The 66,727-nt window shown below is 38.2% G+C and overlaps 3 protein-coding genes and 2 long non-coding RNA genes across 11 annotated transcripts; 4 read left to right on the top strand and 1 right to left on the bottom strand.

Annotated features, from left to right (window-relative positions):
* The first annotated feature begins 16,900 nt into the window (after nucleotides 1-16,900).
* On the top strand, nucleotides 16,901-19,946 carry LOC113308331. The gene is made up of 6 exons (XR_003339680.1): nucleotides 16,901-17,335; nucleotides 17,910-18,005; nucleotides 18,170-18,254; nucleotides 18,755-18,846; nucleotides 18,945-19,061; nucleotides 19,558-19,946. It is a non-coding gene; the product is annotated as an uncharacterized LOC113308331 (long non-coding RNA).
* Nucleotides 19,947-26,199: 6,253 nt separating this feature from the next.
* Nucleotides 26,200-29,502, top strand: LOC113307810. Of its 5 annotated transcripts, XR_003339344.1 has the most exons (4): nucleotides 26,200-26,593; nucleotides 26,758-26,960; nucleotides 27,708-27,797; nucleotides 28,156-29,502. It is a non-coding gene; the product is annotated as an uncharacterized LOC113307810 (long non-coding RNA). The 5 variants fall into 5 exon arrangements; XR_003339341.1 differs by having other exon boundaries at nucleotides 26,200-26,960; nucleotides 27,936-29,502; XR_003339342.1 differs by having other exon boundaries at nucleotides 26,200-26,960; nucleotides 27,981-29,502.
* A 1,454-nt stretch (nucleotides 29,503-30,956) lies between these two features.
* LOC113308333 (protein PHYTOCHROME KINASE SUBSTRATE 1-like) lies at nucleotides 30,957-33,125 on the top strand. The gene has a single exon (XM_026556807.1). The coding sequence runs from the start codon at nucleotides 31,346-31,348 to the stop codon at nucleotides 32,843-32,845; it is 1,500 nt and encodes a 499-aa protein (XP_026412592.1). The 5' UTR covers nucleotides 30,957-31,345; the 3' UTR covers nucleotides 32,846-33,125.
* A 493-nt stretch (nucleotides 33,126-33,618) lies between these two features.
* Nucleotides 33,619-37,683, bottom strand: LOC113309452 (pentatricopeptide repeat-containing protein At1g06143-like). Of its 3 annotated transcripts, none has more exons than XM_026557877.1 (6): nucleotides 35,965-37,683; nucleotides 35,553-35,770; nucleotides 35,361-35,459; nucleotides 34,424-34,619; nucleotides 34,183-34,339; nucleotides 33,619-34,102 (listed from the first exon to the last, which is right to left on the bottom strand). In XM_026557877.1, the coding sequence occupies exon 1, from the start codon at nucleotides 37,670-37,672 to the stop codon at nucleotides 35,978-35,980; it is 1,695 nt and encodes a 564-aa protein (XP_026413662.1). In that variant the 5' UTR covers nucleotides 37,673-37,683; the 3' UTR covers nucleotides 33,619-34,102; nucleotides 34,183-34,339; nucleotides 34,424-34,619; nucleotides 35,361-35,459; nucleotides 35,553-35,770; nucleotides 35,965-35,977. The 3 variants fall into 3 exon arrangements, with proteins under 3 accessions (XP_026413662.1, XP_026413661.1, XP_026413660.1); XM_026557876.1 differs by having other exon boundaries at nucleotides 35,173-35,459; XM_026557875.1 differs by having other exon boundaries at nucleotides 34,424-35,459.
* A 10,026-nt stretch (nucleotides 37,684-47,709) lies between these two features.
* LOC113312532 lies at nucleotides 47,710-49,154 on the top strand. Its single transcript, XM_026561280.1, has 3 exons — nucleotides 47,710-47,862; nucleotides 48,016-48,311; nucleotides 48,560-49,154. The coding sequence occupies exons 1-3, from the start codon at nucleotides 47,710-47,712 to the stop codon at nucleotides 49,152-49,154; spliced, it is 1,044 nt and encodes a 347-aa protein (XP_026417065.1).
* The last annotated feature ends 17,573 nt before the right edge of the window (nucleotides 49,155-66,727 follow it).

Genomic DNA, 66,727 nt, shown 5'->3' on the forward strand with positions numbered 1-66,727 from the left:
CTAGTTTGATTTGGGGTTTGATATTTTCTTTGTGTATGATTTAGTGTATTCAGATTTTACAAAATTTATATATCTTGGTGGTTAATGTTGCTTGATTTTTTTATTTTTTCAATAGATATATGTATGAGAAATCTGGTGGTTAAGGATTGATGAGATGTAGAGCACTCTATTTCTTATGAGAGAGACAATTGCTTCATTCTTAAGCAATCAACTTACTCATAAGAAAGTGAGTGCACCAGCTCATTTAAAAATCCTTCTAATTTGGTATCAATATAATGTTTTCTTGATGTTTGCTAGATTATATGTGGGTGTTCCAATTATGCCAGATGAATTATGTATTGGTGGTCCAATTATGTAAGAAGAATTTTGATGTTTTTGGTTTCTAATTTTGGACTTTTTAATTCTGTTTTTGTAGTAGCTGTACGTGTGGATCAAAAATGGTGAAGAACAAGACCAAAAACTATGTTCCAACTCCCAAGAAGAAGGTAAAGACTTATCGTCAGCATATAATTCTTTGTTTAGTGTAATGATTTACCATCTTCTTTTGTTTGACCTATTTTAGTTTATGTCGCAGGTTAGCAAGGATGCCAAAACTGTCCAGTCTGTCCTATTACCAAAGAATAAGGTACTAAGACATCTCTTATAGTTTACCAAACTATCTTGATTCAAATTCTTTTATTTGTATAACTAAATTTATTTACCAAACTCGTGTTATTAACTTATTTAAGTTGCAGATCATTTTGAAAAAGAAGCAGAGTTCGCAGCCTTCAAAGTCTGAAATCAAACAAACAACTCCTAACAAGAAGAAGAGTTCAGAGCTACCTGCAATCCAAGAATCTCCAAATCATTCACCAACTGAACATGAAAAGACACAAAGACGGACATCCCCTAGGTTTAAGAACAGGTTAGAGGAACGAGATCATACTGCTGAAAAGAGTACTCCAACACGATCATCACCTAGGAAAAGGAAAGGTTTAGCTGAACCGGAAAGCGCTGCACAATCTGAACCAGTCCAGTACACATCAGGATCATCTCAAATTGCACGCTCCAAGGAAGTTATTGAGAAGGAAAGGACAGTGAAGCGGAAATTGTACCATTCAGACCCATGTCCCAATGTGAAAATCAGGAATCCAAATGATACCTTCTCTGATATGGTTGAAGAAGAAGAAGAAGAAGAAGAATATGAAGATAAAGAGGAAGCGGAACCAGAGAATATTGTTGCTACTGAAGAGAGGGACGGTGAAGACAAGGAAATGGAGAATCATAAAGAGAATGACATCGCAGCAAATGAAAATGAAAAAGGAGATGAGGTATAACTCTTTGTGTCGCTGATTTAATTTAAGTTGTTTCTTTATGGTAGTTTTTTAATCCACATTTAACTCTTTATGATAACTGTGATAACACTTAGGTTGTACAAGGAGAAGAGAAGAGAAAGCGCGTTCCTCGTGGCCCAACACGGATGGCTTCACTAGGGCTAACTGAGGACAAAACAAAAAAGCCAGACAAGGTCACTATTATCTTTAACAGTAAAGATCATCCCATTGGTGACCCTTCCGTGCAACTTGCAAATGTGTTGGGAGTTTTAGTTAGGCGAAACATTCCATTAACTTTCAAGGACTGGAGAGTGGTCCCTAAAGAAGCCAAAGCTAATGTATGGAAGATTGTCCAGGTAATTTCTTAACTCTTCAACTTTTTACCGTTATAGTTATTTCAACCTTCAATATTAATCTCAACTCCTTCACTGTTATTTGCAGATGAGGTTCATTGTTGATGATTTCTACAGAGATTACTATTATGGGAAGATGGGTTGTTATTTTAAGGAGGCTAGGTCTAGGAAAGCAGGCAAGATATTAGCCCTTGATGAGTTGGAAGAAGAAGAAAGAGAGAAGAGGATAAAAGAACTTAAACCACAGAACATGTCAGACAATGAGTGGGAGGAGTTCGTTGAAACTGTTTGCTCGGAGGAATTTAGAGTAAGTTTTTATATTATATAATTTTTTAAGTTAAGTCCTTCTACAGTCATTTTGTTGGTTATGTCTTGTTACTTAACGACATTTCATTACTTTGTCAGGCAAAAAGACTCAAAATGCAGGAAATCCGGCAGAAGCATACCACCCCACACACGATCAGCAGGGAAGGTTATGCTCGTCTGGAGGCAAAAATGGTATGTTCATTATGTGTTTGCTAGTATGAATGTTTAAAAACTATGTGTGGATTTTTTTAACCAACTGAATTTACATTTTGTTTGCAGCAAAAGGAGAGGAAGACTATTGAAGAGATTGATAGAGTTGAATTGTGGATAACGGGTCACAAGCAGAAGGAAGGAAAGGAACCAAATCCAGGGGTTCTTGAGGCTTTTGTGAGGACCCAGGAGACTTATTATTTCTTTGTTTATGCGATTCAATTCATAAATGTGACTAATTATGTTTAACACTAATACATGACAAAATTGCAAGAGCTGAAGCAGATGCTGGTGCTGATATTGGTGGATCATCTGTGACATATGATCTTCTTGCCAAAGCTCTTGGTGATGACAAAGCAGGCCGACTCAAAGGAATAGGGTTTGGAGCGACAAAGACAAAGATGGTTATCAAGTCCCATTATAAGAAGATCATTAACGAGTGTCGAGAAAGTATGAAGGAAATGAATGGGAGACTTATGATGTTAGAGGTGAAAATTTTATTATTGATGTTGTATTCTTTTCTTAGCTTACGAATTCAAACTTGCCCCTTATACAGCTGGTTTGATCTTTATATAGGAAAGGAGCTCGAGATGTGTCTGCTTCCATGATGGATCACTATTGCAAAATGCCAGTCCAAATGTAAGTCTGTTTACTTGTTTCTTCTTTGCATTATGAAATTTTTTTCTCTTTACTTTATGTAAAATTCTCTTGTAATTGTGGTATGTTTTCTGTAGTCTGGAAATGCCAGTAACAACCATGCTAGCGCTAGCATTTTCCGTGAAAATGACAGTCCATTGAGCAGAACAAATGTGGTTCCACAGCCAGTGGGAGTGCCAGAGAAGAATAGAGCTTGCAGGTTACTCAGTTGGTACACTGAGGGAGAGATTGTGGCTGATGCAGTTATTGCTGAAACGGATCCAAAGAAGTTAATCCATGGAATGCCAATAGGTTTTGGAGCTTACAAGGTATCTGTGAAAGCTTCTCGTGTGGATGATGCTCTTCTCTACAGGCAAACCAATGAGTTGAAGTGTATCCATGATGCTATAGGAACTTACATCTCACGGGCCAAGGATCTGATATTGCTTGACTAGCCATCTGACTTCTTAATCTTCTTTGGGAGTGTTTCAGGACACTTTCTTCTTTTGCTGCTCTTTTTTGTGTCACTGGATATTTTGAATGGTCGAATGGTTTAGTGTTTGAATGATCTAAAACTGGTTAGGTATTTGAGGGGTTTAAGTGTTTGAATGAATGCTGGTACATTATTTTAATGATGAAATGGTTTAGTGTTTTAATGATCTTAAACTGGTACATTTGGATGAATAATTCTAGTATATTTGAATGCGGTCGCCAATTTCATTTTTCTTTTTCACTGATGATAAAGAACCACAACTGTTATAAAAGCTTGTAAGTGGATTGTAGTAAATGTTTCTGCTACACGTAGCTTGGTTGTCAAAGATTTGACATACAAATCTAACAATACTTGTCAAGTAAATATTTGCAAGTCTTCCTGTTGTTGTCAAATACTTGAGATACAACTCATACATGGGTTGTCAAGAAAATAACTTGCAACCCTTCATTTTGTTGTCAAATACATGAGATACAACTCATAAATGAGTTGCCAAGACAATAACTTGCAACACTTTTTTTGTTGTCAAATACTTGAGATACAACTCATACATAAGTAGTCAAGGAAAGTGACATACAACTCTAGTAATTGTTGTCAAAGAAAAGACATACAACTATGACCATGGTTGTCAACAAATTTTCTACGACAACAACAAGTGTAGTGTAGTAGTTATTTTCACAACACATATATGAGTTGTATTAGTAAAAAAAAGAAAATTTTGAAAGACATTCACAACTGAAGAAAGCATTGTACAAAACTAATCGACAACTATGTTTACGACTATAACTGAAGGCTTGTAAATATTTGAGGATTTTCTACAACCCCCCCCCCCCCACCCATGCAACTTATCGATATACGTCGTCGTAGATGTATGACAACTCTTCTCGGGAGTAGTTTATCACTGTTTTTCCCATAGTGTTCGGCCCTGAATGGAGCACGTGCTACCTCTTTGAGAGAGTACACGCCATTCATTGACCAGCAACTTTGAGTCTCCTCTTATCTCCAGGTGCATCGCTCCTGCTTGCTTGGCCAAAGATAATCCCAAGAGGAAAGCTTCATATTCTGCCGAATTGTTGGTGCAGTGGAAATCCAGCTTGAATGAATGTGAGAATACTTCACCGGATGGAGATATTAGTACAATGACCGCACCGCCAGTATCATTTCTTGGAGTGGCGGATCCATCAAAGTACAATAGCCATGTTTCTTCCTGAATGATTGAGATTTCTAGAAATTCACCAGGCACTTCTTCATGTAGCATCGTGATGTCTTCTCCATGGGAAGCAGCAAGTAAGTCTGCAACTGCTTGCCCCTTGATTTCTTTAGGCGGGACACATGCTATGTCAAACTCTGACATCTGAAATAGCCACTTTTCCGGTATTCCAATCAAAGCAGGCTTTGACAGTAAGAACTTTATAGGATCATCTTTGGCCACCAGCACAACTCTAGAAGATAATGCTTGAATCTCTGAATTACGTGAACCAATGCTAGGCATGCTCTTTCAGCCTTTGGGTATCGGAGTTGGGCATCCCTCATTGTGCGACTGAAATAATAGATCGGGCGTTCGATGCCTTCTTCGTCTTCTTGAGCGAGGAGTGCTCCAATAGCAACATCACTGGAGGCTGTGTAAAGTATTAGTGGTCGTCCTTGCACCGGAGATTTCATGACAGCAGGTGATAGTAATATTTGTTGTATTTTATGGAATGCTTCTTGTTGAACGGTTGTCCATGTAAAACTTGCTCCTTTCTTCAGCAGAGGAGTGAATGAAGCAATGAGTTGGGCCAATCCGGGAATGAAACGCCGAATATAATTTACCTTTCCCATGAAACTCTGAAGCTCTTTCACAGTTCGTGGAGGAGGCATGGTAGTAATGGCTTTCGTCTTGTTTGGATCGACCTTGATTCCTTTTGCAGTAACCAGAAATCCAAGGAACTTTCCAGAAGAGACACCAAAATCGCACTTCAGAGGATTCATCTTTACTTTGTATTCTCTGCATCTTTCAAAGACCTGCCTCAGAACGTCTAGGTGGGGTACTCGAGTCTCCGATTTCACCACCACATTATCAACGTAGTCTTCTACTTGCTTTTGGATCATGTCATGGAATATTGCAGTCATGGATCGCTGATAAGTGGCTCCTGCATTCTTCAGGCCAAAAGGCATCACTGTATAGTGAAAGTTTCCAATGGGAGTTCGGAATGCGGTCTTGTTAGCATCGTGCTCGTACATCTTGATTTGGTTGTATCCATTGTAACCATCCATGAATGAGAACATGTCGTGACCACTGGTTGCATCAACAAGAATATCAATGTTTGGCAATGGAAAGTCATCCTTCGGGCAATACTTGTTCAGGTTCCTGAAATCCACACAACATCGGATGTGGCCATTTTTCTTCTTGACTGGGACAATATTTGCCAGCCACGTTGGATGTTGAATGTGTTTGATGAATCTTGTTGTTAGTAATTTCTGGATCTCCACTTTAATTTTTTCCTCAACCTCGTGTCTGAACTTCCTGGGTGGTTGCTTGACAGGTTTGGATTCGGGAGTGATGTGGAGATGATGAGTGACCAGTTTGCCATCTAGGACGGGCATCTCTTCGTATGTCCAGGCGAAGATATCTTGATATTTTTTCAACAGACCTATCAATCCTTCTCGTTCCTCATATGAGAGAGCATAACTGATTAAAATCGACCCTGGGTTTTTGTCTGTTCCGATGTTGATAGTCTCAAGATCGTCAGTTGTGGAATCCGTGCCATCTTGCAGCTTTCGTGGTGTTGCTGATGTCCTGAAGGCGTTTTATCCTCTCAACAATCATGTATGGAGAACCTCCTGGATCTATACACGGTCTCTCTACATAGTCAGGGAACAATGAGTATCACCGACGTCCTGAAGGCGTTAATGCTCTCAATCTTATGGAGAACCGCCAAGTCGTTCTTCTATGTAGAGGAGGGGTATCTCTATGTAGTCAGGGAACAATGAGTATCACCGACGTTCTGAAGGCGTTAAGTTCTCAATCATACGGAGAACCGCCCAATTATGTTATTCTACATAGAGGGTATGATGAAATGCGAGGCATCGAACGCTCAGCTAGTGGAGGCTTTTCGAGAAACATATTCATCATGGCTCGCAAAACACGAATCGTCACATGCATTCCTGAACCCGTGTCAGAAACATGCAATATCATGATTTTACGATTTTGACCTTTGTTGAAAATCCACCATCAACAAGTTCCAAGAGAATCAACTAGACAGTCAGACTCAATCAATGGAAATATATCCAAGAGTTGTATCTCAATTTCTCAATTAAATCTGCAATCAAACAAATAGGAATTTCCGAGACCGGTTGAATATAAGAAATAACTTGGACAATATCAAAACCCAATATCCAAGTGTCAATCAATTTAATCAACAACCCAAAGGTGAGATTCACAAACTGATTGAACTTACGCATAACCTGTGATATTTCAATTATATAAACAAATATAATGCGGAAAAGAAATAACACGGACACCAGAAATTTTGTTAACGAGGAAACCGCAAATGCAGAAAAACCCCGGGACCTAGTCCAGATTTGAACACCACGCTGTATTAAGCCGCTACAGACACTAGCCTACTCCATGTTAACTTCAGACTGGAATGTAGTTGAGCCCTAACCAATCTCACACTAATCAAGGTACAGTCGCGTTCCTTACGCCTTTGAATCCCAGCAGGACTCTGCACTTGATTCTCTTAGCCGATCTCACCCACAACTAAGAGTTGCTAAGACCCAAAGTCGAAGACTTGATAAACCAATCTGTCTCACACAAAAAAAAGTCTATTGAATAGATAAATCTGTCTCCCACAGAAATACCTAAGAGTTTTGTTTCGTATTGTGATAAATCAAGGTGAACAGTAATCAATTGATACACCAGACTTATATTCCCGAAGAATAGCCTAATGATATCAATCACCTCAAAATAATCTTAATTGTATGGTAGCGAAACAAGATATTGTGGAATCACAAACGATGAGACGAAGATGTTTGTGACTAATTTTTATCTTGCCTATCGGAGATTAAATCTCGAGCAAATACTAGAGAAGATAGTACTTAATCACGATAGAAAACAGCAAGATCAAGACACACAACTATAGAGAAATAGTTGGGTCTGGCTTCACAATCCCAATGAAGTCTTCAAGATGTTAACCTACGGGGTTTTGGAGAAAACCTAAGGTTAAAGGAGAATAGACATTAGTCGCAACTAGTATCACAAAGGAAGTGTGGGGATTAGGTTTCCCAGTTGCTAGAGTTCTCCCTTATATAGTCTTCAAATCAGGGTTTGTAATCAATGTTACCTTGGTAACAAAGCATTCAATATTCACCATTATATGAAAACCTGATTAGACTCGAGCTAATTCTTTCAACCGTTAGATCGAACTTAGATTGTTACACACAAATGAAAAGTGACTTCATTTAGATATGAGTAACCGTACCTAAACGTTTACACCTTGTTGGCTCAATAATAGTTAACCAAAGTTAATCATATGAACACTTCCATATCAACCTTATTCATTTTAACCATAACTAGTTCAAATGATTCAAATGAAACTAGTTCTAGAGTTGTTCAATTGTTTATATTCTCATAGAAGTATACAAGAAACAATTGAAGCAATATCGATTTTGATTCACTCAAATCAATTCATGAGCATTATAGCCACGGTTTACAAAAGATTGCATTCCTTAATATATAAATGTATTAGTTCATGAACAGCCCGATTTTAAAACATAACGTACTCAAGTATGCAAACGGGTACGCATACTTAAGTGGCCTGACTAAGTTTGGGTTCGCCAGTATGCGAACGTGTATGCATACCTTCCAAACTGAGTTAAATCCCGAAACTTGAAACTCACGCCAGTACGCATACCGGTATGCATACTAAGTTCACGGACTTCCATTAAACAATTCAGTACATATACGGGTATGCACACCATGTTTCTCGGACTTGGAATAACTTGCAACAGTTAGCATACAAGTACGCATATTGTGCTATATCCAATCATGGTTAATAGTTCTAAACTCTCATTTCAATCATTTAAATATTCTCGGAAGACGACAATAACTATCTCACACAAACTATTAGCTTCAAAGCAATTTTCAAGTGATCGAATGATCAATACGAAACATTCCGAGTCTACATCAAATGACTGTCTTACCCAAATCATGTAAGATGTTACCAGGAAATTTTCACATGATCATCTTTTGACTTTCGTCAAGAATATAAGATGAACTTGGTTAAAGTGAAAGCTTACTAACACATATTTCGATAAATATGTAAGGGAGTTAAACTCAGCTCGAAATATCAAATGTGTATAATTGAAGTCTATATAGGTATACGAATTTTGTCTCAAATAGGAGACAAAGTAGATAGATTTTTGAGTGATAAATGAGTTCAAGTCTCCACATACCTTTTGCTAATGAAGTTCCACAAGCTCCCCTTAGTAGTTCTTAGTCTTCAATTGATGAACGTCGTGAAGTATAATGCTAAACTACACTTTCTATCCTAATCCGAGACTTAGCTATAAGTAGACTACAAATCAAGACTTATAGTTTTGGCAATTAAAATTGATAACAAGCTTGAGATAGCAACGCTTGCGAGTTCGACCGAGCAGTGCTCTAACAAATGGTTTGAGTCCTTGGGAAAGAAGCCTGAAGATGATTTTATAGGTAATGTTGCATAAGGATATGGGTCTGAAGTGGGCTGGGGAGGTAGAGGATTCAATTTTTGGAATGAAAGATGTGAAAATTGAATTTATTTTCTTCAGGATGAAACTAGAGCTGAAGTGGTTTTGTACCATTTGCACGTTGTATTCCCCCACCATATTCCAATTGGCTTGGAAGAAGTTATATAGGAAGCTATTAGGGTCATGAACTTTGTCCCCTTCGATACTAAATAAAACAATCTTGATCTCCGCACTATCATGAATAAAAAGCAGATTAGCAGTAAAAAGAAAGGTTTTCATGTCTAAACCTTAGAACAAAACTAGAGAAGTAAAGATTATATTTTTCTGAAAGTATCACTTTTCTGAAACGGAGTGAAAGTATCACTTTTCCTGAAATGGAGTGAAAGCATCACTTTTCCTGAAACGGAATGTGAAAGTATCACTTTTCCTGAAACGGAAAATTAGTCGATCCATAAACCAAAGTATGGTTGCATGATGTGTTATGCATCCTTTTTGGTGGTTTGCATAATGGTTATGTATTCAATTTTCGAGAAATGTATCTAAAGTGAAAGTATCACTTTTCCTGAAACAGAGGGAGTACATTGTTGTTTTAGTTGCAACAGAAAATTATTCGATGCATAAACCAAAATATAGCTACATAAAGTATTATGTATCCTTTGTGTTGGTTTATATAATGGATATACATTTAATTTTCTAAAATTGTGCCTAAAATGATAAATACCTCCGAATTTTTCGTAAAAACTCTAAACTTGATATTGTTGTTTGTACTCATTGCGCAGATTTTTTTATAACTTTTCCAACGAGATAAAAAAAATTATATATAAAAATCCGTGCTTTGGAATTTTACAAATTTTATCTCGTTGGAAAAGTTATAAAAAAATCTACGCAATGAGTACAAACAACAATATCAAATTTAGAGTTTTTACGAAAAATTCGGAGGTATTTATCATATTAAAGTTTGATTTCCAATTATAACCCTGAAAAGATAGGATACACAAGAAGTTATAGTAATTTAACTTATCTTCAAACACCAAAATAATGATACATACACAAGTTGAGTGTGAGCAGCAAATTTAGGGAAACCAACTAACTTATTACATGAAAGAATTGTCAAAATAATCTAATCCACAACCTATGGGCCCATGCAATTAGTATTGTTCCCATCGGCAGGTCTTTATACAATGTTAGAGCATTGCTCGGTCGAACTCGCATGCGTTGCTATTTCAAGCATGTTTGTCAATGTTAGTGATCAAAACTATAAGTCTTGCTTTCTAGTCTACTATAGCTAAGTCTCGGACTAGGATAGAAAGTGTGGTTGAGCTCAAGGAATTCATGGCGATTCATCATACAAGTAGAAGAACTACTCAAGGAACCGGTGGAACTTCTCGACAAAAAGGTATGTGAAGACTTGAACTTATCTGTCACTCAAAATTTTATCTATTCTATCTCCTACTCTTTGAGACAAAAGTCGTATGCTATATATATATAGACTTAGATTATACACATTTGGTATTTCGAGCCGAGTATACCTCGCCTGTATCGAAATATGTGTTGGTAAGCTTTTCGCTCCAACCAAGTTTATCTTTACTTAGTGACGAAAGTCATGATATGTTTCAACCACTTTGAAAATTGCTTTGACGAGAAATGGTGTAACAATTGTATAACGTCCTCTAAGAATGTTTCAATGATTGGCATGAGAGTTTAGATTACATAACCAATGGATTCCTTGAACCGAAGTTTTCAAACTTTGTTGATCAAGAGAACCGGAAGGATGGAAAGTGCCAAGTCCGCGAACTGCCGAAATTCTCAAACCCGAGAATTTCTGCTGAAGTTGACAAACTACTTACGTGAGCTAAGTCCGCGAACCGGCGAAGTCTCATCCCGAGAATTTCTGCTGGACTTTGTAAAATCTGTCCGGTGTCTTAAGTCCACGAACCTAGTATGCGAACTTGAGAAGGTTATATAGCTAAAGATGATTTCTGAACTTAAACTTTAAAAAGGCTAAGAAATGTAGTTTGCAAACCGTGCCTATTAAAGTTCATGAACCGATTTGAGTGAATCAAATCATCTTTGCTTCAATTGTGTCTTGTGTAGTTACATAAGATTTACTTGCAATTGAACAACTCTCTAACTAGTTCATTTGAGTCATTTGAACTAGTTATGGTGAAGAAGAACATGGTTGGTATGAAATGCTCATATGGTTAACCTTTCAGTTAAACTATTGTTGAACCAACAATGCACATGTTTGGGTATGGTTAACAAACCTAGAAGCGTGCAGTTCATTTGTGTATAACAAGCTAAGTTTTCGATCTAACGGTTGAGAAATATTAGCTTGAATCTGAATCGGGTTTTCATATAACAGTGAATATTGATTGCTTTGTTACCAAGGAAAAACCCTGATTTGAAAGACTATATGAAGGAGACATCTAGTATTGTGCAAAACTAATCCCCACACCTTACGTGTGATACTAGTTTGCGTACTAGAGTCGGTTCTCCTTTAACCTTTGGTTTTCTTCTTCTAAAACCAGGTTAACGACTTAAAGACTTCATTGGGATTGTGAAGCCAGACCGATACTACTTTTATCGTAGTTGTGTGATCTGATCTTGCATCTTCTATCGTAATAGTACAATCATATTGATTGGCTTGAGATTGTTTGATTTCTCCGATAGGCAAGATATAAAAAGTAATCACAAACATCTTCGTCTCATTGTTTGTGATTCCGCAACATCTTTTTTCGCTACCATACGATTAAGATTGTTGTGAGGTGATTTATTAATCTAGGCTGTTTTTCGGGAATATAAGACCGGATAATAAATTGGTTCCTGTTCGCCTTGATTATTATCAAAAGACGGAACAAAAACTTTAGGATTTTTCTGTGGGAGACAGATTATCATTTGATAGACTTGTCTGTGTGAGACATATTTGTTTATTGTCAAAGCCTGCGATTTTGAGTCGTAGCAACTCTTAGTTGTGGGTGAGATCAGCTAAGGGAATCAAGTGTGCAGTATCCTGCTGGGATCAGAGGCGTAGGGAGTACAATTGTACCTTGGATCAGTGGAAGACTGATTGGGGTTCAACTATAGTCCAGTCCGAAGTTAGCTTGGAGTAGGCTAGTATCTGTAGCGGCTTAATACAGTGTGTATTCAATCTGGACTAGGTCCCGGGGTTTTTCTGCATTTGCAGTTTCCTCGTTAACAAAATTTCTGGTGTCTGTGTTATTTCAATTTCTGCATTATATTGTTTTATCTTTATAATTGAAATAATACAGGTTGTGCGTTAGATCAATCAATTGGAGAATCCGACCTAACGGTTGTTGATTGATATTGATTGACACTTGGATATTGGTCTTTGGTACCATCTAAGTTATTCCTTGTATTTGATTAGTACTCGCAGTTTCTGTTTGAGGAAATCAAATCAAGAGAGAGATATAAACTCGTTGATATACTTTTAATTGATTGAGTCTTGTTGATTCTCTTAAAAGTATATTCGAGTTTGTCCATACAGATTGCTAAGCGAAATATTGGGTGGTGTTGTTAGACCCCCGCTTTTTCAATTGGTATCTGAGGATGATCAGTCTAAGGGTGATTTTTCAGATGAAGATCTTGACAAATCAGTCTCCTTGATCACAAGACAGTTTAGGGATCTTCTATTGAAGAGAAGTAAACGGTTTTCAAGAGACAAACCTAGGTCATCAGATTAACCTCACAATCGTGTTCCTCCTAAAAACAGGGATGCTGACGAGGCTGATGACGAGGCTGATGACGAGGATATGCCACAGTGCCTTAAGTGTAAAGGTTTTCGTCATTTTGCAAACGAGTGCCCAAATCGTAGAAAATACACTGGGAACAACGGTCTTGCTGTAACACTTGATGAGATGTCTGAGATCTATGATTCTGATGAAGACAGGAAATCAAGTGTCGGTCTTCTATGTGAAAACATTGATTTTGATAATTATAGCAATACATATATCAACCTTGATGGTTTCAGCGAAGAGGAAAACCCAATCAAGCTGGAAGAATCAATTGACCCATCCTTTGAAACACTGGTTTTAATGTTTCAGGATCCACTATGTGTCTAGCTGCGTTCACACCACAGATGCCTGAATACTGTCCAAGTTTGACGTGCTCGTTTTGTTCTCAGAATGGTAATGAACTATCAAGATGTTACAAGTACAATCATCAAGTGAGTCACGCCAAAAAACTTCAACGAAGAGCAAATCGATTGGCAAGGAAGCTTAAACTTGCCCAGAAGACTGCTGAGGTATGTAGGATTTTATCTTCGTCTAAGAAGTTGGTTTCCAAAACTAGACCATTAGAGAATAAGGTATGGTCAAATCATTTTGATAGACAGAAGTCTGAGGATTCCTCTCAAGAGGAAAATGGTGGACAAATTGTTGTTCACCACAACACAAATTAATTGTGTTGTTTGGTAAATCTTGTCTCATGTGCCTGATCAAAAGAGATGAAATTGTGTACTGCTCAGGCTTCAGGAAAAGTTTTTTTTTTTTTAGGTTTGTGTTTCTTGTCTATCAAATAAAGTAAAGGGTTATTATCGACGATTCTACTCTTTATAGGGTTTAGAATTGGGCGTCCACGAAACTGTGTAAAAGGTTGCGAACTCTACATTCCTTTTTCCTCTTTGATATCCTTTATATCTTAAGACTGCTTGATTGTGAATTCCACTCACAAAAACCAGTTGTTTATAACTTTTCTCCAAGAATCATGTCTTTGGATGGAAAAGATGTTAACATGATTGTTAAGCCATCAATCAAGGAAAAAGAGAAATCTCCAGCAACTCCTTCCCTGAAAAGAAAAAGGAGAAATACATGAAAGCCAAGGGCTTTCCCTTCTAACTCTCAGAAGTTTTCCGATGTTCTTGATGAGTTGAAGGAAGTAAGAAAGGAGATTAGTGAAATAAAGGCTTGTGTTTTAAGATCTTTGGAACTTCAGAAAGCCCTGGTTCGACATCATTAGCCAAGACGGTTTGTTGGTATTGACTCCTTCCTCCATGAACCTTATATTCCAATGGTTGTTGACGACAAGGAGTTCGGGAATGATAAAGAATTTCTCAAAGACATTGTTGCCTAGTATGTCTTCTTTTTGGATTAGTTGGAAGAATAACTAGTGCTTGAATAGCAATGATTGTGACTACACATAGCTATTATTTTTCATCTTCTTGTGTTATTTTTTAGGTTTATTGGTATAAAATTCTAATAATATTTGGAGGATGATGTTTTTGCAGTATTAATCTTTATGATTTGTTATATTGTAACTTGTTATGGGATATGTATGTTTGCGTCCGTGAACTTGAAGGTCCCATACTTTGTCAGAAGTAAAGTCGTTCGTGTTCGGTATTCACGTACTGGTAAAAGGATGAATGGACTTTTGAAAAATACAAAAGTTAAGCCTATGTTGTTGATTATATTGATGGAAGATAGGTTAAAATCTTTTGTTTTCAAGGATTATGTCTATTATTGTTGTTATGCAAATAATGATTGAAGATAGAATGAATCCTTGTGTATTACGCAGTATTGATCATGCCTGATCCATATTCGTATGTATTACTGTGAGGCTCTGTAATGTGTCTTATGTTGAGCACGATACAACCAAATTGATTATTTTTTATTAGCTTTGTTGGTTGTTCGGTAAGGTATTTTATGTTGAGCATTTTGAACTAAATTAATCATCTTGTTTGGTTATTTAGTTATTGCTCGGTAAGTTTTCTTATGTCAAGCAAAACATTTGACAATTAAATTGATTACTTTCACAATTAGTTTGGTTATGTATTCCAATTGGATTAATTATGGGTTCTCTTGTAATTAATCTAGTCGAGTATTCTTGTGTCTTCATGAGTTTTCTTATGTAGAGCACAAACAGTTGAATTGATCACTTTTTGTGTTTGATTTGACTGTGTATACCAATTAATTTAGTCATGGGTTTTACTTGTGATTAATTTTATTGAGTTTTTGGATATAAAAATCATTCTTATGGTTTTGGTGTCCAGTAAAATCCTTCTTTTCTTTTGAAATTAAGGTCGCTCTTGTTGTTCTTTCAGGAATGACATCAAATGGGGGAGAGTTCTTTTGAACTTGTGCTTAATGATCATATCTTGAGGGGTGTGCGGCTGTGGAATTTTAGAGGGGTTATCTTGTATATTTAACTCCTTGATGAATGCTATTAGCTTCGGCTATATGATTGCATCTAAATAAGATGATGTGTGTTCCTTCTTTTTAGTCATGAAATGTCTCTTATGGAAATTTCATTATGATCCCGTTCTTTTACCTTTGCCAATTTTATTGACAAAAAGGGGGAGAATTAATATGTAGTTCACACTACAAATACATATGGTCTTCGGGTCATTATGTAAGGGGGAGTGGTTTCCATGTGAGATAGAGTATTGACTAAGAGGGAGTGATACATATCACCATAGTATTATTGTTGAAGTTGTGATACAATTGAACTTTGACGTTGTGTAATAATACTATGACACTGTATAACCACTAGTGGAAAATGAGATTTTTGAGTCTGCCTAGGCCTTGAAAATAGTCTTCCCATGGGCTTTCTTAAAATAACGGGCTTCAGTGGGAGTCGTTTTAGATGGATTTATGTAAGAAACCTATTTTGAGGCATACTGAATTTTTTTGAGGCATACTGAATAATGTCGAAATAGGGTCACTGAATAAAAAACATCATCACCCCTTATCTACCCTTTTTGATAATGGCATAACAATCCTTATTTAATTGGTATTAATGATTGTGATTAGTTTTAATAATAATGATTAATTAATGATATTAATGATTGACTAAGTTAAGTTGTTAATTAGTGTTATATTTGTTGAAAAAAATATGATTTTTGAGTGAGAGAGTGGGGTTTTTAAGAGAGGAAGAAGAAGTGGAAAAAAAACTAGGGTTCTTGAGATTTTGAGGATTTTTTTGATTCGAAATGCATGATTCATTAATGAAGAACCTTCTGCGAATAATATACAAGTATACCCGTATACGACGTCTAATCTCTCTTTTTTAGCACCATAAAACTGAATTTTTCCAAACTTCTTATGATTTTCAACACTTGGTTCGGCTGTAATATAAGAACCGAACTTTGTGCGAGAAGAACGGTTCGACCAGTATATTTTAAGCCGAACAATATAGTTTTAAAATATACATATGGTTCGGCATGTGCGATCTCTTTCAGTGGATAGCCGAACCTATTGTTTTTTTTTGTTTTTTTTTTCCGAGTTACAGTGTATTGTTCGGCACACATTATGTCAGTCGAACATTGTGGTGTAACTTATGTTTTTACCTAAGTCATAAATTCGGCTTTAATTGTACATCCAAATTATTAGCCGAATTTTGGAAAGCTAAATGTTCGTTTTTCGGGCCGAACTTCATTAAGTGAACTAGAAGAACCAAGTTCGGCCGAAAATAAAGAGAGTCGAATGAGACGAACTTACCATCGTCTGAGTTCGGCTCAAAATGGAAAACTAATTTTGGGCCGAACTGTTCTTCCACAGAACAAAAAATAAAGAACAAAACTAAGTTCATCTCTTTTTGTCGCAATATTTTGGGTCGAACCCACTTCTGAAAACCCTAAATTCATCTAAGAAAATCCTATGTTATCGATCAAACATAGTAAAAAAAATCAAACGATTAATCAGTTTATGGAAGGGATTCGACTGCAATAACGAAGAATAAGTAGTGTTGACTGATTTAGTTTTAGTTTAGTCAAAGGGTAACCTAGTAATTTTTGTATGGATAAACACCCCTTATAAAGATATCCTAGATGACATCATAATTTAGTATGCCTCAAAAAAATCCAGTATGCCTCAAAACAGGTTTCTTAAGTAACGACTGCGAGGGTCAGAGTTTTCTACGGGAACAAATATCAAGAGAGTCAAGAAAACCATGCATTGTTTCTCGAGTACCCTTATCTTCTGTCCATTCTCTCGTTCCTCTGCTCTCTTCTCATTTTATCTCCTGATGAAACCATCAAAGAACAAACCCTAGACATCTACTGAAACCATTAAAGAATAAAAATGATTCTCTATAAACCCTTGCATCTACTACAATCCAGTAAACCAAATCAATCTCTTCTCCCAACAGATCCATTCTAGGTCATCTTCTTTTAAGGCGAATGATAAGAGAAACCCCTAATTTATTCTTCAACTTTCTCATAATACTTATTTTATGATTGTCACAGCCATCTAATATCTTCAATTTAAATTTTGAGGGTTTTGTAGTGAACAACTTATCTTCAATTGGTCGGGTGGTGATGTCAATTATCTTGATATTATTCGAGGTGATCCCGGTGATTAAAGGTATACACAGATGATTACTTCATCTGATTTCAATTTCTCCAATAAGGGTTTTTGTGAGGTTTAGATACGTGGATCTGGGTTTTTTTGATTGATTTTAATTGTTTATAGTAGTCATTCAATTTTGGTATGGGTTTTTCATTTTTCGTCTCATTTTCAGTTATTGGTTTTATTTGAATGGTTAGGTTAGGATTTTGGGTGAAATAGCATGTTTGATGTGATAAAATTGATATAAAATTGCTTTCTTTTCTGGATTTTTTTTTATTTATAATTTTGGGTTGGGTTATAAATCATGAGATTGACATCTTTAGAACATAGGAAGGAATATGGAAGTTTGATTCTTGATCTAATAAGAATTCTGGATTTATTGGTTAAATCCAACTTTGGTTATGAGGTCAGTTATCCTAATAGCTATCACTGAAGAATAGATGATGATCAACATTTGTATGTATGATGATATCTGATTCAAAAATGGGAAGAATTCTAGCCCAGATTGACCTAAGATTCAACCCTGTGAAGCTTGTCTCTATTAAGAATATCTTATGTTGAAAAGCTTATAATTTTTCCTTCTGATCAGTTTCTCAAGTTGTAATGGGAATTTCATGGGGAACCTTATCTATGGGGAGTATTTAGAAAGAGAATTGTTCATGTTTAATGCCTCCTCCATGTTCATGTAAGTACCCGTGGTGACTCTGTAGGTGCTTTCCTGGGAAGTGAAGAATGTTTCCTGTGTTAAGATCTCAAGTGTTTGATCTTCTTTTCTATTTCTATGGTTGTTTTTGAAGTTTTCTTGTGTGTGTAAACTTTCTAATACGTTTCCCTTTTGATCTGTTATAGGTAACAGTTTCTGAGCTGAAGTACTGATGAACTGAGGTAGTGATGATTGATCAACTTGATGCTGTAGAATCTTCCGTTGTGATGGGTAAGGGAGGATAAGGCTACTCGCATATATATTTTATGGCATGCTTGTTGTGTTTGTAGAAAATTTCCATTAACATTGGTCACTGTAAACAAAAATTGTAGCTATTAGATTCGCGTGCTATTTGAGTCGATTGCATTTGACACTTGCATTTGCAGTCACCTTGTTCAAACTTACGTTCAATCTGACCGAGAATTTGAAATAAGTGAACTAAGTAGCTTTGATTATTCAGTTTAATTGTGTTTCAGTTTTGCAAGTTTTCTTTCATTGTACAAGAACCAACAGTTACATGATACATTGTGCCCACCTTTTGTGCTATTCAGGGGATTCTTTTCCTAGTTAAATTTCCATGCCAGTGTAGATAACTTCAAGACTCTAAAGATGCATTGATATCTCTTGTGTATTAGTCTTACAAAATCTTTATACTAGTCTTCATAGTTTTTAAGCATTGACTAGTTCCTTTTGGAATGATTACTGATAAGTGCTCAAATACATTGATGCAGGTTCAAGTCCATTGCCAGCATTAACAGTTGCCTCGATAATTGATTTCATATTTAACTATGGCAAAGGAAGCGCTTGTTCTACGTGTAATGAGGTAGAATCGTTCCAGATAGTTTTGCTTGAAAAGGCATAGTTAGAGGTTCATTATGTTGCTTTCAGACACGATTAACTGTTTTTGTTGCGTGTTTCTAGATTCCTTGCACATTAGCTTCTGTCGATGCCCTTTAAAGGTACACACAGCTTTCCAGCGATCCCCTTTGCAGAACTAGCAAACCTTGCATTTTGTCCGTTGATATAGATCAATCCAAGGTACAACTATATGCCATACGATTGCAGTAGTAACTCTGTTTATGAACCTTAACTAATATCTTGTATGTGTGTCTGTAATTTGAACCACATTTTGTGATAACATCATTACTCTGTTGCATCTATGTTGGGGTTACGTTTCATTTTAATAATTCCATTCATTAAGTTAAACGTTAACCAATGTAGGAATAATTTCAATTTTGTTTGTTGTTGTGGCATGTGGTGCCTCCCCCAACTTGTTTGGGAATGAAAGCTTGGTTATTGTTATCTGGAAAGGGTTGATGCTTGCTGAGATAATGAACTATTTTGCAGTCACTACATTAGTTGAAGTCGATGAGACAATCACACTATTTTGTAGTCATTACAATAGTTTATTTGCATTTAGTTACTTATTTGTTAGTCACTACAAGTCCTTGTTTAATCTTTATTAGTTTGTATCTAGTTGTCTCTTTGTTAATCATCGATCACTGGATATTTATGACTTGTTTTGCGCTTTCAGGGATCATAAAATGCAACAGTAAGCTAATTGACCTATTAGTTTCTGACATGAAACCAAGTGCGGAAGCTTCCTATTTCAAGTGTTGCAGATTCCTCTTCTTTAAAGACACCACCTGACAAGTACTGGAACTATGGAGAAGCATTATGGTGATGTTAAATTTCACTCATGTTGCGGTGGTAGTTTTTCTATAGTGATTTATTTTTTAGATTTCTATATCGTAAATTATTTTCAGATTCGGAACTGATTGTAGTTTGTTATTGTAAAACGAAATCCATGTGTTTAGTGAATTTTTCGCAGATTTAAAACCTGTGTAATTGTAGTTTGTTGGGGTTGTATAATGAATTTAGTGAATATAAGTTTAATTCAATTTCAGTTCTTGTTTGTTTCAATCATATTTTATTTTAGCTACAGATTCAGTTGAACCAAATATTTTTTTTTTGTATTTATAAATTAATGAAACGTCTGTTTCCACCAATTTCCTTTTATGGGCTGTTCAAGTTAATTTGAAAAAATCTAAGAATCTCAAAAGCAGACGTATTGAGAAATAAGACTACACTCTTAGGGCTCCCAGAAACAGTCTTTTTTTAGAGGTTTTAAGTGTCTTTTTGGCAGACTTTTTTTTGCATTTTCCACTAGTAAACAATGATCGAGACCGATGCTTTCTCATTGTTATAACTACGGATCTTCAACAGCGGTGATGCTAAACTTACAACCTTTGGGATCATAGGAGTACTTGGAAGTGACGAAGTTTTCGAGGAATGTTGAAGATTAGACATGTGGAATATGAGATACTTAAGTTTCTTTATCTTTTTTGTATTCCATATGTATTGATAGTTTTGTCACTAAAATTGACAAAGGGGGAGATTGTTAGAGCATTGCTCGGCCGAACTCGCATGCGTTGCTATCTCAAGCATGTTTGTCAATGTTAGTAATCAAAACTATAAGTCTTGATTTCTAGTCTACTATAGCTAAGTCTCGGACTAGGATAGAAAGTGTAGTTTAGCTCAAGGACTTCATGGCGATTCATCATACAAGTAGAAGAACTACTCAAGGAACCGGTGGAACTTCTCGACAAAAAGGTATGTGAAGACTTGAACTTATCTGTCACTCAAAAGTCTATCTATTCTATCTCCTACTCTTTGAGACAAAAGTCGTATGCTATATATATAGACTTAGATTATACACATTTGGTATTTTGAGCCGAGTATACCTCTCCCTTCTATATCTCGAAATATGTGTTGGTAAGCTTTTCGCTTCGACCAAATTTATCTTTACCTAGTGACGAAAGTCATGATATGTTTCAATCACTTTGAAAATTGCTTTGACGAGAAATGGTGTAACAACTGTATAACGTCCTCTAAGAATGTTTCAATGATTAGAATGAGAGTTTAGATTACATAACCAATGGATTCCTTGAACCGAAGTTTTCGAACTTTGTTGATCAAGAGAACCGGAAGGATGGCAAGTGCCAAGTCCGCGAACTCAGTCCGCGAACTGCCGAAGTTCTCAAACCCGAGAATTTCTGCTGGAGTTGACAAACTACTTACATGAGATAAGTCCGAGAACCCAGTCTGCAAACCGGCGAAGTTCTCATCCCGAGAATTTCTGCCGGAGTTTGTAAACTCTGTCCGGTGTCTTAAGTCCGCGAACCTAGTCTGCGAACTTGAGAAGGTTATATATCTAAAGATGATTTCTGAACTTAAACTTTAAAAAGACTAAGGAATGCAGTTTGCAAACCGTGGCTATTAAAGTTCATGAACCGATTCGAGTGAATCAAATCATCTTTGCTTCAATTGTGTCTTGTGTAGTTACATAAGATTTCCTTGCAATTGAACAACTCTCTAACTAGTTCATTTGAGTCATTTGAACTAGTTATGGTGAAGAAGAACATGGTTGGTATGAAATGCTCATATGGTTAACCTTTCGGTTAAACTATTGTTGAACCAACAATGCACACGTTTGGGTACCGTTAACAAACCTAGAAGCGTGCAGTTCATTTGTGTATAACTAGCTAAGTTTTCGATCTAACGGTTGAGAAATATTAACTTGAATCTAAATCGGGTTTTCATCTAACGGTGAATATTGATTGCTTTGTTACCAAGGCAAAAACCTGATTTGAAAGACTATATAAAGGAGACATCTAGTATTATGCAAAACTAATCCCCACACCTTACGTGTCATACTAGTTTGCATACTAGAGTCGGTTCTCCTTTAACCTTTGGTTTTCTTCTTCTAAAACCAGGTTAACGACTTAAAGACTTCATTGGGATTTTGAAGTCAGACCGATACTACTTTTATCGTAGTTGTGTGATCTGATCTTGCATCTTCTATCGTAATAGTACAATCATATTGATTGGCTTGAGATTGTTTGATTTCTCCGATAGGCAAGATATAAAAAGTAATCACAAACATATTCGTCTAATTGTTTGTGATTCCGAAACATCTTGTTTCGCTACCATACGATTAAGATTGTTGTGAGGTGATTGATTAATCTAGGTTGTTCTTCAGGAATATAAGACTGTATTATCAATTGGTCCTATTGGCCTTGATTATTATCAAAATACGGAACAAAATCTTTAGGGTTTTTACGTGGGAGACAGATTGATCCTTTGATAGACTTGTCTGTGTGAGACAGATTTGTTTATTGTCAAAGCCTGCGATTTTGGGTCGTAGCAACTCTTAGTTGTGGGTGAGTTCAGTTAAGGGAATCAAGTGCGCAGTATCCTGCTGGGATCAGAGACGTAGGGAGTACAACTGTACCTTGGATCAGTGGGAGACTGATTGGGGTTCAACTATAGTCCAGCCCGAAGTTAGCTTGGAGTAGGCTAGTGTCTGTAGCGGCTTAATACAGTGTGTATTCAATCTGGACTAGGTCCCGGGGTTTTTCTGCATTTGCGGTTTCCTCGTTAACAAAATTTCTGGTGTCTGTGTTATTTCAATTTCCGCATTATATTGTTTTATCTTTATAATTGAAATAATACAGGTTGTGCGTTAGATCAATCAATTGGAGAATCCGACCTAACGGTTGTTGATTGATATTGATTGACACTTGGATATTGGTCTTTGGTACCATCCAAGTTATTCCTTGTATTTGATTAGTACTCGCAGTTTCTGTTTGAGGAAATCAAATCAAGAGAGAGATATAAACTCGTTGATATACTTTTAATTGATTGAGTCTTGTTGATTCTCTTAAAAGTATATTCGAGTTTGTCCATACAAATTGCTAAGAGAAATATTGGGTGGTGTTGTTAGACCCCTGCTTTTTCATATATTTAACACCTTCTCAAGAACTACACTATAAGCCAAAACCACTGTTGCAAATTGCAAACATTCTCATTCTTCTCTCCTTTTCATCTTCTAAAGAGTTCCTAGATTTACTCCTTCCACTATTTTAATCTTCAAACTTGCTTTTTTGGGTCTCTTTTGTTTTTCATTTCTTGTTTTTCATTTGAATAGACCAATTTCCTTCTCTTGTCGGTCTCTTTTCTTTTTGTTCACTCCATTTTGGAATCTTTTACTTGTTTTAGTTAGATTAGATAAGCATGTTTACTATTAGGGCGTGACAAATTAATGCAATAGAGAAAATGTTCCCATTAGCACATAATATGCTTTGTACATTCCATATATGGTGTAATGTGATGAATATGTGCAAGTCTCAAATTTGTCCACCAAATAGGAAATCATTTGAAGAGATTAGTAAGCTACCGGAAGATGAACAAGAGGATGCAAAATAGGAATTTGATAAACAATACATTCTAAATCACGTTAAATGGGTTGCTTTCTCTGGTAAATGGGAGTCATTCACTTAGTCTCTCACTGAAGAAGAGTATAATATAAATCTTGCGGAGTTTATCGAATATTAGTTTATCCCCGATTACCCCGAGGATATTGTAACGTATGTGTGCTTGATCATTGGTTGGAACTACACAAATAGCGCTTTGCTTATACATTTACCAACCACCATAAACATTTTGGGAATCAAGCGACAAGTTTAGTAGAGTCGGTTCACCAACCATTGAAGAAGAATCTTTTTGGATGTGTCAAAAAATTTGTGATCATGTTTAATGCTATGAGAAATTACTTCAGCCACGAGATTGATATATTTAAAGAAAAGTTTCAAAAAATTAGTATCATGAAGTACAAGAAATGGGGCAACCTTCGGTTGTTCAAGGGAATCCATTATAATGTTTCCCATGCTTGTATAAAGAAGTTGATTGTAGAAATGGAGTTGATTGAGAAATAGGGAACCAATCCGGACGAGATATGTTTATAACATGATGAAGTCTACGGGACTCCCTTGTCACCATATAATAGTTAATTATGAAATGACCTAATCCCTTTAAGCGACATAGATCGATATTGGAAATAAGTAAGTTTTGTCCCTCCTCCAAAGGGAGATGCCGGAGTAAAGTTCAGTGTTAACGAAATGGGAAGAACCGTACTCTAGATGTACCGAAACATGAACAAACTTGAATGGAAAATATTTTGGGATGACATTAGGACAATCGTTTATCCACATACTTCGGAGAATGTCCACGAACTGGAAAAAGGCAAGCACAAAGGTAGGCCAAGCACCAAAGAAACAAAAAAACAACTAAGACAATATGTGAAGGTGTTGATTGGATAGGAAAGTGAAATGCACGCTACTACTAGAGATCCTTCGGCGCATGAGCATACCGAGGCGAAGTACCAAAAGGATTCTAAGAAACGGGCTAGGAATAGTATGGAAAAAGGCGAAACAAGTGAACGAAATTTGAAGAAAAATGGTACGATATTACCCTCGCCACCAACCCAACCACCTCCATCGACACCGAGCCAATCAACTCCACGAGACGAGAAGCTTAAGGCTCCAATGTGCCACATCCAACAAAAGAGACGACCAATTGATGATAAGCCACCACTTATTAAGAAAGCTACTTGGAATAACTACCTCCATACATTAGAGAGTACGTCATATCCACCGACGACGTCCTTTAGGATGGTAATTGCAGTTTTCACGTTGTCATACAACAACTAGGGCCCTTCACTCAAGCCAAGCTATATAATGGGTGTGCAATCAATTATGTTCGTCAAAGGTTGTTAGCAAAACTAAAGGAGAACCCGACATTTTACAAGACAATATTGTACGATGGAGATATATAGTAGTCTCACCGAATAGTTTATTAGTGAAAATAACGAGGGTATCCGGGTACACCACAATCTTTTTGTTTCAACCTATAAGTCTGATACCTTGAGTGATCATTGATAAAGTCGAGACAATACAACTTCAATATATTCATTTGATAATAGTTACGGTTCAAAACCGATTTACTATGTTGTAGACTGGCAATAGTGATAGAATGTGGGAATCCAACTCAAAACCAATTAGCAATAATTGGAGTGGTCCCTTCAGCCGAACCATTACTGACCGACAAAAGTACCTTTTCTTGTTAAAATAATATGGATTTTTTTTTATTTACAATAGTGACAGAATGTGGGCATCCAACTCAAAACCAATTAGCAATAATTGGAGTGGTCCCTTCAACTATACGAAGAATCTAGAAAAGGGATTTGGTTTATGTGGGATTAAGGACTACTATCCTAAACATACCCCTCCACGTGTAGGGCGTGAGTTTGGAGCCCCTAGATCATGTAGAGGCTAGCTCCCTACACGGTGGGGCACGAGTTTGGGGCCTCTAAGTCGTGGGAGAAACAAATGTAAATATAACTGTTGGGCTTACTGTAACTGTCGGGCTTACTATACCTTCTAGATCTTTTTTCCAATTTGTCGAGCTCGGTCCAGGATCGTATCATCATTTTCAGGTTTGTTTCATCATTCCCCGAAAGGGTTCATCACTCCCACGTGTTTTGGGGTTTTTCATTGGTGGAGAATCAATCTTCTACAACATTTTTCAGGTTAGTCGAGCCCGGTTCAGGGTCGTTACACCACTTTCAGGTTCGTCGATCCTGGTTCAGGATCGTCACATCCATTTTCAGGATCGTCGAATCATTTATCCTCCCTACCAAGGAGATGTGTTCAGGGGTAAATATGATTTTCAATAGGTGAGATAACTGCCACCTAATATTTAACTGGATGAAAACTGTTACATGAAGAAAAAAAAACTGTCAAAAAAATGTTACTTTATAAAATTTGTAAAAAACGGGGATACTTCAGAAGTTTCACTTTTCAAACAGGGGTATTTTATAAAATATCCCTTTTTATTACAACTTTGATTTTCAACTAGAATTCAAAATTTAATTATTGGTTTCAATTTATTATAATTAAACGAATTCATTATATGTGGAAAAAAATACTAAAACAAATCATATCTCATTGAAATATATATATATATATATATATATTCAATAATAGCTTTGATTTTAACTAAATTTTCTTTATATCTAAATAGTCTCATTGAAGTTTTTATACATTATTGGGCCGACGGAACGAAGCGAGAAAGGACTTTTATATGGTCACTTTGTTGTGAAATCTAAATCTAAGTGATCAATTTAACAAAAAAGATTGGAAATGGTCCATGCTGAAAAATCAAAAATGCCCTCTTGTAGCTGGATTTTTGGACAAACTGAGCTAAGGGTCGCGGGATCGAATCCTGACCGCCTCTATTTTTTTTTCCTTCCTTTTTCCTTCTCCTTCGTGCTTCTTCCTTCTCCTTCATTGTTTTTTCTACTTCGTCCCCAAACTCACAGAGAAACTCTCGTCCCCAAACTCAACAGACATACTTCAACAGAGAAACGTCACCTCCACCATCACCGTCGCCGCAACCAGATTTATTTTCTCTTTCAAGTTAATTCCCCTCTTAAGATTGAAATTGGGAAATTTCAGTGACCTAATTTGAGGTTCTATTGATGAAGATGGTGGTTCAATTGATGATAAATTAGGTTGTTTTCATCTTCTTCAATAGGGTTTCAATTGGTTTTCATCTTCTTCAATAGGGTTTCAATAGAGAATTGAGTCGAGATAAAACTCAAATCGGTTCATTCAAAATCAAATCAGGGTTTCAGAATTACTCAATTCAATCAGGTCGCGGGTTCAAAGGTTAGTTGCTCAATTAACCTTGATTCATTTTGTCTGATGAAGGTATGTGTTAGATTTCCCAATTTCAATCTACTGCAAAACCGGGAAATTTCCCAATTTCTCTTTGCTGTTTACTGATATTCCAGCTCTTTGCTTGATTTATTTTGTATTTTTGATATTCATAGTGTTCCTGTTTGATGGTTGTCCTGTGTGCAAGTGAATGAATCTATTGAAGTGTAAGAATACTTAAGTGGTTGTGAGATATCTGACTGCTTATATGTGTAATTTGGGTGAATACATGTCAAAGCATCCTGTAAAAGAGAAGCATGGGAATCTCACCCTGACAGTTTTCCTGCAAATGAAAAGTTCTGGGACTAAGTTTAAATTGGTAAGTAATTGAACTGAACCTTCTCTTATGCTAATTCTTCAGGTTAATCATGATTAGATCCTTATTTGGTTGCATTACAATAACAATTTGATTTACTACTTGACAGAAAACGATGTCCAATTGCTAAGTGTTTTTTTTTTTTTTGGCAAGAATTCAACTGCTAAGTTTGTGAATCTTAATTGTTAGAATAATTGTATGTGAAACAAACATACTTAGATAAGATGGTGAATGCGTGTTTCTGTAAGGGGAAATTTGGCAGCAATAGCTTGTGTGAAGGAGAAAAACATAAGTAGAGAACAATGTAGAAAGAAAATAAAACATCCTTTAAAGTGACATGGTAGCTCTGTAACTGTATTCAAAACGGTCCTATCACTATCCATTGACAGATTAATGCAAGCTACCTTGACCATCCATCTTTTCTGGTTACTACTAATCTGCTTTTTGTGATTTGACTATCACTTGGCATCACCAAAGTAGATGTTTGTTTTCCTCCATTAATTCTAAATGATAATGGAGATGAGCAAGATTGTAATATATCATCATAGTTGTTAATGTCTCACTGTGCCTAGTCAAATAAAATTCCCTTGTTAAGAAAACGGCGATGTGAAGATGTAACTAAATAAAACTCCCACTTTAGAGAGGGGGAAAATGTGAGTTTCTGTATTAGCGTTATATTCGTGTTATTTTAAGATTCTTTCTTTTAGAGAACCAGTCTAGGGAACTTACTTTCATTCTACTATTATATAGGAGGCACTGCAAAGGAGAACTCTAGCATATACTGCTGCTATGCAGCTCCGAAGAAGCATCTATCACTGATTCCATCATCAGGAGTTTAAGGTAAACAACTGAAGATAAAATACTATATGTATTTTTCCATATGACTGGTTCTATCATATTTGTCCTTCTAAAATTAGCTCTTTTTCATATTTCTTTTGTTGTCACGACATGTTCTCGGACCTCTATTCTTCATTTAAGATTGCTCCAATTCCAACTACCATTTCCTATCAATTTATGAACCAGTAGGTTTAATTGGCAGCGTGTAGCTTCCTTCGATAGATGATGTGCAGGAGGTTGACTCAAAGATAGTTGTTTAATGATGAAAAATACTTCAGACAGAAAGTATCACTTTTTGACCTAGATGAATGTTAGGACAGGTGACATGACTATAATGGTGCTGGTGGATCGATGTTCACAGGTGGTTGCTGTATATGAATGAAGTGAAGGAGCTTGGGCTGGTAGTTAAGCTGAATTGCAGGCGTTGTTGGTGGTAGTGAGCTGGTGTTGTGTAGAGGAAGGAGCTAATGATGTTGTTGTTAGTTGAGCTGAACTGCGGAGATGGAGCTGGCGAAGAATGGTACAGCTATGAAGTGTTCCAGGGAAGAATGACAGATTGCAGTTTGAACACATGACTGAGAAAGACTTGGGGGTTGTCTGTGTTGTATGTTTGAGCACAAGAGCAAGGACCTGATATGTTGTTGGATTTGAGTTGCAGCTACTGTTTGGTTTGACTGCAGGTGAATGAGAGTGGTGTATGAACTGTAACAGATGGAAGAATGGCTTGACTGAATGAAGGAACGAGTAGATGAATTTTTAGTTTGCAGTTGTAGTTGATGTTACAGGGAATGGTGCTGAAGAGACGGAGATTGAGCTGCAACAGGGGACAAAGAAGATAATTAAGAAGCAGTGGAGGAGTACGTGGTACTGTGGACAGTATGGAGTGATTTAAAAAGGGAATTGCAGTTGGAAATTGGTGACAAGATTGAATGCAGAACTGAAGCTGCATATGGTGGAAGTGAGCGCCAGCATGGATGGAATTGAAGCAGTGAAGCGCCACAATGGTGCAACATAAAGCAACACACAGCTCTGGCCTGTGCAAGAAGCAACGGCCTGCAACACCTCAAGCTATGACCATTCAGACGAGTCAGTTAACTGAAGCTGACTCACATTATGAGTCAGACCGTGACTCACTGAGTTGAACCCACTGTATCGGTCTGAGTTTGACCGAGTTCTGTTGACTCGCTGAGGTGACTCGTTTGACCCACTGGTTTGACTTTACCGGATACCTGAACTGTTTTCGGGCCAACTGTCGGCCGAATCCCGGTCAACTGAACTGTTTTCGGGCCAACTGTCGGCCGAATCCCGGTCAACTTTTGGGACTACTTGTGGTATTTCTGTATTTCTCTTATGGATCGACTAATTACATAACACATCATGCAACCATATTTTGGTTCATGGAGCGATTAATTTTTCGTTTTTGAAAAACTGATACTTTCACATTCCCTTTCAGGAAAAGTGGTACTATCACTCCGTTTCAGGAAAAGTGGTACTATCACCCCGTTTTAGGAAAAGTGATACTTTCAATTTGTTTCAGAAAAAGTGATACTTTCACCTCGTTTCAGAAAAAATGATACTTTTCTGAAATGGGGTGAAAATTTCACTTTTTCTAAAACGAGGCATAGTGGTGTCGTTTCGTCAAGTTCTTCAGTCGGCATTTCCACCGTGACAACAGTTGTACTAGTAATACGATGGAAAGTTGGTTATACATTATTCTGGTTTTTATTGATTTTTTTGGTACCTGCACTAGATTATTTTGTTATTTTGTTTTCTTTTTTTGTTTTTTTATAACGTCAAACCAAAAGCAACTGTCTAGACTTGGTTTTTCCGGTTTTTTAATATTTCTGTGTTTTGTCGGTTTAAACAAATTCGGTCAAGGTTGAAAACCGAACGGCAGTCCTAATACGGAGGTTCTAGATTAGGGGTTGGATGTGGGACTATTATCCTCAACAAATAGCTGCTCAATTAGTAAACTAAATCAAAGAAGTTGGGCTTTGGAATTAGATGGCCAAATCAAAGGAGCTGCAAACTATCCTCGATAAATTGTCAGCAGCTTTTTGACATCTGGAGTCATGTTTTCAATATGGTTAAGAATGGAGTTCCATAGTTAATTGCAGGCAAAGGGACATTCTTCTATGTGGTGATTGATAAGAGAATGTTAGAGTGCAGTTATCAACAAACAAAAAAAGTCTTCGGATGTTATTAAATATGCTTTAATGAATGAATTGTTTAAGCTCAATAATACAAGAGCGATTTACTCACAAAATCAATCCCATTAGACGGAAAATCTATTGTATGAAATAGAAATGAATGGATAATAAAGACGGGGATAGAGCCAAGCCATGTGCACAATGGGGTCAAGGAGTAATGCTCAAAAGTTTTTTCCTTCAGAAAAATATAAGCAGTGGCAAATGAAATGTAGATGAACCATGAATGCCATGAAAATGAGGAAGAAACCTTTCACAATCTAGTCCGCAGCAGAGAAGAATGAAACGAATTGGCATTACTGGAATGAAAGCTCTAATGCATACAAAAGCCATCAGTATTAGTCGTCAAGTACAACTTGATTGAGTTTAAGTCTATGGAACAAGGAGGCTTTTGGTGCAATCTTGGACCACCTTGGAGAGAAAGACATCAGCTGGAATGTAATCTTGAGGAAGTAAATCGTCTGTATTACTACGTGGAACAAAGACGACCAAGCCTTGAAATAACAATGCGATTAAACGTGGTTGGCCTGAGAAGTAGCCTGTCACCAATCAAAACAGTAAACAGCTTGAAGTAGGATATGGAATTAGAATGTTTCAAAAACTGAGTTCCTAGCAGTACTAATTGAGTAAACATAACGCTAAATGTGCGCTAAATCTGTAGTTGTTGTGTTCAGCTAGAGACCATTCTAGCTCTTGGTTTTGATTGTAAACTTTTTTGACTTTTTTGTGTTGTCAATTTTAACCTATCTTCAACACCAAAATAATGGTAGATACACAAGTTGAGTGTGAGCAGCAAATTGAGGGAAACCAACTAACTTATTACATGAAAGATAGAATTGTCAAAATCTGATCCACAACCTATGGACCCATGCAATTAGTATTGTTCCCATCCGCAGGCAGGTCTTTATATATTGAACACCTTCTCAAGAACTCCACTATAAGCCAAAACCACTGTTGCAAATTGCAAACATTCTCATTCTTTCTCTCCTTTTCATCTTCTAAAAACTTCTTAGATTTACTCCTCCCACTATTTCTTTTCTTGGGTCTCTTTTGTTCTTCATCATTTCTTGTTTTTCATTTGAATAAACCAATTTTTCCTTCTCTTGTGGGTCTCTTTTTCTTCTTCTTCACTCCAGTTTGGAATCTTTTCCTTGTTTTTCTCCCTTGTTTCAAGCATACACTAAAGACTCTCAATGTTGTACTCATAGCTAGTTCACAAGTAAACTCATAAAAAAAATTGTCATTCCTACAAGATATGAAGTCACATTGAAGTCTTCTCACCCAATCCGATTCGCTGTGTTTTCTTCGATCTTCAAAGAATTTTCTTTCTCTTGAAACAATTCCATGGCAACAGTTACTATACCACCAGCTTGCAAAGCAACTTTATCCTTCCAAAACAGTAATCCGGAACTTCGTGATCCGTCATTCTCTTCTTATCTTAGTAATGCTGCTGAGGAACCTTTCGTGCTAAAACTTTCTGAGGCAAGCTCCAAACCAGATACCAAGAGCATTAGTATTCCTCGAGAACCTATATATCAAGTAAATGCAGGCAGGAAGAAGAGTGAAGATGGTGAAATCGGCATTTTCGGTGCTGAAAAATACTTTGATGGTGTAATGGATGTGGATAAGACTAGAACCAAAGAGAATGGTGCAAGGAAAAATCATAACATGAAAGGAGAAAAAATGAATTTACGCCGCGGTCCCAAATCTAAGTATGGAACTCCAAGTACATGTTCAGAGTTGAGTTCAAACAGCCAAAAAGCATTATTAAGAACTCCCAGTCGTCTAGACAGGTCGAACAGCAAGAATATTTTTGCGGCACTTGGTTGCAACTGCTATTGTTCTGACAAGAAATCTGTTGATGTCGATGAAAGCATTGGAGATTACAATAATAATGATCCGCCAAGCTTCTTTGAAAACAAACGATCTAATTCTACTAAAGCCAACAGCAAAGCTTTAAGAAAACTACCAATGAAAGTTGAGCAGCAACCAATTGGTTTTGCACAAAGAATACAAACTTCACCAGAGTGGTTTAAGGAAGAACTTCCGTCTCAGAAGTTCGATAAGTTGGGTCTTCAGTTTAACAAACAAGAGTTTCTTCCTCTACCAAATTTGAATGCTGGAGTACTGGAGAATGTCGTAAACTTTGGAAGCAAGGATGTGAAAGAAGAGCACAAAGAAGAAAATAAACCACGAAAATCTTTGGATGTGTTCAGGGCTCCTATCTTCAGCAAGGAAGAATTGGCGCTGAACCTGCAAAGCAAGTTAACTCTGTTGAACTGGGATGACAGTTGTCCAAAAGCAGAGAGAATTCCAGCAGTGCTGACACGCATCGAAATGGACGACGACACTGCCAGTGATACAAGTTCTGACCTATTCGAGATCAAGAACTTATCTGGGAACCTTAACAACCCGTTTTTCCAGTCTAGTCAAGAATCAGAGGATGAATCTACTTGTATGTCTCCCACTACATGTTACGAACCTAGCGAAGCGAGTATTGAGTGGAGTGTTGTCACTGCGAGTGCTGCTAATCTTTCAGTAGTTTCTTATTCTGGTGAGCAAATGCCAGTAACTGAAACCAAAACCCCGAACGCGTCAACAAAGAATGTCATACGCAAGGAGGTGCCAAAACGTTCGCTGATAGGATGTAAGAGTAGCAAAGCCGTGAAGGTGGTGACAGATGCACATCGCATTCCTAATAGACTGAACTCTGAGAAACAGATGCAACATACGACTAGGTTTCAAGCTGAGAGTGTTAAGGTGAAGGAGTCCGACTCTGTAAGCCAGCAACATTCTACTCTGCCACGGTCTGCGCGTGTTTCACATTCTATGTACATGAACTAGGCATATTATCTATTTCTCGCCATCACCGGATTCAGGAGTTCATGTGATTTTATTGTATGTCTGAATGGTGAAACCCCATTCTTACCTTCCAGTTAAACTGTCTGTACTTTTGTGTATTGTTTTTGCTCTAGACAAGTCAGTAGTGTTTTCCAACATTAAATTTGAGCCCACCAAATATAGGTGGTATAGCTTGGTACTGAAAGTTATGATATTCATCTAAGAGTTTCTACCACCATGTGAAGAAATTTCTGTCTATCAAAATTTAAATTTCAGCCACAAATCAAGTTGATCTGATGGAATGCGACATTCTAATGGACCCATTCACTGTTAAATGCAAAAAAAAAAAATCTTATTTATTCTGATCAAAGAATTTTAAGAAGTCTATTTTCTGGGTCAGGATCTCATGAAGAATATGTGTTGTTCACCTTCCAACCAAATGTCAGCAATGTCAGACTATTTACACCTTGTAGGCCCTTACTAACAGACAAAAACTGCCTTTCCCTTCAAAAACCATAAAAGCTTTTGCCGACAATAGCTGTTCAACTAGTGATATAGTTTGGCGTTTGCAAATTACAGATCTCTTGTCCTGCTTATGTACGTAATTGGGGTTTGAATTCTGAACAGTGTTTTTGAGATGCCTAAGGATGGAAGTCCATAATTCATTGCAGACAAAATGACATTCTTCTAAGTTGTGGTTAATAAGAGAATCATCAACAGACAAAAACAGTCTTTGAATGTTATTAGTTATGGTTTTAATGAGTAAATCATTGTCATTCACTAACAAAACCAGTATTGAATGGATAATAAAGAGGGGGAGAGGGCCAATCCATGTGCACAATGGGGTCAAGTAGTAATACTGTACAGTTGTTTTCTTATACAAAAATAAGTTGTGAAAAGTGAAAGGTAGATGAACCATGAATGCAATGAAAATGAGGAAGAAACCTTTCACAATCTAGTCTAGCTAAGCAGAAGCAGCTAGAGAAGAATGAAAGGAATTGGCGTTACTGAAATGAAAGCTCTTAAAGCATATCAAAGCCACCAATATTAGTCGTGAAGTAGATCGACGTACTTGATTGAGTTGAAGTCTATGGACAAGGAGGTTTTCAGCAAATCTTGGACCATTTTGGAGAGAAAGACGTTGTATCGATGATCTGCTGTCATGTAATCCTGAGGATGTAAATCGTGGTACGTGGAACAAACAAGACGAGCCTTTGAACTATTACGGCCGGGATAACGATGAGATTGAACGTGATTAGCCTGTCATCAATCAGAGCAGTAAACAACAACAAGTAGGATATGGAATTATAATGTTTCAAAAGTTGAGTTCTTAGCAGTACCAATTGAGTAGAAAAACCTGGCTCAAGTATCATTTTCTATTGCAGTCATGTAGACCACCTATCTTGCATTTGCTCATACAGGCAACTGTCAGCCAGGAGTCATTTCCATGTAGCTTAGGGGTTTTCCCTTAACTTCCATGGGTCGAGTCTCAAGAACCTGCACAAAGTTAACATTCCGACTTGTTATCCATCAAGATTTCAGCATGACATCAAAAAGAAAATTGTGATTCTTTCTTCTGACCTTGTTTTACTGACAAGGTCACAAAAACTGTCTCCTCTGTTTAAGAATAAATGTTTTGCCTTGTGCATCTGCTGCAGTGGTGCTTTACCTAGATCTTTGCACCTGAAATACAGCATTTTTTGGGCCAAAATTGACACCCAAGTTCTTTTTCCAGGTGCATGGTATTATATGATATATCTCAAGATTCATGAATCGGCTGAAACAAAACAGTCTGACTAAGTAATGGACTATTGCTTAACAACCTTAAAAACCCAACGCAACATTAAATGAACAATTGAACTACAATCAATGAACACAATGTCAAAAACAGAGTATCAGGGGAGAGACTGTAACTCCAAATGCATAATTCTTTCTTCAGAAGGATCCTTACTCCATGACAAAGTTTCCTTTCTATATGTACTTTCTTGAATACTAGTTACTACATTTGCAGATGATTTCAGATGAAATATTATATGAGGAAAAACACAAAATTTTCACCAATCAAAAGATCTGAATGTCCAAAGTTTTCTATAACCACTCTTGTATGTTTATAACCAGGTTGATGTGGTTTCATATACTGATTAGCTAGAATGAAGTTTCTTATGTAACTAGTAAAAAATTTCCACCAGAAATGTATGTTGTATGAAGCATCAATCTCTCTGGATGTATCAAATATGTGTTACTACCGCTTGAATAAAACCAGATAAACATATTTTCCTAAGGTGTGCAAACCCGGACATTGGAAGTCTCAGTAAACTTCGTTTGTTTACCCATTGATGCATTGCTGAACTTATGTTGCTGTGCCAGAATGCATTACCAAAAATGCTTGAGATTACTTCACATTCATCCACTGGGATAAGAGAAAGTCCCATCTTGCCTAATGATGATATAGTGAGCTTAAAAAACATCGATGAGTTCGTGCAACAAAGCGATGCAATATGGAATGCAGAGACATAACCTCCCAAGAGAGCAATATGAATTGCTAATCCTCCAGCACAATGAGCAACTACATCAACTTTTACTGAATTTCCATGAAGCTCAAGTATCTGCGAGATCGCTGCAATATAAACAGCCAATGATGTTAGATTTTGTCATCGCAATTCAGTATGATGGTAAATTCATTCTGGAAAATCTAAGACAAATATTTTACCAGCAGCAATGTCAAACTTCCCAATGTCTTCAATTGTGAAATCATTTAACGGATGAATTGGATGTAATCTTGTTTGAAGTTTCTAATTACATCTTTTGGTTCAGTTGGTAACCAGAAACTATCAGTGGATGTACCCTAGAACAGGGTTTCTCTGCTTCCCTTGATTCTGAGAGAACGTTCACACTTTCATCGTCTACAGCTGATAGTGCACCCATCCACTGGATAATTTACAGAAAGTACCCAAAGCAAAACTAGTTAACAGTACATTACAAGAAAGAATTTGATGTTAGCAAGATTAGTTTACTATTTGACTTGCCTGTTTTTATGTTATGAAGATCACTGGGAGGATAAAGTTTCTGCTTTAATTCTGATGAAGGTAATAAGCATCTAATTTGGGTAGGAAAATGCTAACCTCATTTGGCCATCTAGTCAGCCAACACTTCACAAACTTCATCCGACAAAGGATGGGATTTATCACAAGCTACAAACTCTTCAACCCTGCCGTCTATTTCAATTGAACTTGAACCAGGAAATTTCTTTTGAACTCCTTGTTCTTTCATCATCCCCCTAATTTTTTCAGCTTCACTCCATTGATTTGCTTCCACATACATACTAATTAGAAGACCATAAAACCCACTGTTATCTGGTTCCAAAGATAACAATTTTTCTGCCGCAACTTTAGCAATTTCTAGGTTTCCATGGAGTTTACACCCACCAAGAATCGCAGCCCATATCACATAATTTGGTTCAAACTTCATACTTCTAACTAGAATCAATGCATCTTCAATCAACCCAGCTTTGCTTAGAAGATCAATGACACAACCATAATGTTCAATACTAGGAGATATTGAATAATCTTGAGTCATGCTTAGGAAAATTGCACGTGCTTCTTCTACTAAACCAGAATGAGTACAAGCACTAAGAACACTAATAAAGGTAACCTCATTAGGTTTAATTTTCTCCTTTTCCATTCTCCTAAACATATCCAGTGCAGCTTCGCCATATCCATGAACCGCAAGCCCTTCAATGATAGAATTCCAGCAATACAGATTCTTCTCTCGTAACTTGAAGAATATCACTAAGGATCTGTCTAAATTTCCACACTTCGAATACATATCAATCAATGCTGAACCAATATAAACGTCAAGACTGAATCCATTATTCATTACGTAACGATGTAATTCGTTTCCTAATTCAAGAGCTCCTATATGTGCACAAGCCGAAATAACAGTAGCCATCGTCACTTCATCTGGCCTAAACCCTGCATTTTTCATATCTTGGAATACTTGTATTGCTTCCCTACACCTTTTGTTCCACGCATAGCAAGTGATCATTGTTGTCCATGATATAAGATCCCTCGCTGGCATTTGGCCAAACAAACTGGCAGCAGAGTCAACCTCCCCTAACTTCGAATAACCATCGATCAATGTATTCCACGAAGCCGTATTCCTTTCTGGCATCTCATCAAACAATTTCCTTGCAGAACTCAAATCTCCTATTCGGACATAAACTTTAATCATACTAGTCCATGCAACAACATCTCTTTCAGTCATTTCATCAAACACATTCTGAGAATCACTAATCCTGTGCAAACTTAAATAAAAACCGATCAATCCAGTTTGTACAAACATATGAGATGAAAACCCAGTCTTCCATATCTGACTATGAACTGCTTCTCCATACTTAACAGATTGCAATAAACTACAAGCTTTTATCAAAGCCGAAAAAGTAAAACTAGTCTGCAAAACCTGATTTTTCAACATCTTTAAGTACAACTCTAACGCTAAAATAGGCGAAGAACACTGATTATAAGTTCTTAACAACGCATTGTATACAAAGGTATTTGGTTCTTCCATTTGATCAAAAGCTAAAGTAGCAAAATCTATTCGATCAAATGTCGCACAGGCACTAATGAATTGGTTAACTAAGAAACAATCTTGATGAACACTAGTTTTTATCATTGAAGCATAGATAGGTTCTAAAACATACTGATTTGAGCAATTCCTAAGGTGAGTTTCGATTTGATGAAATGGGTTGGGTCTTGATGTTGTTAGTATTGAAGTGGAAAAGGAGTGAACCAAGAACTTGGTTACATTTCTTCTGACACTAAAGCTTATCATTGTAGACGAGAAACAGAGTGAAGGTCTAACACTGAAAGTCTGACATCGTTAAATTTTCTTCTTCTTTTTTGATCATGACAAAAGGCCTGACCGCTGGCACGACCTAACCAGATGGGCCTGGTATCACTACCAAGCCCAACCTCCTAACTCCCTTGAATGCCTACCGTTCAACCATCATTTATGAGATCATTGAGATGAGAAAATCCATCTCCAATGGATTAGTATCGTTTTCTGAGATCAAAATTTGAAATTTCAACTTCTCTGATAGAATCTCTTTGTCAGAAATGATTAATCATTTTTTTTTTCAATCATTAGGGAATTAATGTTTCTGCAATTGAAAAATGTAATTTCTAGTTTGTTGGAGAAGTCATTTTTAAACGAATTTCTTTCAAAACTTTAAATTATAGCCTGTTCAGAATCTTCTTTCTTTCTCATTCATTAAGATTATTAAATTTTATTCTCTGTTGTTCTAATCGTAGCAGTTAATGTAATTCATATCTTCCTCACTAACCTAACCCACTACATTATCCCCATTATCATCATCAACTGCCACGTTAACTGATTACAACTGCTAGTATAACTGAACCTTTTTATCAGTTCTTCACGAACTTCTTTATAAACCTTTTGGTTATTCTACCAGAGCATTTTCTCAACTCATATTTTCATCATGTCTTCAAATCAAGAAAACTTTGAATCAAACCTTCATAATGACCTCCTTCAAAACTTTGCAAATCTCATGGCCCAAGAACAAACTTCATCCAACATCTACATCAACACTTACTTCCTTGGATCGAAACTGAATCACAATATGTGTTTGGTTTTCAAAATTATTACCAACAAATCCCTACAAATTACCGTTGTGAGAGAGATACTTCAAAAATTATGGAAAACTAACCATGCCTTCTACATATCTGTATTCACTGATGACACCTTTTTAATAAAGTTTGAATCTCGTGCGGATATTGAGATGATAACGGATGGAATACCTTGGATCATCAAGGAAGATCTACATGTTTTACAAAGATGCATTCTGGGAAAACTGCCAAGTGATTACAAGTTTGAAACTGTGGAGTTTGGTCTACAAATTCACGGCCTGCCGGTAGAAAATCTGAGTGCCATGTTTGTTCATGAATTTATTTCTCAGATTGGTGAAATCCGTCCAATCCCGGTATATGAAGCAACAACTTGGGGAAAATTTTCTAGAACAAAAACTCACATCAATCTTAACCGTCGTCTTCCTCAGGAAATTGCATTCCCCTTACCAAATAACCCAAAGTATGAAGTAACTATCAAATATGAGCGACTGCCAAAGTTTTGCATCTTCTGCGGTTTCATTGGTCATTTGATATTGCCCAAAGGTTAATGATTACAAGGATTTTATCTTTCAGAATCACCCAGAATATCTTCATCAACAAGCCATGGATATGATTAAGCATGTTTATCATCCATCGATCAATGTATCTGCTAAGTCCCAAAATAAAGAAATTCCAGAATTTAAAGACATATACATTGATGGCGAATCACCTGTATCTGAATCAAGAAAGAATTATTTCTCCTCTTCGAGACAAGATCGTTTCATCTCATCTACCTCAAGGGGTTCAACCTTCTCTAATACTGATAAAAGATATGAAAGAACCAATTTGATTATTGGTTATCAATGAGAATGTCGTGTTAGATCTGAAATCATTGATCCTAATAATAATGGCTATCGTGGAAGTCTGAATGTCAATGCTGGTGCTATGCAGGGTTCTTCTGTCATGGAGGAACTACAAGTAGAAGAAAATCACATGAATATGTTGATGTCGAGAGGTAAGCAGATCATAGGTGATAACACAAGCAACAATTCTTCAATGGAAAGAAACCTCAACATCCCTGGTCCGTTGACTCTAGCTGAGCACGATCAAATTGTTACTGAAAGTCCAATTTGTCTCAATCCTATTGTAGCATATGCGAAAAATCATCCAGTGGGGGAATGAAAAAAGTTGTTGCTAAGCCAAAACCTTCTTCCGGTCCTTATCTGAATGATCGAAAGATACAAGCTAGGTCTCAGGGACAATCTTCTGTGATCCTTACTGAAGGAAATTATGGTGTACAAAGCTCTAAAAGAGGTCAAGATGATGACTATATTAGGAAGAATTCTCCTCAACCCAAAATTCAGATAAAATCTTCTTCAAAAAAATCAACTGATAATGTTGATCTTCTCTTGGAATTGTTGGGGTTTGGGGAATATCCCAACAATTAGGACACTTCATCCATTCCTCAGAGGTACTTCTCCATCCATTCTGTTTTTATCTGAAACTAAAATGTCAGAGTCAGTATCTACTACAACAATCAGACAGTTTGGGTTTGAAAATCATTGTATAGTTTTTTCAATAGGTAGAAGTGGTGGTTTACGGCTATTATGGAAAGAAGGAATAAACATTGAGATAATTTCCCGATCTTCAAATTTGATTCACGCTAAAGTTCAAAATGGTGAATTCAATAATCCTTGGCATTTATTTTGCATATATGGCCCGCTTGTTTCGTGTCAAAGAGATGCTTTTTGGTCGTCTTTAACAAATTATGTGCAGAACTTTGAAGGATGCAAGAGCTTTATTGGTGACTTTAATGCAATTGTATATGGTCAAGAAAAATATGGAGGGATGTCGGTTCTTAATTCATCTATATTTGCTTTTAATGAATTCATTCATAAAAACCATTTTTTGGGTTTAGGTTTCTCAAGACCAGCTTATACTTGGATTAATGGTAGAGCTTTAGAGAGTCTCATTAGACAGCGTCTAGACAGAGACTTGGAAAATCCGGAATGGTGTATTGCTTTTCATTGTGCTGTTATACTGCATTTACCGAGAATTTCCAGTGATCATGCGCCAATTTTTTCAAATACTTCAAGAAGCATCCCTAGAACTCAACCAAATTACAAATTTGAAGCTTATTGGATTACGCATCCTGAATTCCTGGATAAGGTTGGGGAATGCTGGAGTGAAGATGAACATGAGGATATCTTTTCGAAACTGAGAAAACTTGGAGTATTCTTATCTGATTGGAGACGCAATAGAATTGGTTGTTTTAAGCATAAGATCACCATCCTGAAGTCGAAACTTCTTCATATTCAGTCTCGGAGACCCAGCAGTGCCACTATCCAACAACAGAAGAAGATCACTGCAGAGTTAAATGACTATTTAGTGATGGAAGCCACATATTGGGATCATATGATGAAACAATTATGGGCAAAAAATGGTGATAGGAATACAAGACATTTTCACTTATCTGTTCAGCAACGAAGGAGGAAAAATAACATCAGTCATTTACGAAAAGATGACACCTCTTGGACTTCGGATCAAAGTGAGATTTCGTCTATTCTGGTAAACCATTTTCGCTATCTATTTCAACAAGATATTTCTGCAGATCAGCATCCTTTCTCTCTTCAGAGTCTAAATACTTCTCTGCAAGTTGATAATGTTGAAATAGCTAGAATACCATCTCAAGAAGAAATATGGTCTTTTTTAGTTAAAATGGGTTCATATACTGCACCTGGTCCCGATGGTTACTCTCCTGTGTTTTTATAAGAAATGTTGGACAATAATTTGTAATGATGTTGTGAAGTTAATTAAGCATGTATTTCAGTATGTCTCACTTCCAGATCTTTTAATCACACACACATTACCCTAGTTCCAAAGATTAAGAACCCTAAATGCCCTTCAGATTATCGTCCTATTGCATTATGCAATGTGCTGTATAAAATTGTTGCTAAAATCCTTTCGAATAAAATTAAGCCATATCTTGAGTCACTTATAAGCTGGTCCCAAAATGCATTTGTTCCAGGAAGACAAATACTTGATAATATTATTATGGCAAAGGAATTAATTCATTCAATGAACAACTATTATGCTACAAATGGTCAATTTGCTCTGAAAGTAGATATGGCTAAAGCATATGATAGGGTAAACTGGAGATTTTTGGGTGATATGCTTCATTTAATGGGTATACAGGGTACGACTCATTCTTTGATCATGACCTGTGTAATGACTGCTTCATTCTCCATCAACATTAATGGTTTTCCACAGGGTGTATTTAAAAGTGAACGTGGGATTAAACAGGGATGTCCATTATCCCCATATCTCTTCATAATTTGTTCTCAAGGACTATCGATTCTTATGCATCGATATGAAGTTCAAGGATTATATCAAGGTTACAAGATCAATGACTGGGCTCCTACCATCAGTCATCTAATGTTTGCGGACGACTTATTTTTCTTTGGAGATCATTCTAGGATAAATATCCTTAATTTGAAGAAAATCTTGGAGGAGTATGCAAATCTGTCAGGTCAGTTTATCAACTACACTAAATCCGCTATTCACTTCAACAAAGGTGTTTCTGATATTAGAAAACAATCCACAATTCAGGATTTAGGTGTTAGGGAAATTTCAGTGGATGACAAGTATCTAGGTATTTATCCATTGAAGTCGGATTACAGGGTTGCCAGCTTCAATTTTTTGACTGAAATGTTTGCTAGTAAACAATCTGGTTGGAGACAACATTTTATTAATCTGGCGGGCAGGAATGTGTTATGTAAAACTACTTGTTCTGCTATTCCAATTTATGCAATGGAATCTGTTTGTTACCCAAAGGAGTCACAAATAAAATTGATAAGATAAGAAGATGTTTCTGGTGGGGTCACTCGACGGCTGAAAGGAAAATGCATTTCATTAACTGGCAAAAAATGGGGTTACAAAAAGATTCTGGTGGTCTGGGTATTCGCAGTGCTGGGATGATGAATATTTCTTTGATATGTAGACTGGTTTGGCGTTTTCTTGAAGAGGAAGATGCAATGTGGGTTCAACTTCTTGATGCAAAACATTTAAGGGAGAATTCATACTGGACTGTTGAAGTAAACAACAAAAGTTCTTCGATTTAGAATAGCATGGTTGAAGTAAGACATCGCCTAGAAAACAAAATATTCTGGAAAGTGGCAAAAGGAAATAAAATTAAGATATTTGAAGATCCATGGATTCTAAATCATATTGAGCATCTCATTCCGAGAAATGGGGATTTGACAATGAATCTGGAATTTGTATCTGATCTTATTAATCAAGAGGAGAACACATGGAATATTGACATTCTTAACGATATTTTCACTCCAGATATCGTGGAGAAGATAACTTCTATTATTCCAAATGTATAAGAAGAGGATATCTTGACTTGGAAGTGCACATCGACATGAAAATTCTCTACCAAATCTTGTTACCATATGATGGCTAATGATATCCCTGTGACTTCGTCCATTAGTCAATTTCCATGGAAAAGTTTTTGGTCTTTTACTGAAATTCTACCTAAGATACATATATTTCTTTGGAAAATGCTTCATGGGGGTATAACATTGAAGATTAATGTCAATAGATATAATTTCCAGAGAGATAACTCGTGCACTCTGTGTAGAGAAAAAGATGAATCTATTTTTCATCTCCTGTTTGAATACTCTTACTCTAAGATGGTTTTCCGCCAAGCTTCATTGGAATTTGACTGTTCAGGGTTTAATGATTGTCCACTAAATATCATTAACTGGTGGATGGAGCAGAATATGGATAATAGCTTTGTATTTAGAGTTTGCATTCTCTGGAATATTTGGATATGGTCTTCTCTGGACATAGTTTCTCTCAAGATGTTATCCTTCGTAAGGCTAATCTGGATTTCAATTTGTGCATGGAAAATAAATCGTCGTCTCCTCTCAATAATCAATTAAATTCAGGACATCATCAATGGTCTCCTCCATAAGATAATTTTGTGAAGATTAATGTTGATGTTGCCTTTATCCCAAATAATGGTGCTGCAAGTGCGATTGCTCGTGACTTTGAAGGGAGATTTCTTGGCTGTGAAACTATTACATTTGATGCTACGTCTGTTGTGTTGGCTGAATCAATTGCTTGCAAACTGGGAGTTTCTCTGGCAAAGAACTTAAGTTTACAAAATGTGGTAATTGAAGGAGATGCAAAAAATGTAATGGATGTTGTTAAAGGTATTTCTAGAGATATCACGTGGAGTATTCGATCGGTTATTTTAGAAGTGAAAAGAAAAGCCTCTTTATTTCCTTGTATAAGATTTGAACATGTTCCAAAAAAATGTTAACTTTCTGGCTCATAAACTTTGTCAATATGCCATGAAAGAAAATGTAAGTTGCAGGTGGAATGCTAATTATCCACCTAGTTGTATTTCTTCAAACCTCAACATCAATGAGGTATCTAAATAAAAGTTTCGGGCTTTCTTAAGCCCGTCTTCTCTTCAAAAAAAAAAAAAGGTAAGGGCATCTCCAATGCCTTGTTTGTGAAGTCCTACATTTTAAACAAAAAACCAATCTTTAGAGCTTCTCCAATAGAATAGACGTGATAAAAAAATTATCTAACCTCAACATGAAAAGGACATGGCTTAATTTTTGGTAGACATTCATCTTAAGAATGCCAACCTATCTTAGTAAACTTTTGCTCGACTAACGGATGCGAAGATGAGTCGCGGTTAAGAACGCATCTTCCAACTCATCTTCAAACCAATCAAAATAACTAAAATCAACAACCTAAAAACTCAATACCATCCCTCACTCCAGAATAAAAGTAGAACTGGTGGATCTTACCCTCTCTCACATTGGTTGGTGAGCGTAACCTCGCACTCTCATTGGTTAATTGATAAACCATTTGTATTCGTCGGATAAATTTTTTTTAGATATGGTGTGTGTCATGTGGTTAAGTTTAGGAGGGTGTACTTAGTAAAACCCTGGGGTGCCTTTGTAATCTCTTTTCCTTTCTATTTTTGGGCCAGTCTCATTTGTACACGTGTGCTGCATGGATTGCTTCTTCCTTGGGATGTCTTGCCCTATTAAATGTGTAAGATAGGCGGCCGGCTAGTTAATGAATTTTGTTTATCCAAATAGAACTTTTGTTCTCAAGCTGATTTTCGAATCAGAGTTATCAAATCCGGTAATCCTGTTGTTTCAAATTTTTCATAACAGAACAATTGGCATCAGAGCCGTTCGATCCTGTCACCATGGGAGGACAGGGAGCTCAAACTAATAAAGATTTATAGTATACTCAGGAGAAACAACAAACCCAGATAGATAAAGTAAATCAAGATGTATTAGAAATGAAGGAACAGCTGAATCAAGTTCTTCTACAATTATAGAATCTAAATAACAAAGAAAGTAATCAGGGGGAATCATTCGTTGCACCAGCAGAGGGAAGTACTGTACCAGTTGTTAATCAACTCACTGAGAATCGAAGTTTCAACAACTACAATCGATTTCCTAAGCTAGACTTTCCCAGGTTCGATGGATCTAATCCAAAAGGGTGGGCTCAAAAGTGCGATAGATTTTTTCCCCTCCACAACATCAGAGAAGAGACTCAGAAGGTGCAGATGGCAGCGATGCACATGGAAGGCAAAGCCGAGAGGTGGATTTCTAACTTACAAACTTATAGATCTATCTTATGTTGGTTTAAATTAGCTGAATATGCCTGTTTGCGTTTTGAGAACCCATAAAACGATAATATTGTGGGTATGTTTAATAAACTAGCTCACACAACTACAGTAGATGAATATTTTGATGAATTTGAGGTTGCTAGATATTTAATGATGAGCACTCATCTTGAGTTTACAGAGAGCTATTATGTAATGAGCTTCATTGGATCCCTTAAAGATGAAATCCAACACAATGTCCTGATGTTTCACCCCACCACCCTCATGAGAGCTTTTACTTTGGCAAGGTTGCAAGAACAATCATTAATACACTAACAAAAGACATCAAAACCCACCCAAAAAATTTTCTCTAACTCTTTTTCCATGGGAAAACCTGCCTACCAGTTCAATTTCCAACAAAAGCCATTAGGCCTCCCACCAACAAATTCGAAACCACCACCACCACTACTTCCTAAACCAAAAACACCCACCCACCCTCCCATAAAAAGGCTCACTCCTGAACAACTCAAACTCAGGAAAGCACAAGGGTTGTTCTACAACTGTGATGAAGTCTATAGACAAGGTCATATCTGTAAAAAGCAACAGTTATTATGGATAGTTGGTGATGAGGGCACTACTGAGTTACCTGTGGAAGAGGATTTAACTCAGGAAACTGAGAATGATACTTCAGAAGAGAGTGATGTTGAAATTTTTGTTCATGCTTTAACTGGTTCTCAGTGTGGTGAAACGATACGAATCCCTGAGCTTCTTAACAATCACTCTATTTCTATCCTCATAGACACAAGCAGTACTCACAGCTTTATTGATTCATCTCTAGCTCACTAGTTGCACTGCAATATACAACCTACTCCTAAGTTATAGGTAACAGTAGCCAATGGTGACAAGACAGCTAGTTCTGGCATTTGCAACTCCTTAAAATGGTCCATGCAGGGTCGGTCATTCTCTGTAGATCTTAGACTGCTCCCCCTTGGTAGCTGTCATATAGTTCTGGGTGCTGATTGTCTCAGACAACTGGGTAATGTGCTCTTCAACTTCACTACTTTAACAATATCTTTCATTTACCAGGGCATTGAGATTACCCTTATTGGCATCCAAAACTCTAATATCCTAAAACCAATCAGTAACAAAGAAGCACATAAATTCTTTCAAAAGAATCCACATGGATTATGTGCACAATTATGCTCCATCTCTGCCACTCAGGTACCTACTCCTCCCTCTCCAGAAATTGCTGCCTTATTACAAGATTTTCATGAGGTTTTTGAGGAACCCTCCACCCTACCACCTCATAGAGGCCTTGACCATACTATACCCCTCAAACCCAACTCCACTCCAGTTAACCAAAGACCTTATAAGTGCCCTTATGTTCAAAAATATGTCATTGAAGATTTAATTCAACAGATGCTCTCTCAAGGAATAATTCAGCCAAGTCATAGCCCATTTGCTTCCCCCATTTTATTGGTTAAGAAAAAAGATAATAGTTGGAGATTTTGTGTAGATTATAAAATATTAAATGATATGACCATAAAAGGCAAATTTCCCATTCCTATGATTGATGAACTTTTGGATGAGCTACATGGTGCTGCAGTTTTCACTAAGATTGATCTCAGGCCTGACTATCAACAAATCAGACTCTTTCCTCCTGATATTCACAAGACTGCATTTAGATCTCATCAAGGTCATTATGAATTTCTAGTCATGCCATTTGGCCTCACCAATGCCCCTGCCACCTTCCAAGCTCTGATGAACGATATTTTCAAACCATTTTTGAGGGAATTTTTGTTGGTCTTCTTTGATGACATTCTTGTTTATAGCCCTGACATGGAAACTCATCGGCAACACCTCCAGCAAGTCCTTTCTATCTTGCAACAACATCATCTCCATGCTAAACTTTCTAAGTGTTACTTTGCTCAATCTGAATTAGAGTATTTTGGGCACATCATCACAACACAAGGAGTGGTAGCTGATCCAAACAAGATACAGAGCATGACTTCTTAGCAAATTCCTAAATCTATAAAGGAACTGACAAGATTTCTAGGCCTCACAGGCTATTATAGAAAGTTTGTTAAAGGATATGGACATATCATCAAACCATTAACTGAGTTATTGAAGAAAAATGCTTTCTTATGGTCTGAAGCTGCTACTACAATCTTCAATCAACTCAAGGTGGCCATGACTACTACACCTGTCTTGGCACTCCCAGATTTCTCCAAAAAGTTCATCTTGGAGACAGATGCTAGTGATAATGGTATAGGTGCATAACTTATGCAGGAGGGGAGACCAATTGCTTTTCATAGCAAACCATTGGGACATAAGGCTATGGGACTCTCTACCCATGAGAATGAGCTCATGGTAGTAGGATCAGCTATTACCAAATGGAGACACTACCTCCAAGGAAATCATTTCACCATCAAAACTGATCACGAGAGCATCAAATTCTTTTTGGAGCAGAAGATCACTACTGGACTATAACAAAAGTGGCTCATGAAGCTAGGGAGTGACAAAAAGTTGTTGATGCATTATCTAGAAGGGCACACATTGCAGCCACTCTACACGCCATCACTATCTCCAAACTTGTGTAGATGCAAGAAGTTTCTTCTAGTTATTCTGATGAACCTAAAGCTCAGCAAATCATTGCTCAACTACTGGTTTCTCCATCTACAACTCCAATTTTCTCTTATCACCAAGAGATTCTTAGGTATAAGTCCAGACTGTACATTGGAACTGCCAACAATGTAAGATCTTCTATCTTGTCTTCCTTGCACTCATCAGCCATTGGAGGTCACTCTGGTATATAGGCTACTTATAATAGGGCCAAACTTCATTTCTTTTGGCCAAAAATGCAGCAAGATATTATCTCTTTGGTCACCTCTTGTGATATTTGTCAGAGGAACAAGCATGAAAACACCCTACCTGTTGGCCTCTTACAACTTATACCTATTCCTAATCAAGCATGGCAACACATCTCCATGGATTTCATTGAAGGCCTACCAAAGAGTGAGCACAAAGATGTCATTTTGGTGGTATTTGATAGGCTCACAAAGTACAACCACTTCATTGCACTTCAACACCCTTACACTGCAATTACTGTGGATAAAGCATTCTTACATAACATCTTCAAGCTGCATGGTTTACCCTCATCCATCACTTCTGACAGAGACAAAGTCTTCACAAGTAACTTCTGGCAAGATCTTTTTCATCACTTAGGCAACAGTCTCAAACTCAGTACTGCATATCATCCACAGACCGATGGACAAACATAGAGGGTCAATGCCTGTTTGGAGAATTACTTAAGGTGCATGACAGGTTTTCAACCAAATAAGTGGTTCAGCTGGCTGGCTCTTGAAGAGTGGTGGTACAATACTAACTACCATACCAGCATTAAAATGTCCCCATTTAAAGCTCTATATGGATATTATGCTCCCCATCTAGCTTTCCTACTAACATCACTACTTCTGTGGCTGCTGTTGAGGAGTATCTTGCACACAGGAAAGCTATGCTTGACATTCTTAAAGACTCATTATCTGTTGCTCAAGCAAGGATGAAGTTTTTTGCAGATCAAAACAGAACTGACAGATCTTTTAAAGTGGGAGATTCAGTCTACCTGAAGTTACAGCCATACATACAAGTCTCTGTCTCCCTTAGGAAGAACTTCAAGTTGTCAGCTAAGTACTATGGTCCTTTTACTGTAATTGCTAAAGTAGGCAACTTAGATTATAAACTAAAACTTCTACCAGAGGCCAGAGTGCACCCTGTGTTCCATGTTTCACAGCTCAAGAAGAAGATTGGTTTTACTTATGTACCTTCTCCTACATTGCCACTGGTTGATCATGCAGGCCAAGTCATCATCACTCCTATTTTTGCCCTAAGTTACAGAACCATTACAAGGGGAGATCACACTGTTCAACAGGTCCTCATTCATTGGTTTGATGCCATAGCTGAGGAAGCTACATGGGAAGATATTGCTACTATCCAAGCTCATTTTCCAGCTTTTGTCCTTGAGGACAAGGACAATTTGGAGGGATAGACAATGTCATGTGGTTAAGTTGAGGAGGGTGTACTTAGTAAAACCCTGGGTGCCTTTGTAATCTCTTTTCCTTTTTATTTTTGGGCCACTCTCATCTGTACACGTGTGCTGCACAGATTGCTTCTTCCTTGGGATGTCTTTCCCTATTAAATGTGTAAGACAGGGGGCCGGCTAGTCAATGAATTTTGTTTATCCAAATAGAAATTTTGTTCTCAGGATGATTTTCGAATCAGAGTTATCAAATCCGGTAATCCTGTTGTTTCAATTTGTTCATAACAGAACAGTGCGTTGATCTGACAATATGCGGTGTAGATTGGGTGGATTGTTGGGACATACGCGACGGACGACCGTCATTATTTAGAAAAATTGGTATATTAATTTCGTGTATTTATTGTGAAAATCCAGAAAATAAAGGAAACTACTATATTAATTTGGGACATTTATGATTGAAATAAAATAAAAAATAAATTCTACATATTTATGGAATAAAATAATAAAATATATATTTTTTTGAATCTTTTATAATTTCATGTATTTATTATAAAAAATCCAGAAAATAAAGGAAAATACTATATTAATCTCGGGCATTTATGACTAAAAAAATAGATAAATCAATTCAACATATTTATGGAGCACTATATTAATTTCGGGCATTTATGATAAAAAATAAAAAAAAATACACTCTATTACCTGATCTCCACCAAAATACTATATTAATTTCGAGTATTTATAATAAAAATCCAAATGATTAGAGTAAAAAAGTCAGATTTATATTTTTTGGATCGTTTGGGGCTCAGCTTGTTGCTCGGCTACCAACTAAAAGTTCTGTAGATTGATTAATTATTACCATTTTTATTTTTATTTCCTTGATACAAACATTTTTTCGTAAGGTAAAAAAATCTATGAATAATTATTAGTATCATCTTAAAAAATTTAATCCGTGATTATAAGGTAAAAAATCCAGTAAATATAAGAAAAAAAATCTGAATTTATATTTTGTGGATCATTTTTAACGTAAAAAATATATGGATAATTAATAATTTCATTTTAATATATACAAAAATTGTTTAGGCTGGATGTTCAAATTAATTAAGGTAAAAAAATCTTTAACATTGATAATGAGTCATAAATACTTCCCTTTGATATAAGGTTAAAAATGAACGCGAAATTGGGGGATAAAAAAACTAATTGGGGGATAGAGAAAAAAAAAAAAAACTGGATCCAAATATCAAATCAGGGTCACCCCTTATCTAAGTATTTTTTAAATCCTAATGTACCCCTCACTAATCAGGTTTAGTGGTTAATAATAATTAGTAAAAATCTTAAGTATTTGTTAAATGATTAGTGTGTATTTGTATTTGTATTTGGGTGAATGAGATGAGAGTAGAAAGATGGAAAAAAATTTTGAGAGGGAACTTTTTTTGGTGAAAGTGGAGGACGATTGTGAAGAGAGAATTGCTGCTAAGAGGTTGAAATTTTTTTTTTTTTCTTTGAATCCACCATTGTTGCAGCTGAAATAGCTCGGTGCCGGCATTGTATTCAACTGGAAAAACCATGCCGGCATTGTATTCAACTGGAAAAACCATGCCGGCATTTGTTGGGAATTTTCATAAATGTTTGCCACTATCCGGGGGGAGGGGGACAAAATTTTCTGGTTTTGATCTTCAAAACCTAGATTTTTTGGTTTTAATCAGTCCACTTCCGGCACAGTCAGTTAATTCTCGAGCATGCCGGTATCTATGCCGGCATAGTATGTTGCTTAAATTTCTGTGCCGGCACATGATGAAAAGTATCCAGGAAACTTCAATTTTTTTTCACTTGACTACCGGCATTGATAGATTTCTATCGAGCATGCAGGCACTCAGTTCCGACATTGAATGTTAGTTACCAAGTATGCCGGCACCATTTTCCGGCATGGTCATCATCAATTCCGGCATGATATTCATCACTTCCGGCGATGTAATTTTTTTTATTTCCGACATGGTCTTTATCACTATCGGCATGCTCTTCATCTATGCCGGCATGGTCTTCTTCACTAACGGCATGGTCTTCATCTATGCCGGCATTGGTCTTCATCACTTCCAGCATGTCTTCATCACTTCCGGCATGGTCTTCATCACTTCCGGCATGGTCTTCATCAATACCGGCATGGTATTCATCACTACCGGCATGGTCCTCATCGCTTCCAAATGCTAAAAAAAAATCGTTTTCAAGGGAGTGGGGAAATGGGGAAAATTTAAAAGGGAGTGGGGAAAATTTAGAGTTTGAAAGGGAGTTGGGAAACCTCTAATTTGAAAGGGAGTGGGATAAATGGGGGATATGACTTTGTTTTTTGATTTAAAGTTTTTTAATTTTTATTTTGAGCAAAGGGTATTTTAGTATTTTCATATCCAAAAATCAACCCTTAGCACACACCATGGGTTGGGGGAAGTAATTCATATCCCCCAATTAGTTTTTTTATCCCCCAATTTCGCGTTCTTAAAAATCCAATAGATATTATTATTGTTATGATTTTTTATTTTTATTTTTTTTTTTAAAAAAGAGGAATTTATTGCAAAACAAAAAAAAAAAGTTTACAAGTGGTTAGTTGGCAGCCTAGCGACAATCTGGGCTCCAACTCCTCTATGAATAATAATACCTAGTATATGGAAGAGTAAACTTCCAACTTTGTAGTTCACATCGTGACTAGCAAGGCGGTTACTCAACCTCTTTAGAAAAATAATAAAATCACCACTCAACTCTCCTAAAGCAGTGGAAGACCAAGGCACCGAAACCACAACCATTACTAATGCACTTGTCAAGATATTTATTATTTTTGCGTGTGACATCAGCGGTAATGGCTTGTCAAGGGGTGAACAGTCGAGTACGTGCACTAGTGAAAGGTGAGACTCCTGTTATGTCAAGTAATTTTATTGGGATACATAAAAAAACAAATGTATTTTTAGAAATTGTTGATATCACTTTGAAAATAAGCACACAAGCGAAACATCATTCATTTGATATCGATTCTGCTCCGGAAATGACTTGATTTTCTTTGTTCTTTTCTTAGGGTTAAGATTTAATGATTTTAGGATATTTCGATGTAGATGTGATCGGCGTTTGTATGTGGATTTTATTTAATTTTATTCTTCTTTTTAATTTATTTTTTTGTTTTCTGATTAGTGTTTGTTGTTTGTTCCCGTACGTCTTAATTGGCAATGCAGATATTTTTCAGCAGGAGTTCTAACAGGTTGATGTATGAAGGATATTGGTAAATCTCTGTCTCTTTTTCTATCCTTGTGTATCCATATTACAAAAAGCAATGGTTTTTTTTCCAGTCTGACAATCCAGCTTCGAAAGTGTAAAGATAGAAATAGAGGTAATAATTAAAGATTGATTAGGAAGAATAGTTTGATACGAAGGATTCCTACATTAACTAACAACCTCACATTGATATCACTGATTTTGTATCCGCATCATATTCTACCAATCCAAACAAAGAAAAATATCAATTTGAATTTGCTTTGTTCTCAAACTTTATTTTAAGAGCTTAAGAACTTATTGATGATGGTCGTATGAATAAAAATGATCATGTTTTCGCTCAAAACAAGTGTGAATTCAGTTTGATACTTTTCTCTTTCTTAATACTTGGGTATCACAAGTTTACTTTGTCACATTTACTGACTACTGTAGAAACAAGTACAAATTCAGTTGGATGCTTTTGGCTTAAAACAGGTACAAATTCAGTTTGACGCTTTTCTTTTTCTTGGAACTTGGGTATCACACGTTTACTTTGTCTTGACTGTGTGACCCATTATTATATTGTGGAGTAATCAAATAAAGTTGGACCTCAAACTGCAGATTAAGTGAGTTAGCACCCACAAAAAAAAACATACATTGTTGTTTTGGACAGAGCTCGATATGCGAGCGGATGTAGCACCATGAGTAAGATTTCTCGTTTTTTCATTTTATTTCCCTTGGTTTACTTTGTTCTCACACTCTATGGACTCAACAAATGGGTAGATATGTGAACGAGCTATAGGAAACTATTCATTTCTAGATAGAAGACAGGCGTTCATCATGTAATGGAGAACCTTATGATATGTCGCTTGCATTTTATTTCTATCATGCAAGAATGATTGACACTTTCAAGATCCCACACATTATTTTTTGTTTATATCTTAAGATTAAAAATTGATTCAACTCTCTTGATTTCTAGGTACCGGGCTAATGTCGTCCTCGGGTACTGGGATAATGTCGTACTCGGATTCGATTCTTGAACCATATTTGGTGGGTTCTAGATTTAATTGCGGATTTGATTTTGATAACTTTTGGATCTTTATGTGTGATTTTGATTTTTTTTCCTAACTGTATCAAAATGCTTGGTGTTTTTCTTCGGTTACCTTGTGGGTCAAGTTGCAAATAGAATTAAAGATGAGAAGTTTACTCTCAATGAAATTGAGTATTCTTGGTCCATAAGCCTCCAAACAGTATGCATGGTGGTAAGACATGGCAACAACATATATGTTTTTTTTTTATTGTAGGCAAAAGTTTATATATGCTATTATTTCTTTACAACGCGTAATTTAGTGTTCTGGTAAGATTCATGTTCTATAGAATGAGGCTTACATGATATGATAACATAAATTAGTTACGTCAGATGTGCATTTTATGTTAAGAAGTTTGCATCACGGGTATATTTATAACGTATCTATTACATACTCAGCTTTGTTCACTTTTTTTTTGATGAAGAAGAGAATCAAATAGAAAGCAAAAGAATGTACAAGGGGCGACTTGTTAGTAGGCAAGTAAGATTTTTTTTCTTTGTCATGGAGAAAGATCCAGCCAATTTCAACCTCATTAAAACATATAATGATATTTAAAGCCTACGAATAATCTTTAATTCACATAAACATGGTAACTGCGGATTCTATTAGAAAACACTTTTGATAATAGTCCATGTGAACTTTATTAATATACTAATGAATCATTTTTTGTGTCATTCGTTGTTAGCATCGTTGGTTAGGAATACATTATATATATACATCAAGATGGCCAATATCATAGCAAAATTTTTTAGTTCCTGTCTGTTGATGGTGGATTTTCATTTAAGGCTAAAATTGTAAAAACCTAAAAAAATATGCTTTGACATCCTGCAAAGGATAGAGCCACTGATAAGTGATGAATACTTCTCCACTTTACTAATTCATCTAGGTTGGAGCATGTAGCAACAATCCCATGTACCCTATGAATTTATGCCATCATGACCAACCTTGTATTTCCTGTGTTGTTCCCACTGAACTCTCATTATTGGTGCGGCATGACGACTGAGTGTTACTCTCAGCAGAGTAACACCAATCTCCAAGTGTCACTAATGAGGCATGCACGAAATACCTGTACAGGATACAACTCTCGGTGTGTTATACTAGCCCGATTAAGCATATTTGAATCTGGACTGTCCATATCAGTCTCAGAAATAATCACGGCCACGCAACTCGGCCGCATGATTTAACCATCCTAAACGATCCTCAGCAGGAGCAGGCTACCACCTTAATGATCACCAGCGGTCCCACTTACGCCCTGGTCGGTCGAATATCTACCATGCCACCCAAACTACCACTGAACACCAGCCTGAAGTTGGATGTCCAGGCTGGTATGAAGCGGCTTGGAGGAGACGTGTGAACAAGGCCGCCTATGGCAGTCTCAAAATCATCACTTCCGTCCAACATCACCAGCATGGTTAGACGGCATAGATCGTCCCATGATCGGATGGACAAACGTGTCCTGCACACCGGCGGGCCCCCTTCACACCTGCATAATTTGATCCTCCCCTGACCTAGCCACAGAATCATGTACGGTTGCCTGAAGTTGGGCCGGCGTGAAAGCTTAAAGGGTCGCAGGAAATTCCACTAAAGCTCCCAAATTGATCACGACCATCCAACTTCACCGGCATGATTGGATGGCTTAGATCAGACCCATAGCCACCAAGCAGGTATTGGCGTGTTCACCGCCGGCCCAACGTGGGCCTCACATGGTCGGCCTCCCCAAAAGAGAAGTGTGGCTTGCCAATTCGTTCAGCTAAAGCAGCGTGGATATGAAACCCTAATTAGGGTTTGCGGCACATAACATGTGTCGCAAATCAGTCTCAACCTTCCATCTTCGCAGGCATAGATGGAGGGTGTAGATGTAGATTCAAAGGGCCCAGAGCATGTCAACACAATCACCATGGGCCCACTTACATACATGACTAATCGGTCAAGACCAACTATGGTTGGTCGTCTCGATTCGTGCGCCCAAACTAGGCATGGCCGCACGTTTTTAGTTGCAAATCGATTGCGACCACTCAACTTTGCCGAACAAATTGAGTGGCTTAGATCACATCTTCACTGGACAGTGAGGTACGGACGTGTACACTGGCCTGCCAACTGCATGTCTGACTGATCGGCGAAGACCGACCATGGTTGGTCGTCTCGAAACGCGTGCCCGAAGTAGGAACGACATGCGTTCTTCAATTCCTTTGCGGCATGGGATTTCTGTCGCAAATCAATCTCAGCCGCTCCTCTTTGCCAGACAAATTGAGTGGCTTAGATCGCATCTCCATGGGACAGTGAGGTACAGACACCTACACCAGCATGCCGTCTACACGCATGCCCAATCGGCCTTGCCAAAAACGTGTCCCATGCCTGGATTCGACCAAGCTAAAGGTTGGTGTTCGAGCACCTCCTAAACCCTAATCTGACGGTCGCAGATATGGGTCGCAGACCATCTCTTCCGTCCAACTTCACCAGCCTGGACGGACAACCTAAGACAGGAGTTAGGCGACCCGTGAGGTATCACCACAATTACCGTCCACCACTCTTCCACACAGAGTGATCGGTCAAGTCAGAGCTTACCTATACAGCCTCCAAACGATCACTCGAAGATGGTTGGACGTGATGCTATGCTTAATCCGTGACTTACTCCCTTAAGCCTTAAAACAGTGATGCTTCATACACGCTGAATATAATTGATGTGTTACATGCATAGATGCACACGATATTTCATAAATATCGACTTCCTAAATAACTTAGTTATTTAACCTAGCATCACATGCTTTCTGTGGGTCCCACGATCCACACAATCGAGACATTAATCATGTCACGAATAGGGGGATACATACTGGGGTATTGGTCTGGCGGTTTACAGCGTGCAGCGCACAACGCGCCATCACAAGAACGTGTTAGGAAGACATAGACGGTTAGTGATGATGAAAGAAGTGGGAAAGAATGATCGTGTGACACTAACACACGCAACTCCACTACTCCACTTTCTCCACTTCCCATGAGAGACGTGGTTAAGTCTCAATGACTTGTATAAATAGGTTCTCCTCCCTATTTCCAGAACAAGACAACAGAAACCAAGTGTTGATACAACCGTATCCAAACAACAGAACTGATAGCTTACATTCTGCAAGCCAGTTCATCTTTCTGATACAAGTTATACACAGCCAACACCTTCACAATCTCAACACCTTCTTCGCTTCCCTCCCTAAGATCAACCCCATCTCCTTCACGTTGTGACCTAAGCAAGTCTGGAACGGGCATTTCTTGGTTTAGGACAGAGTTGTACAGATTGATTTCTCGAATCGAAAGCACTCCCGTGCAGTGCATTTGTTTAGGGTTTAGATTCGTTTCTCATCCACACACCCACATTTACCAAAAATCGCAGAAACAGTTTTACCCATAAACAATTGGCGACCACAGTGGGAAGTTAATCTCTCGGTTGTAAAGTCAATTTCTTCAATACCATTCGATCGGTTTCAAGATGGTTGGTCTTAGGACCGCCTCAACGGCCTCAAATCCTGGTTATTCCTCCAACGGAGATACCCCTCCTCCCAACGGCGTACCTGATGGTATAATCAGGAGACTTCCAACGTTGAGTGAACTAGCGCGGGTACAAGAGATTCATACGAAGAACATGGAGCTAATAAAGGAGGCGATAAATGGCATACTTGATCTCCTCATCAAGATCACATCAGAGATGAGTGTTCCGGAGACTTCTACACCGGGGACTGGTCCCTCTCAAATCAACAACTTTACTACGAACCAGAGACCAGTGGATCAGGAAGCGGCAACTCTAGTGGAAAGTTTGTGTAAAATTTTACACCTCTCGAAGAATCAGCGGGAAAAGACGTTTTCTGCAATTAACCAGATAGCCCTGGACGTATACCTGACTCCTTCACGTCCATAAGTCCTAAATGCATCGGAAACATCTGTAAATAATGTCACATTTACAGAGGACAACATGATAGCGGAGGAAGGTCACAATCGGTCCCTGCATGTTACCGCACACATCAAGGGTTCAGAGTTCAGGAGGGACCTCATCGACACAGGTGCATCTTCGAATGTGATTACTCTCAAGACTCTTAAGTCAGCCAAGGTTCGCCCATGCAAGATCGTATGGCAGCCTACCACAATGATATACTTTGAAGGAAACCAGACCAGCACATACGGGTATGTCAATTTGAATTTATCAATAGGGCCCGTTCAGTCAAAAATGAAATTTAAAGTCATAGAGAAGGAGTCGGACTATCATATGATAGTAGGGAGACCGTGGCTTCATGAAAATTGGGTCGTCCCTTCAACGTATCACCAGTGCCTGAAGACCATGCTGAATAAGGAAGTCATCTATATTCCTGCATCATTGTCTCTTTACGCACCAATATGCGGAGTGGAACTGTTCGAGCCAAGGGAAACTCTGCGAGAAGGATCAGACAAAGTCCTGTGCACCCCACTCCCCACGTGGGCGTCAATCCAAAAGGAGGACCGAATTTCATCATTGAGGGCTATCCACCACGACGCACCTTTGCTGACCAGACACTCTTCTTTATTCGGTGAAACCGCAACCCACGTCCACACCAAGAGGGAACGAGGTTTCAAGGCAAGCCGTGATCAGAAGAGGAAAACGATATACCGACGTCGCTGTTAGAAATTAGCAGGGGAGACTGGTACCCAGTCTCTCCGCCCAGTTGAGTGCTTCAAAAATGACGAGCTACAAGAGGAGGTATTGGACGCTCCGCTACAGCTACAAGATGACACCAACTCCACACTTGACGAGCTCGAGATTGTTAACATCGGGAATGAATAATCTCCCAGGCCTGTCTCTATCAGTTCGACTTTGTCCACGGACGAACGCGCGAGTCTTGTCCAACTTCTCAAGGAGTATCAAGATGTATTTTCCTGGATATATGAGGAAATGCCTGGTCTGGATGAAAAATTGGTCACCCATCATCTACATGTCGTACCTGGATCCAATCCGATCAAACATCCTCCGAGGCAATTTATACACGAAGTGGAAGAGCAAATCAAAACCGAATTTCAGAAGTTGCTTGTTGCCGGCTTCATCAAACCTATTCATCATCCGACCTGGTTAGCTAATGTGGTTCCGGTAAAAAAGAAAAACAGACAGAACCGGTGCTACGTGGATTTCAGAGACTTGAACAAGTGCTTCCCCAAGGACAATTTTCCTCTGCCCAACATCGACATGTTAGTGGACGCCACCAGTGGACACGACATGTTCTCCTTCATGAATGGTTACAGTGGCACAATCAGATAAGGATGTATGAGCACGATGCAAGTAAGACAGCCTTTTGAACCCCTCTTGGAAATTTCTACTATACCATTATGCCATTCGGTTTAAAGAACGCCGGTGCAACGTATCAACACGCTATAACGGCAATCTTCCACAACATGATGCATAAACAAGTAAAATACTACGTGGATGATATTGTGGTCAAGTCAAGAGCTCGAGCAGACCACACAGGAGTCTTACGACAAGTGTTCAAGAGGTGTCGTGAATACAAATTAAAGATGAATCCTCTGAAATGTGCTTTCGGTGTCTCTTCAGGCAAATTTTTGGGATTCCAAGTGACTGCAGAACGGATCAAAGTGGACCCGTCCAAGACTCAAGCCATCCTCACGATGCCGCCACCACGAACTGTGAAGGAACTCCAAAGCTTCATGGGAAAGGTGAACTACATTCGACGTTTTATACCTGGCCTGGCCTAGCTTGTTGTCTCATTCACCCCCTTGCTGAAGAAGGGAGCAAGCTTCGTTTGGACCGCAACTCAACATGAAGCGTTCCGAAAGATTCAACGAATATTGTCATCTCCAGCCATCATGAAGTCTCCCGTCCAAGGGAAGCCGCTTTGTCTCTACACCTCCTTCAGTGACACCACCGTCGGGGCCTTGCTCGCTTAAGAAGACGATGAGAGACTCGAACGTCCCATATACTAATTCGGTCGAATATTAAGAGATGCTGAACTCAGATATCCCAAGGCGTAGAAATCATGTTTAGCTCTAATCCATTCCATTTAGAAGTTCAGACATCACCTGTTGTCCAACAAGGTGGTACTCATATCTAAATCTTACCCTGCGAAGTTCTTACTTTCAAAACCAGTCTTGATGGGAAGGACGACCAAATGACTTCTCCAAATTTCAGAATTAGACATAACGTGTGCATCACCGAGAGTTATCAAGGGGCAAGCAGTCGCAAGCTTACTAGCATCATTCCCTGGGGAAGGCACTACGGGACTACACGAGGATCTTCCTGGAGAATTTCCAGACATCTCCGTTGTCGAGGAATAAGTGGGCTATTGTATTTTGACGGCTCCGCCACTCCTAGAAGTAACACCGGAGGGGCAGGCGTAGTCTTAGTATCTCCAACTGGGGAAGTATTCTCGCACTCCTTCAAGATGGACTTCCAATGTACCAACAATTCAGCATAGTATGAAGCCTTCCTCATAGGGCCGTCAATAGCCAAGCAAGCAGGAGTCACGCGCCTGGAGATAAGAGGTGATTCCAAGCTACTAGTGAATCAGATGAATGGAGTATATGCATTGAAGGAAGTGACATAGATCCATACCGATCAGAAGCACAAAGGTTACTAAACTACTTTGATGCAACCATAATCCATGTTGGTCGCACAACAACAAACACGCCGATTGTCTAGCACGCTGGCGTCAAATTGAAGTTCGAAGGATTAAAGAAACCTGACAGTAAAGAGGAGAATAGAATCAACATGGCTGTCACAATACAAAGACACCAAGATTTGCGATTGGCGAACTCCGATCATTCAGGAGCTCAGCAGCTCACTTTCCCAAGGAAAGGTCAGTCTCAAAACCCTGCAAACTTCTTCATGCTTCATGGTATGCTATATCATCGAAACCCGGATGGTTCCCTATCAAGATGTTGGGGATGATGAAGCACACTCAGCTTAACCGCGTTCACAATGAAATTTGTGGACAATCACTGGTGGTAACGCTTTACGCGACTTCAACGCCTGGGCTATTACTGGCCAGAGATGGGGACTCAATCCCGACTACTTCAGAAGTCCTGCTCGAATTGTCAAGCGCCCCACACCAATTGGAGGTTTTTAGTGTGACCACACTGGGGACTGGAGAGAGCCGTACTTAGTATCTCCGCGACGGGGCAACTCCTGCTAGTCAAAAGGATGCGTCAAGATGAAGCAAAAGGCCAACGGTTCGTGTTTCACGAAGGGATCCTGTATCGCAAGAGCTTCGGAGGTGATCTTTTGCGGTGCCTGGCTGGGGTAGAAATCCCGGTTATGCTGAAGGAAATGCACGAAGGGGAACATCAAGGTAATAAGAAACTATTTCTCCAGATACACGAGAAATACTATTGGCCGACCATGGAGGATGACGCAGCCACTTTTGTTCAAAGCTGCCACAGATGTCAAATCCATGGGAACCTTGTTCACGCGCCTTCCACCCCTTTACACTCGATAAGCAGTCCATGGCCATTTTACATTTAGGGACTGGACATTATTGGGAAAATCAATCTGCCATCATCGAAGCATCACGAATATATCATAACCGCAACAAATACTTCACTAAATGGGTGGAGGCCATTCCTCTGCGAGGAACTATAGGAGCAACAATTGCGACTTTCATTAAAGAGTATATCATTTGCCGTTTTGGTGTGCCTAAGCATATTATCACTGATAATGGCACTCCCTTCGTCAACAAACAGGTACGAGAGTTACTTGAAGAATATGGAATTAAGAAGGTCTTCTCCACTGTCTACTACCCTCAAGGAAACGGACAAGCTGAGAGTACCAACAAGACGTTGATCCGGATTATCAGTCGAACAGTGCATGACAATCCTAGAGAATGGAACGACCAGTTACCAATGGCGCTATGGGTATACCGGACGTCACCCAGAATCTCCATTAGAGTTTCTTCATACTCACTTGTTTACGGTGCGAACGCAATTCTCCCAGCAGAGATCAAAATCCCATCAGCAAGGGTTGCAGCAGCAACCGGGGTCCACTGGAACGAGGCTGAAGTATCTAACTCCAGAGTAGCTGAGTTAGACACTCTGGATTTCAGAAGAAGCAAAGCAGAGGAACACATTCAGGTGTACAGGACTAGAATTTCCAGGGCGTATAACAAAACTGTGAAATCACGTGTTTTCAAAGTGGGAGATTTGGTCTTGAAGACGTCCAAGCACATCCAGCAAGACATGTCTGCACCAAAATTCTCACCGAAATGGGAAGGTCCTTATACAATCACTAAGGCTTACAGTACCGGCTACTACAAGATCATCAAGGTGGACGGGGGTAAGTTAGAAGCAGTCATCAACGGAAAATGGCTCAAGGCATATCATGCTTGATCATTGTCCGCTTCTGTCTCATGACACAACAATACAGGCATTTATTTCATTACACGTTCGAATTATCAATTTTGCATTAATGAAAAAACCCATTTTCACCGATCAAAAACCAATGCAATTTATTCCACAAAGATGTTCAGAAATCTTCTTGACATGAACGTCATTAAAAATAAGAGAATACAGCTAAATGCGTCTTAGAAGAGGCCATCCAGCAGGTTATAGTTCCTTGAGAGCATCATCTTCAACCTAGCTTGATATCTCTCTGTCCTATTCTTCAAGTTCTGTACTGCCTGCTCCACCTTCTCCGATTCAGTGTCCAGAGCCTTTTCTTCTTCCAAGATAGCCTTCGCAGCAGGAACTACGTTCGCAAGGATACCGGCTCGATCAACCTTTATGATGTCAAGACGCTGCCGTAGCCAACCCACATTGAATCCCATCGATTCACAGGTAGACACCATGTTCTCCCACTCCTCAAATTTTGATTCGGAAACGTTACGGATGGAGATACCTTCCATCTCGGCAATCAGGGGAAGAAGGCAGTTTACCGTAGTAACCAAAGCAGATGCATAGTGTTGAACTACATTCCTGGTTGCAATATGTCCATACCTCTTCCATACTTTTGTGTATAAGGCACAAACTCCTTCCGCACCAAGAATCCGTCGATGGTTCGATAGATGGAAGACAGACATTTCATGTGGATATCGAATGGAAGACCTGCGTTGGGATATTCGTAAGACGAGATACCTAAATATGCATCATCGAGGTCAGCAGGGGTGGTTGTGTTTGAATTTGAAGGAAGAGGAATGGTCAAATCATCATCATCGACTACTGTCACACATGGGCGTCTCTGCAAAAAGGGGGGAGAACAAACTGGTACGACCTTCCGGCGAGCACGAACAGGAGAGTCATCGCAAAGTTGTTCATCTTGAACCTCAGATTAGCATGCGCGTTTAACAGAAGATCCCGGGTGATACGAAGAAGATGATCTGCTGTTGTTCGACATGTTGAAGAGATAGAGTTTCTGCAAGAAAAGCCTATCAATGAATGGCGGTTTTAAACCCCGCATACATGTTGAATAAAACCCTAAGAAAGACAGAATCAGCTACAACAGAGCTTATCCTGAGGTCTCAATGCCGACCAAGTCGAGCTTTTCTCCCAAACCCTAGTTTGACCAGCTCCACCTGGCGATGTTTATGCGGTAAATATGTATTTACTCTAGCTTGGTCATTTTAGTATACAAATTTGTCACCATCTCGTGCCTACCCCACAATAGTGTAACCATTATGTGCTAGGCAGGGGACTTAATGTTGATGGTGGATTTTCATTTAAGGCTAAAATTGTAAAAAGCCAAAAAATTATGCGCTGACATCCTGCAAAGGATAGAGCCACTGATAAGTGATGAATACTTCTCCACTTTACTAATTCATCCAGGTTGGAGCATGTAGCAACAATCCCATGTACCCTATTAATTTATGGCATCATGACCAGCCTTGTATTTCCTGTGTTGTTCCCACTGAACTCTCATTATTGGTGCGACATGACGACTGAGTGTTACTCTCAGCAGAGTAACACGAATCTCCAAGTGTCACTAATGAGGCATGCACGAAATACCTGCACAGGATACAACTCTCGGCGTGTTATACTAGCCCGATTAAGCATATTTGAATCTGGTTGTCCATATCAGTCTCAGAAACAATCATGGCCACGCAAGTCGGCCGCATGATTTAACCAGCCTAAATGATCCTCAGCAGGAGAAGGATACCACCTTAATGACCACCAGCGGGCCCACTTACGCCCTGGTCGGTCGAATATCTACCATGCCACCCAAACCACCACCGAACACCAGCCTGAAGTTGGATGTCCAGGCTGGTATGGAGCGGATTGGAGGAGACGTGAGAACAAGGCCGCCTATGGCAGTCTCAAAATCATCACTTCCATCCAACATCACCAGCATGGTTGGACGGTATAGATCGTCCCATGACCTGATGGACAAGCGTGTCCTGCACACCGGTGGGCCCCCTTCACGCCTGCATAATCGATCCTCCCCTGACCTAGCCACAAAACCATGTACGGTTGCTTGAAGTTGGGCCGGCGTGAAAGCTTAAAGGGTCGCAGGAAATTCCACTAAAGGTCCCAAATTGATCACGACCATCTAACTTCACCGGCATGATTGGATGGCTTAGATCGGACCCATAGCCACCAGGAAGGTATTGGCGTGTTCACCACCGGCCCAACATGGGCCCCACATGGACGACCTGCCCAAAAGAGAAGCGTGGCTTGCCAATTCGTCCATCCAAAGCAGCGTGGACGTGAAACCCTAATTAGGGTTTGCGGCACATCACATGTGTCGCAAATCAGTCTCAACCATCCATCTTCGCAGGCATAGATGGAGGGTGTAGATGTAGATTCAAAGGGCCCAGAGCATGTCAACACAATCACCGTGGGCCCGCTTACATACATGACTTATCGGTCAAGGCCAACTATGGTTGGTCGTCTCGATTCGTGCCCCCAAACTAGGCATGGCCGCGCGTTTTCAATTGCAAATCGATCTCAACCACTCAACTTTGCCGGACAAATCACATCTTCACGGGACAGTGAGGTGCGGACGTGTACACTGGCCTGTCGACTGCATGCCTGACTGATCGGCAAAGACCGACCATGTTAGGTCGTCTCGAAATGCGCACCCGAAGTAGGCACGACGTGCGTTCTTCAATTCCTTTGCGGCATGGTATTTATGTCGCAAATCAATCTCAGCCTCTCCTCTTTGTCAGACAAATTGAGTGGCTTATATCGCATCTCCATGGGACAGTGAGGTACAGACACCTACACCAGCATGCCGTCTACACTCATGCACAATCGGCCTTGCCAAAAACGTGCCCATGCCTGGATTCGACCAAGCTAAAGGTTGGTGTTCGAGCACCTCCTAAACCCTAATCCGACGGTCGCAGATATGGGTCGCAAACCATCTCGTCCGTCCAACTTCACCAGCCTGGACGGACAGCCTAAGACATGAGTTAGGCGACCCATGAGGTATTACCACAATCACCGTACACCACTCTTCTACACAAAGTGATCGGTCAAGTCAGGGCTTACCTATACAGCCTCCAAACGACCACTCGAAGATGGTTGGACGTGATGCTATGCTTAATCCGCGACTTACTCCGTTAAGCCTTAAAACAGCGATGCTTCATACATGCTGAATATATTCGATGCGTTACATGCATAGAATGCACACGATATTTCATAAATATCGACTTCTTAAATAACTTAGTTATTTAACCTAGCATCACATGCTTTCTGTGGGTCCCACGATCCACACACAATCATGTCTCGAACTGGGGGATACATACTGGGTATTGGTCTGGCGGTTTACAGCGTGCAATGCACAACGCGCCATCACAAGAACGTGTCAGGAAGACATGGACGGTTAGTGATGATGGGAGAAGTAGGCAAGACTGATCGTGTGACACTAACACACGCAACTCCACTACTCCATCACTCCACTTTCTCCACTTCCCATGAGAGACGTTGGTAAGGCTCAATGACTTGTATAAATAAGTTCTCCTCCCTATTTCCAGAACAAGACAACAGAAACCAAGTGTTGATACAACCGTATCCAAACACCAGAACTGATAGCTTACATTCTGCAAGCCAATTCAGCTTTCTGATACAAGTCATACACAACCAACACCTTCACAATCTCAACACCTTCTTCGCTTCCCTCCCTAAGATCAACCCATCTCCTTCACTTTGTGACCGAAGCAAGTCTGGAACAACCATTTCTTGGTTTAGGACAGAGTTGTACAGATTGATTTCTCGAATCAAAAGCACTCCCGTGCAGTGCATTTGTTTAGGGTTTAGATTCGTTTCTCATCCACACACCCACATTTACCAAAAATCGCAGAAACAGTTTTCACCCATAAACACTGTCGTAAATGTAAAGGAGGATATTTTATTCTATTAGAAAACACTTTTGATAATAGTCCATGTGAACTTTATTCATAAACTAATGAATCCTTCTTTGTTTCATTCATTGTTAGCATCGTTGGTTAGGAATACATTATATATACACATCAAAATGGCCAATATCATAGGCAAATTTTCTTAGTTCCCATCGTAAATGTAAAATATGAGATTTTATTTTCTAATTCTTTTGAAAAATCAGTGTAAGAATTTATATATACACATCGAATATGCCTAATTAGTACTCAAGGAATGATTGTGTTCGGTGGAGAAAGATCCTGGTAATTTTAAATATATGAATTCTGAAAATCGGTGTATGTTTTCAACCTCATGGAGAAAGATCCTGCTAATTTCAACCTCATTTGAACGTATTATGATTTATTTATTTTTGGTATTGTATAGTGTCTGTTAGAATGTAACCTTTAATGGTACTGTATAGTGTATGTAAGCAATGTAACCTACAAAATGTAACCTTTAAGGGTGCTGCTATACAGTGTTTGTTAGCAATGTAACTTTCAAGTTTTTTTTTCTACCTATAGATAAATGAACATGAGAATTTTCTGGAGGTCAATGACAAAGAATCAAAGATAGATTGCAAAATGTGGGGAATAATGGGTGAAGGAGAAGAAGAAACACTACATCAAAGAGTTGGGTTATTTTACTTTTTTATATAATTTTTCACCAACTTAATCTTTCTTTGTTGGTTTGATCAATTGAAGCTTTGATATCTATGAAATTTCTTTTAATTGTTTTAGCTCGGATTGTATACTTATTGCGAGTGTGTCAGCTTCTTGCATTAATGTTATTTGTAATAAGTACAAGTTTGGGGAGAAGGATTTATTATGCCTGCTGACCAAGCTTGGTGTTGTGGCATCGCTGCTTTTTTTTACTTTATGTGTTATCGCATTTTCTTTTCCAACAAAAGCATGGTTTATTATCATTAGTCGGAAATCGAAATCA

The sequence above is a fragment of the Papaver somniferum genome, chromosome 9 (genome assembly GCF_003573695.1).
Source record: "Papaver somniferum cultivar HN1 chromosome 9, ASM357369v1, whole genome shotgun sequence".
Lineage (NCBI taxonomy): Eukaryota > Viridiplantae > Streptophyta > Magnoliopsida > Ranunculales > Papaveraceae > Papaver > Papaver somniferum.

Coding starts and splice junctions, on each gene's coding strand:
- LOC113312532 (XM_026561280.1), top strand. CDS start 47,710: ATGCAAGAAGTTTCTTCTAGTTATTCTGATGAACCTAAAGCTCAGCAA. Junction 47,863..48,015: donor ACATTGGAACTGCCAACAAT/GTAAGATCTTCT, acceptor GATATTTGTCAG/AGGAACAAGCATGAAAACAC. Junction 48,312..48,559: donor GTCTTCACAAGTAACTTCTG/GCAAGATCTTTT, acceptor CTCCCCATCTAG/CTTTCCTACTAACATCACTA.
- LOC113308333 (XM_026556807.1), top strand. CDS start 31,346: ATGGCAACAGTTACTATACCACCAGCTTGCAAAGCAACTTTATCCTTC.
- LOC113309452 (XM_026557877.1), bottom strand. CDS start 37,672: ATGATAAGCTTTAGTGTCAGAAGAAATGTAACCAAGTTCTTGGTTCAC.